Source organism: Lithobates pipiens, unplaced genomic scaffold, assembly GCF_037356315.1.
Source record: "Lithobates pipiens isolate NorthernLeopardFrog02 unplaced genomic scaffold, aLitPip1_a1.2 Scaffold_11, whole genome shotgun sequence".
Lineage (NCBI taxonomy): Eukaryota > Metazoa > Chordata > Amphibia > Anura > Ranidae > Lithobates > Lithobates pipiens.
Genome location: NW_027507696.1, coordinates 2,883,566 through 2,955,654, shown reverse-complemented (window position 1 = coordinate 2,955,654; position 72,089 = coordinate 2,883,566). Strand labels below are relative to the sequence as shown.

Here is a 72,089-nt window from a genome sequence, read left to right as displayed (position 1 = left end):
GTTCTCCACGAATAGATAAACAAGCGGAATGGCAAGAAGATTAGTGACACCGGAAGTGTATTTAGACACAATATTACATACGATTTGTGTCTACGATACTAAAATATATTAAATTTAAAATAAATCATCATTAAATCTATGTTAGTCAGAATCAAATTCCCAACAGTTCTCACAAATATACCCCATCCCCCTCCCCCCCAAGAGGGTGGTTTAGCTATCCATAATTTAACAAAGACTGAAGTACCAATTTAAGACAGTTTAAGCCCTTGAAAAGAGCGGGCGCCGACAACAATTTACTCAAGAGATAAACTAATCTACCTATTGACACCCCTCTCATTTTCAGAATCTGAGATAAATTTGTTACTAGGTTATGTTAACCACTTGCTTACTGGGAACTTAAACCCCCCTCAGTCCCAGACCAATTTTCAGCGCTGATGCACTTTGAATGACAATTGCGCGGGCATACAACACTGTACCCAAATGAAATTTTTATCATTTTTTCCCCACAAATAGAGCTTTCTTTTGGTGGTATTTAATTACAGCTGGGAGTTTTATTTTTTGCTAAACAAACAAAAAAAGATGCAAAAAAAAAAAATCATGTTTAATAGTTTGTTATAAAATTTTGCAAACAGGTCATTTTTCTCCTTCATTGAAGTGCGCTGATGAGGCGGCACTGATAGGCTGCACTGGTGGGCACTGATAGGCGGCACTGGTGGGCACTGATAGGCATAGTTAAGGCGGCACTAATAGGCACAGATAAGGCGGCACCGATGGGCACAGATAAGGCGGCACTGATGGGTGGGACTGATGGGCACTGATAGGTGGCTCTGATAGGTGCCACTGCTGGGCACTGATGGGCGGCACTGCTGGGCACTGATGGGCACTGGTAGATGACACTGATGGGCACGGATATGTGGCACTGGGGTGCAGCACCTTTGTTGAGGCAGATTGTGGGCACTGCTGGGTGGCACTGTGGGCACTGCTGGGTGGCACTGACGGGGGCACTTATTTTTTAATCATCTTTATTGATGAGGGGGCAGGCGGGCACTGGCAGGGGGCAGGTGGGCACTGGCAGGGCTGGCCGTGATCGGGACTGATGTCCCGATCACGGCCGCCGGTGATCGGCTCTTTTAATAGCCGATTACCGGCTCCGTTATATCACATGATCAGCTGTCATTGGCTGACAGCTGATCACGTGATAAGGGGTCGGGATCGACCCCTTGCTCTGATCGGTGATCAGGCGAGTCTCATAGACTCGCCGATCACAGAGCGCGCCCCTCAGGGGGCGTGCAGGCCGCTCGTGCACGGGACTACGTCAATAGACGTAGTCCCAGAAAAGGAGATCCGCGCTGTAGCCGTCATTCGGCTATAGCGCGGGTCTCAAGTGGTTAAAAGATCTAAACATCTAAACGGCTCCACCATAAGAAGCTAAACATGTTTTACTCAGAGCAGAGTTTTTAAAGAAGAACTCTAACTTTGTGTAAAACACCTCCCACTTTCTCATCCGTTTCCCTGAGGTTCGCCCCCAAACTTTTTTTTTTTTTTTTTCTAAAGGGTCTTCTGTATGGTCCAGTGATGTGGGTTGGCAGTCCTTAATACCGCACACAATAGGGCCCATGTAATGATGTGTGTGAGCCATTTAGAGCAGGACTCTGAGCCCAGGCAACCAGGGCAGGACTTACCATTGAGCTTGACTGGGCTCAAGCCCACGGGCCCCACCCAATAGGGGGCCCCAAGGGCCCCTGCCGAGATACATAGCCGAGTGTACTTGGCTCGGCTCTGCTCACAGTCACGCCAAGGCCCACCCTATGATGGACATAACACAGGGACTAGGTGTGACTGTGAGCCGAGTAAACTCGGCTACTCTCGACTCCGCTTGGGACTGCGAGAGGACCCGAGAGCCGCTGTAATGACATATTCAGCGACCCATCGCAGTTTGCTACGGAAGTGATGTTCCATCACCGCCATTTTGCTACACCCCACACTCGTCCACAGTAAGGATAAACTAAGAAGGGGTAAAGCGGACATGTTGTTACACCCACCGAAGTTTTGCATTTTATAAGTATTTATAAACATTAAAGTCAGTATATAGTGAAATACAGGACTTACAACTCCGTCTGACTACTTAGATGTTGAATTTTAAAAGCAGCGAACTTCTGTCAGATTAACAAACCTGTGAGATGAGCAGGGTTGAGGCTGCTTTTAAAATTCAAGATCTAAGTAGTCAGACGGAGTTCTAAGTCCTGTATTTCACTATATAAACTGACTTTACTGTTATAAATACGTGTAAAATGCAAAACTCCGGTGGGTGTAACAAGATGTCTGCTTTACCCCTTCTTAAGGCCCATACACACGATCAGACTTTTTGACAACAAACATGCAAATTAGCTGTTTTGGAGCAACATCCGACCGTGTGTACGTTCCATCGGACAAACTTTTTTGGTTTTCATCGGACTTTTGTTGGCTGTGCGAACAGACAAACTTTCTGGCAACAAAAGTCCGATGGAGCAAAGTCTGATCGTGTGTACAGAAAACCATCGGACTTTTGTACAAAGTACAAACAGGCCATGCTCAGAACCAATGCAAAAGATCAGACAACAATACAGAAGTTGACCAAAGGTGGCGGTAAAGAGCAGAAAAACCATGTGATTTGGTGAAAGTTGGCTGAAAAAGTCCTGCTGTGTGTATGCAATACAAGTTCAGGGCCGACGCCCTTTGTACAAAAATCCAAGGGAAAGTTTGTACAAAGTCCTATCGTGTGTATGAGGCTTTAGTGCAGGGATATGCAATTAGCGGACCTCCAGCTGTTGCAGAACTACAAGTTCCATGAGGCATAGCAAGACTCTGACAGCCACAAGTATGACTCCCAGAGCATAGGCATTATGGGACTTGTAGTTTTGCAACAGCTGGAGGTCCGCTAATTGCATATCCCAGCTTTAGTGTATCCTTACTGTGGACGAGTGTGGGGTGCAGCAAGATGGCGGCGACAAAACGTCACTTCCATAGCAAACTGCGATGGGTCGCTAAATATGTCGTTACACCGCCGAGAGGACCCAAGAGCCACCGAGATACACAGGATTCTGTATCTTGGCAGCACCATTTTTAAACTTCAAGACTGCAATGACTAGGCTGCAAATGACACTGGACAAGGCTGCAGATGGATGGGCAAGGCTGCAGATGGACACTGATAAGGCTGCACTGATGGGCATATAAATATACGTTTTATTCCTTAAACTTCCCTCCTAAACGTTTTTTTTCCCTAAAATTCCCTCCTAAACTTGGGGTGCGTGTTATACGGCAGCACGTGTTATACGTGGATAAATACGATAATGTATAGAAGGTAGGGCCCGAAAGTGACTCAAGCCCAGGGGCCCCCACCACCCTAACTCCTGCCCTGCAGGCAACCATGGTGATGCTCCTGCAGAGGTTGTCAATGACACCCAGAAAAGAAAGAAAAGGAGGATTAAGTAATGCTTAATCTTTCTTTCAACCCAGTAGACTGGCATCTAGTGATGCCTGGGGGGGGGGGGGGCATGGTTTTACACCATGCAGCTAGCAAACACAGGTGCTTTCACGGCCAGCAAAACACATGGCACCGCAGTCCCTTGCTATTTTGGTTGCGGCGCGATTTTAAAAGTCACGTCTGCAGTATTTTTTTCGTGTGTTCCTGCACGTTTGGCAACCCATTGAAATTAATGGGTTGTCCCAAATGTGTCACACAGAAACATGTGCACTCGGACACATAGGGTGCCCACGTGTCCCGGATTGCCCGAGATTGTCCCGCAATTCGCATTTGTGTCCCGGGCACCTTCATTCAGTGACAATACAGTGTCCCGGAATGAAATGAGGACACATAGTCACCCTAATAGAAAATTGCTAAACTGGTTGCTAGGGCCACCCCGCCTGGTGTCTAGCAACCAGTGAAGTCACATTCGCGTAGTCTCAGAGCAAGGCCGAGGGGAGCAAGGCCTTTACCCAGGGCTGCCCTTAAAAAGGTGAGCAAATGGAACTGGGGCTGGGGACAGTACAGTAATAAATGAGGCTGACAAAGTGGAGCCCTGCCCTGGGGGGGAAATAAAAAAAAATGAGGCTGACAAGTGTTGCAGGGGGGGGGGGCCAATAAAAAATGAAGCTGAGAGGTGGGGGCAATAAAAAAAATGAAGCTGAGAGGTGGGGACAATAAAATGAGGCTGACAAGTGGGAGCAATAAAAAAAATTAAGCTGACAAATGAGGGCAATAAAATGAGTCTGACAAGTGGGGGCAATACAAAATATATATGTAGACCATGTATACCATCTGTCTAAACTGGTGACCACTTCTTTTGTTTTTCCAAAAATTGTAAAAAAAAAGTCAAAGTCAAAAATCAGCTTTTATTCAGCTGGCACGAGGGTGTGCGCTAGGGTTGCCACCTTTTCTTCAAGCCAAACCCGAACACTTTAGCGGCACAGGGCACATTTTTTTCGTAGTATACACTATAGGATTATAAAAGACCTGGGACACCTTTGGGTGCCCCCCAAGGAAAGTGGTAATGCAGCGCAGCGGCAAACAGTGGGTGTGGCCAAACTGCTCTTACCAACATCATGCCCCCCCCAGTGATGCCAAACCTACCCTCAGAGAGCAGATCCCGAATGGCAACAGATTTTTGTGTTACTATCTAAGCTACTTGGGGAGCCACAGCCCAGTCTAAATAATGTGTCCGGGTTTCAGGCAGACTGAAACCCGGACACAGGATTCCAAACCCGAACTGTCCGGGTGAATCCTGGACAGGTGGCAACCCTAGTGTGCGCGATGGGGGGGGGTGGTGTCCCTGAATGGCAGTTTGGAAATGTGGTCACTCTACGGACACACTGTTTATGGTGTGAACCAGCCCTGAAGTTGATTTGTTTTTTGTTTTTTTTTTGTTTTACTTGGCTTTTTATTTTATTTTTATTTTTTTTTCATTGTTACCTGGAGATCTGCTTTAAATTCTGGTGATCTCCAGCTTTCTATCTCTCCAGCCAGACGCAGCACATGAAGATGGAGCCTAGCCACGTCTCGTTTCGTCTGCCCGTAGCCGCTGCTGGGAATTTTGGACCGGGGGTTTGGCGGCTTCAGTCGATGTCTATATCCCTACATAACATGTCTGTAAGAATGTACAATAGCAGGACAGCCTCACATGTTAGCAATGCAGAAAGCCGTCTTATAGCCCGCTACAGGCTCTAATCCTTTTCAGGTGTCTTTGCGCAAAAACACTCGGCGTTGGTCCGCAGACGGCTCTGGCTGACAGCAGATACGGTCTGTCCCAGTTCTGCAGTCATAGAGAGGGGAAAGCGTCTCGTAGAAAGAAAAGGTTTTTCTGTAGGAAGCAGCTGCGTGAAAAAGGGGGCTACACCTTCTGTCCTCTGTCATCCAGGCAAGCAGGACAGGGAACAGCTGAAAGATACACTAGGGGCCCCATGTCGTATCTGCCACAGCTGTCCAGACATCTCGCATGGCCAGAAAACATTGTGCGAACGACGTGCAGTTTATTGTATAGAGGGCAGAGAACAGATGGCAGCAATTCTGATGGTAGGCATGACCTGGGTACCTTGGCACTAGTATGGTAGGGACCCTGTTCGAAAAAAGTCCTCTTTTGACTCTCATCGGTAGGAAAGAAAAAAAAGTAAGCAATTTGTTAACTGAATTTATTTTGGGCAATAAAAGCTATTGCCTATATTTTAACTTTCTGCTGCTATCAATGATTGGCATGGTATAACAACAGGTGTTGCTATGATTCTGAAAGACCTGTGGCACCTTTGGGCACCCCGAAGGGTGTAGGGGTATAATTGAAAAGAACCTGAGCTTATTTACTGTATTTACAACTCACATACAGTATGTGTAGCACTACCCCCGTAGGAGTCGCTGATGTCCGGGTCCCCACTGCTGCACGGCCAGTCACATAGCATTTCCTTCATCCACTCCAACTCAGAAAAGAGTCCTTGGCTTTGTTGTTGTTTTTATTAGGGGATGATAACTTGGATGGGTTAGGGAGTTATGGGATACCCAATTTAAAAATGTCCAAAACATTGAACCAGGAACGATTTTCTGCCTATTTAGGCCCCTTTCACACATGCGGATGATATGTCCGTATTTCATCCATCCGTTTGCGGATGAAATACGGGCATACATTCATCCCTATGGGATAGCGGGTGTCTGCGGATGAGCATCCGCAGACACCCGATATCGTCCGCCTCCGCAACTGTCCGATTCTGGAGGAAAATCTTATTTTTCTATCCGTCTGCAGAGCGGATCAGATGAACACGGACAGGCGGTCCGTGCTCATCTGATCCCCATAGAGGAGAGCGGAGAGCTGACAGGGCGGTCCCTGCACAGTGTGCGGAGACCGCCCTGTCCGCTGCCGGCTCAGCGGGGACAACGGAGCGATCCCCGCTGAGCGAGCGGATCATCACGGGGCGGATCATTACTGATCCGCCCCGTGTGAAAGAGGCCTTACAAAAAAGTCCACTTCTTCCTTCCACCTGCACAAACTTGGTTTCCTGCGTACAGCACCTGCTGCTCACTCCTGTTGGAACTAGCAGTAATATTGCTAGCTCAGCAAAGACTCGTTACAGGCAGTAACTCTCAGCCTCCTGACAAAATAGCACAGATGAAGTGAATATCATAAAATCTCTCCTTCTGCGTTCCTGTGACCACTGATCCCAACTCCACTTGTCTGCAGAATGCTAGTCCATCTGGCTGCCACCAGCCATGCCTGGCTGGTCTTCCTCCCAGTCCTCCTGGCTGACTCTTTGCCCCAGTCCTGTCCGACAGGCACACACACACATGGAGACCTCCCAGGGTAAGGTTAGATAAAGACTTGGCACAATGCGGTCTTGTCAGGGCTGGCTTAGCCCTTTCTTCTCTGGGCTGGCCACTCAGCTGTCGGCTAATTGCCAGCTCTCTTCTCTCTCCACAGTTACCAGTTGTTCCTGATGATGCTCATCTGACCTGCCTACTTAAAGCCTTCCAGCTCACTTCACCTCTGCCTTCGCCTTGGTCACATCACTAGAAACCATCTCCTGCGGTTTGTTTAAAGACTGGCTTGCTGATATCCCTTCTGGCTCCTTATTCTGCTTACTGTTGCTCTACTTGGATCCCTGACTTCTGGCCTGGCTGACTACCCGATCTGGTTACTGGACTCTGGCTATGCTTGACTACGCTTTTTCTATTTACCTTTTTATTTTTATTAATAAACAAGTGTGATTTAATTGTACTTCTGTCTCAGCCGGATTCATGGTTTCTGACAGGTCTTCAAGAAAGCACTGTTAGAGCTCACAGTCTTTCCCCTTGTCTTGTTCCTGCACCATGCTGATCTACTCACTGTCTTTGCTGGCTCCTTCTTATTGCCTCTCTGGCATAAATCCTTCTACTGCCTCCTGTGTTAGGATCCTTCCAGCTTTCCTGAGCTCCCAGCCCAAGGCAAAACCCCTCCCCGGCAGGGGTTCCTCAAAGGCCACCAACAGCCTCTCCTCAGCCCTGCTTCTCCATCTTCCTCCCGACTTTCCTTGCTGCCATGGCCCATGTCTATTTATGGGTTATCGCAATCCCTGCCAGCCCACTTCTGGGGATTGGCTGAGAGTCCATAAATATTCAAGGCAGCCCCTCCTAACCTCCGCCCACTTGTTTTAGAAGGTTCTCTAACCTTCCAGATACCAGGGGCAGGCACTAGAGAGCTGCCAGGATGAGTCCTCCAGACCTGGCCTCTAGTAACCCTGACCCAATTCAGTGACTCAGGTTTATCTCTGGCCAGAAAATGCCAGAGAACACTCTAAGGCAGGGGGGTCTCAAACAGGCGGCCCTAAAGCTGTTGCTAAACTACAAGTCCCATGAGGCATTGCAAGGCTGGCAGTTACAAACATGACTCCCATAGGCAGAAGCATGATGGGAATTGTAGTTTCGCAACAGCTGGAGGGCCGCCAGTTTGAGACCCCTGCTCTAAGGGGTGCTATATATGCATAGTGTATCTAGCACACACTAAAGGGTGCTATATATGCATAGTGTATCTAGCACACACTAAAGGGCGTTATATATGCATAGTGTTGTAGTTATAACAATTTTGCCACAAGCAAGGGTTTCAGACACACGAATCATTATTTCAAAAAATAAAAAAACCTTATTATTACATATGCTTTTGTACACACAGAATATAGCGCTACTGCTTTGTCTGAGCCTACCTTAAAAAAAGAAGTATAGTTACATAGTTAGTCCGGGTTGAAAAAAGACACAAGACCATCCAGTTCAAACACACAAAAAAAAAAAAAAATATCATCATACAATCCCATATACCCAATTCTATCCCCACAGTTGATCCAGAGGAAGGCAAAAAACCCCAGCAGCGCATTATCCAATTTGCTAAAGCAGGGGAAAAAATTCCTTCCTGATCCCCCGAGAGGCAATCAGATTTTCCCCGGATCAACTTTACCTATAAATGTCAGTACCCAGTTATATTATGTATATTGTTAGGAGAAAAAAACACTTTATACTCACCTTTGTGGGTGCAGCATTGATCCAATGCTGCATCTGTCCCCTGCTGCCTCTGCACTGAGAACTGAATGATCAAACACTGCTGATTGCTTAGTTCTCCCCCTCCGCTCTGAGCAGAGAGCCGTGACTGTTAGTCACGGAAAATAGTGGTTATTAAATAGCATTAAAAAAGCTTTATCTGTTCAAAAAAAAAAAAATTAAAAAATTAAAATGTATTTGGGTACAGTGTTGCATAACTGAGTAATTGTTAATGAAACTATCACAGCACTACAAACTGAAAAAAGCCCCGCCACTAAAGTGATATTACAGGAAAGTACTGAAGCTGATAAAGCCCAATTGAACCTTCAGCATTTATTTGTGTAAAGCAGCCAGGCTTCATATACAATAATTATTCTGTTTTTCATTTACTGTTTTTTTCACAGTACCAAGGTTAGTTTCGCCCTTACATAGTTAAAGAGGAAGTACACCCTGATGAGTTTACTTCCTCTTTCATTCCCTGCAAAGGCAAAGCATAATGGATTACTATGCATCGCATCGCATCGCATAGTAGTCCATTATGTGTCACTTACCTGACACAGGGGCCAGCGATGTCACCGCTGTCCCCTGTAGTCCGGAGCCTCTATCTTCTCGGTGGGGTTTCGCCGCTCCGCCGCTGTCATTCGGCGAAGCCGCGATGATGTCACTCCCGCGCATGCGCATGGGAGCCGCCACTCGCGGCATATCGCCGTTGACCATGGAGCGCTCAGTGGCTCAGTGGTGCCTGTCTTTCGGCAAATATCTCCTAAACCGTGTAGGTTTAGGAGATATTTCTTGGACCTACAGGTAAGCCTTAATCTAGGCTTACCTGTAGGTCAAAGTTGGTTGTAAGGGTTTACAACCACTTTAACCGGTTCCCGACCAGCGCACGACGATGTACGTCGACAGAATGGCACGGGCAGGCATATTGGCGTACATGTACGTCCAATCTTCAATGCCGTCCTGCCATCGGGAGCGCGCCGGCGGCGGCGCGCTCCCGCGCTGGTCGGGACCCCCGTGAGTTCGGTCGCGGGACCCGCGGACTCGATCGCCTCACAGGACGGCTGAGTGGAGGAAATGCCGTGTAAACAGCATTTCTCCATTCTGCCTAGCAACTAGTGACGCTGATCTCTGCTCCATGTGATTGGAGCACAGATCAGTGTTCACAAAATGAAAGCCCAACCCCCCCACAGTTAGTAACACACCCCTAGGAACACTTAACCCCTACACTGCCACCCCCTGGTTAACCCCTTCACTGCCAGTGTCATTTACACAGGAATCACTGCATTTATATAGCAGTGATTACTGTATAAATGACAATTTATAAAAAAAAATGTATAAAAAAAAAATAATAAAAAATTATTAATAAAAATGCTATAAAAACTATCCCTATTTTGTAAATGCTATAACTTTTGCGCAAACCAATCAATAATCGCTTATTGCGATTTTTTTTTACCAAAAATATGTAGAAGAATACGTATCGGCCTAAACTGAGGGAAAAAAATGTTTTTTTTAATATTTTTGGGGGATATTTATTATAACAAAAAGTAAAAAAAAATGCGTTTTTTTTCAAAATTGTCGCTCTATTTTTGTTTATAGCGCAAAAAATAAAAACCGCAGGGGTGATCAAATACCACCAAAAGAAAGCTCTATTTGTGGGAAAAAAAAAGGATGTCAATTTTGTTTGGGAGCCACGTCGCACGACCGCGCAATTGTCAGTTAAAGCATTGCAGTGCCGAATCGCAAAAAGTGGTCTGGTCTTTGACCAGCAAAATGGTCCGGGGCTGTAAGTGGTTAAATAGACCCCGATTGATTTTCAGTGCTGAACCTTCCAATGCCAAGTTGATTTCTCGCAATCGGGGGAATTATGTGAAGTGATATCTAAAAACAGTTTTCAGAAAATGTACATACATGATAATATTTAATGATTTTAATGGCTTCATATGTGACTGAAGGGTGGGTCTTATATCTGCCTGCAGTTCCTTATGAAGCATCCCCCCCCCCCCCCCCCCCGGGGATTGGAAATCCACGTATCTCCACAGCAATGCAGAACATGTGAGGTTACCAGTGAATATCCCGGATAAAACACAAGTGACGAGCAATGCTTCACCTATGTCAGGATTGCAGGCGGAGAGGATTGTGGGGAAGCAGCTGTAATAATTTTAGTTGGATCTCATGCATGTGATATGCCGGAGTCCTTATCATCATCATCTTTATTACAGATCCAAGATAGGCCCAGGACAGCCAATGGATTTTCAGGAAGCTCTCTTGTGGACACCACAAATCAGCTTGTGGCTTGGCTTAAATCGTTTTAAATTGCACCTGTCTACAAAATATGTAGTGGAGATGGATATCTATGAGACCAAAATACAATCCATTCCCTGGGATAGAGGTGGTTCTGCCGTCCCAAAGTGGGCATTTTCCCCAATTCCATTGACTCCGGAACAATAAGCTATCAAGGAGTTCCGACTTGCTATATGTTTCCGATGAGAGACTAAAGCCTCATACACACGATCGGACTTTGTACAAACTTTCCCGTGGACTTTTGTACAAAGGGCGTAGTCCACAAGTTTGTATTGCATACACACGGTCGGACTTTTTGACAACAAACACGAACGTAGTGACGTCACAACGTACTGACGCCACTTCAAAAGAGGGACGTTCAATGACTCCAGCGCCACCTTTGGTCAACTTCTGTATTGTAGTCCGATTGTTTGCATTGGTTCTGAGCATGCGTGTTTGTACCTTGTACAAAGGTCCAATGCTTTTGCATACACACGGTCGGACTTTGCTCCATCGGACTTTTGTTGCCAGAAAGTTTGTCCGTTCGCACAGCCAACAAAAGTCCGATGAAAACAGAAAAAGTTTGTCCGATGGAGCGTACACACAGTCGGATGTTGCTCCAAAACAGCTAATTTGCATGTTTGTTGTCAAAAAGTCCAACCGTGTGTACGAGCCTTAAGGCTGGCCATACATAATACAATTTTCTTCTATAGATTTCCTTTAGATTTACCAAAACCATATAATATGAGGTCAAATCTGAACACTTTCAGCTTGTGTTCAATCAGGCAGACCCTTGTACTACACAGTTGAAGGTAAATCTAAAGGAAATTGAATAAGAAAATTGTATGGTGTATGGCCAGCTTAAAGTGGTTGTAAACCCTTTACAACACACTTTGACCTACAGGTAAGCCTAGATTAAGGCTTACCTGTAGGTCCAAGAAATATCTCCTAAACCTATATGGTTTAGGAGATATTTGCCCGAAGACAGGCACCGCTGTCTACGGCGCATGCGCCGTAGACAGCGGCGCGCAGGCGCACTGAGCGCGGCATCGGCAACGACGAAAGATGCCGGCTCCTGTGCGCATGCGCGGGAGTGACGTCATCGCGGCTTCGCCGAATAACAGCGGCGGAGCTGCGAGACCCCACCGAGAAGATGGAGGCTCCGGACTACAGGGGACAGCGGTGACATCGCTGGCTCCTGTGTCAGGTAAGTGACACATAATGGGCTACTATGCGATGCGATGCGATGCATAGTAGTCCATTATGCTTTACCTTTGCAGGGAATGAAAGAGGAAGTAAACTCATCAGGGTTTCATTTCTCTTCAAGATAGGACTGAAGCCAAGATCAACATTGCAGCCTTTCTTCTCTTATAAACCTTATGAATTAAAGGACCAACTATAGGGGCTGCTATTGGCCTCCTTCTGAAAATGCTACTTACCTGGCTGTAGCTGGTCTTAGTATGTCTAGGTAGCAGAATCACGCTGCTAACCTTTTCTCTGCTTCATCCTGGTGACTGATTTAATTCGCTGTAGCAAAAAACATTACCATAACCGACAGACAGATAGCATTTTCAAGGGAGAAGCAGCAGAGGCAGCATTTATATCCTTTTAAAGCTGAGCTTCACTTGGTTTTGTGTTTATTAAAAGTCAGCAGCTACAAAAAGTTTATCTGCTGACTTTCAATGAACACACACTCGCCTGTCCTACGGTCCAGTGATGCAGCCGCCCGAACCCTCAGTTCTCTCCGGCACTGGTATCAAAAGTGTGGGCACCTGGCTGAGACAGCTTGCGCCTTTACAGCCTAGTGCGCACTGCGCAATGAGGCATTCGCGAGCTGCACTGTGGCTTTTTAATGGTCGGGCAATCTTCTGGGATCTGTGACATGTCCCAGAAAATTGCAGGGAGGGAGGAGAATTTCCGCTTGAGTCGCCTAGGCAGCCCAAGTGTAAGTGGAAGCTGGGTACCTGTCAAAAGTAGGTACCCCCCAAAAAAATTACATGCCAAATGTGGCATTTAAAGAGGAAGTAAACTCTCCCACTCTGATGCTTTTCATTTAGTCCATTATAAAAAGTAATTATCAGACTATAGCCACTGTAATCAGCCCAAATCCCATATTACTTACTGTTTAAAGAAACTTTAGAAAACTTGTTTCCAGGGGTTAGGCAGCGCCATCTTAAGTATTGTTTTCTGAGTCCACAGTGGATTGTATATCTGCCCTTACATTGAGCACTTCCTGTACTGTTAACCAAGCCTCCTTCTCAATCCAACGTTTCTATGGCTACCCTGCTTCCCTGTTCATAGCTGACTTGTTTATTTCATAGTATTTACTTGTGCCGATGTCTAATGTTTGCCTTTGTCAGACTTATCAGCTTCAGCTGATAAGACTGCAGTAATGGCCAAGTTTGTATGTGAGGTGAGTGATTAGCAGAGTTCAGTGTTGTGCTGTAGGAAGTCCTGATAACAGATAGATAAGCACATAGAGAGTGTGCCTTAAATCAGGGGAGATCTGGGCATGCTCAGTGACTTCATTCTACAGAACAACAAGGATTACAACAATACTAAGCAAGTAAGGAGATATCTACAAGCAGTGTTTATTAGGGTTTTGTATGCTGATTTACATGGGACAAAGTTGTGGGGGAGGGTTTACAACCACTTTAAGCGGGCGAGGAGTCTCTAAAGAGGAAGTTCCACTTTTGGGTGAAATTCGAGCGCACGTGGAACGCGCCATAATGAACGGTGAGTCCATCAATGCGCTGCGAGATGGCGTAGGCCCCCCCCCCCAAAAAAAATCCATAGCATGCCCTTCAGGTTTTGTATGGATTTTAATGGGAACCCCGAGCCAAAAAAAAATTAAAAAATAAAAATCGCATAACCCCAACCCCCCAATCCATACCAGACCAGTTCCCCTTAATATCCATACCAGACCCGAAGGGCCTGGTAATGGACTGGGGGGGGGGGGGGGATCCGACAATATATCACAGCCGCGAGTAGTTTTAAATTACTTTTTTTCCCTTTATAAAAGCCTTTTTTCCCTTTTATTCAAAACACGGGAAAGATGCGTTACTTTACAGGCATACTAAGGACACCCCCCAGGCACGATATTTAAAGGAATGTTTCATTTTTATTGTTTCACTTTAAAGCGGGAGTCCACCGGGACTCCGCGTTTTTTTTTTTTTTTTTTTTAAAAGCCAGCAGCTACAAATACTGCAGCTGCTGACTTTTAAAATAGTGACACTTACCTGTCCAGCGCGCCCGCGATGTCGGCACCCGAAGCCGATCTCTAGGTCGCCTGTCGGGTCCTGCCTCCGCCATCTTGGGTATGGGAATCAGGAAATGGAGCCTTTCGGCTTCATTTCCCGGTTCCCTACTGCGCATGCGCGAATCGCGCTGCGCAATAAGGACGCTCCCCGCTGCCTCTGGGATCTGTGTGTTTCCCAGCAGGCAGCGGGGCACTTGCGGGAAGGGGCGGGCACTTGCGGAAAGGGGCGTAAGTTACGCCCCTTTCCGCAGAGAGCTATCCCGGAAGTGGGTGCAGTTACCTGGATTATCCAGGTAACTGCACCCCCCTCCCCCCTGAAAGGTGCCGATTGTGGCACCGGAGGGGGGGAGGGTTCCGATGAGCGGAAGGTCCACTTTAGGGTGGACCTCCACTTTAAGCATTATTAAAATCACTATTCCTGAGAAAACATCAGTTTTTAAAACTTTTTTTGCAATTATACATGTCCCCTGGGGCAGGACCCGGGTCCCCAAACACTTTTTATGAAATAGCTTGCATATAAGCCTTTAAAATGAGCACTTTTGATTTTTCACGTTCATGTCCCATAGGCTTTAAAGAGGAAGTAAACCCTGATGAGTTTACTTCCTCTTTGATTCCCTGCAAAGGTAAAGCATAATGGACTACTATGCATCACATCGCATCGTACAGTAGTCCATTATGTGTCACTTACCTGACACAGGAGCCAGCGAAGTCACCGCTGTCCCCTGTAGTCCGGAGCCTCCATCTTCTCGGTGGGTCTCGCTGCTCCAGCGCTGTGATTCACCGGAGCCGCAATGACATTACTCCCGTGCATGCGCTTGGGAGCCGACACTCGTGGCATATCGCAGCGATCTGCGGCCTGCCCAGTGCGCCTGCGCACCGCTGTCTACGGTGCATATCTCCTAAACCGTATAGGTTTAGGAGATATTTCTTGGACCTACAGGTAAGACTTAATCTAGGCTTACCTGTAGGTCAAAGTGGTTTGTATGGGTTTACAACCACTTTAACGGTGTTCACATAGATTTTTTGCCTGTTCGCAAGTTCTGGTGCAAAGAGAACCGGGGGGGGGGGGGTGTTAGGCACATCCTAATGCTCTAATGCTGATAGCAGCAAACAGAAATTGCACTTAGTGCTCTTATTTAAGAACACATCATAGAGGGATATGCTTTGTTCATATTTCTGTAGCACTCTGATGTTTAGGCAGGGTTGCTAGTACATTTACCTGCCAGGCATAGTTGCCTTTGCCAATTGTTAGGGGATCAATTGATTTCACCCTAATTCTGGAATTGCTGCACTTCTCTCCTCTGTTACTATATGGCTGGGTATCTGGTGACATTATATAAGACATGTTCATTGCAAGGACAGATTAGGAATAGATAGGGTACCTCAGCCAATGGGCAGGGATCTTCTTGGGTCCCTTGACCTGTTGGGAGAGCCTATTTATTTGGGTGAGGTCAGGTGATCTGGGTTTCTGTGCCACTTGGATGGCTGTCTGAGTGGACGTGTGTTGTGCTGCCCCGGCTGGCCTATCCCAGGGACATCTGGCTGCTAGGCTGTCTGAGGGCCTATCTAGAACAAGACAGCAACATAGGGTTGGGATTGCAGCTTGCAGTCCAGGCAAAAGTGACAGCTCTGCCGGCCGGAGAACCTGACGTGTTTGGAGGTAGAGGGGAAGCTGTTGCCACTAACAGACCATCCACCTTGTTACCAGGGACCACTGTGAGTAGTTGAAGCAAGTACCAGAGCAGTATTCTCACCAAACGGGGACGTTGTAGAATTGGGAAACTTCAGCAGGTGTCAAGCCAGGGACCCAGCCAGCAGAGGTCACGCTTGCAGAGCACCCTTGTGTGTCAGCCAGGGACTGAGCAGGCCAGTAGAGTGAGGCTTGAGGAGTATCTTGGAAGCCAAGCTAGGGACCCAGCAGGGAAGCGGGGGTGACGCTTGAGTAGTATCTTGGAAGCCAAGCTAGAGACCCAGCAGGGAAGCGGGGGTGACGCTTGAGGAGTATCTTGGATGCCAAGCTAGGGACCCAGCAGGGAAGCGGGGGTGACGCTTGAGGAGTATCTTGGATGCCAAGCTAGGGACCCAGCAGGGAAGCGGGGGTGACGCTTGAGGAGTATCTTGGAAGCCAAGCTAGGGACCCAGCAGGGAAGTGGGGGTGACGCTTGAGGAGTATCTTGGATGCCAAGCTAGAGACCCAGCAGGGAAGCGGGGGTGACGCTTGAGGAAGATACTGCGAGAGAGAAGATTGGAAGAGCTCAGGAGATCCAGTGGCAGTGAATCCGCAAATCTAGTGAGAGAGACTGGGAGCTCAGTTGAGTGAAGATCTACAATAGGAGATTGTGGAGGAAGTAAAAAGTTCATTGTAACCTTTGTTAGAAACTGTTCAAGATTGTTGCCATAGGAGACAGCGTGTCTACACATGCAGATATGGTGGCGGCTGGGTGCCTTTCCCTGCATGGTTGTCCACCTATAGTCTCTGAGTCTGCTAATTAACATTGCAACTTCTAAAGGGTGTCCTGGCCCTAAACCCTCGCTCCCACAGTTCCGTTTAAGAGACAATAAATCTCTTTGCAGAGAAGTGTCTGGCGCCCATGAATCTATCTTGCACTACACCCACCATGCCGTGTACCCCCCCAGCTATCATATAACGCTAAAGGTTCTCATCAGACCAAGGGGGCCCAGGACCTTGCTACATTTCATCTCTGAGGTTTACAACCACTTTACCTGATAACCTGTGTAAGACGTCATGCACACAGGGCATTTCAATTTCTCCTTTGAACGCCTTTTATTCCCGGTGTTCTGGCATATAGTGTCCTGCCATCAGATACTGTCCGCCCCGTACTGCGCATGCGCAGTGCTTGCGCAGTACGGAGCAGAAGAAGCTTCGGAAAAAGATGAACGGCGCCTCTGTGCCGCGAGTCGAGGTGGTAGCCCCACCATCAGGGCTGTTTTTAAGACAGGGCAAAAGGGGCAGCGGCCCTGGGCCCTGTCGTTGTTGTGGGGCCCAAAGCAGCTGCCTCATACTTGCCAACTATCCTGGATTAAATTCCCTTGTCTCTTGAGGTTTTAGTCATGTGCTGTGTCCCAATATCTCAGTATGAAGTGCTGCTACTAATGCTGCCCAGCTCTGCCCTATTTTTGTGTATGGATGACTCACCTGCAGACCGTGTGTTTACAAGTACATCACCGGCATTGATATGTAAATAGCAGCGGCCGGCGGCATTGATATATATATCATGCCCTGCTGAGATCATATCCACAGTAATCTCTTGCAACCAATCAACAAGCAGAAATCATGTGCTGTAACCTCTAGCAACTAATCAGTGAGCCGTAATGTGTGCTCTAACCTCTAGCAACCAGTCAGGGAGCAGTAATGATACACTGTAACCTCTGGCAAACAATCGCAACAGCCACCCGATCTGGTTCAGTAAACTGATTTTAAGTCTAGCTGCTATTTATTGTATGTCTCAGAGCAGGTGGAGAGCGAAACTGCATGGAGGGGGCCCCAAGAAAAGTTTTGCCCAGGGTCCAATCAATATTAAAGACGGCCCTGCCCACCATCCAAGCGGACATAGGGCTGGCAAAATTAGAGGGCCCCTCGCGGGCTCTCTTTGCTCGCCACGCTTTGGTCTCGGCCTCACTGCGCTCGACTCTTTTTATTCCAACTCTATGTCCACTTGAATGGTGGGGCTAGAACCTGGACTCACGGCCCAGGCGCCGTTCATCTTCGGGTATTTTCGGAATCTGTGTGTGCTGCGCAGTACACAGCGGACACTATCCGATGGGGGACTCTATATGATAGGACGCCGGCAGGAAAAAGAAGCTTAAAAACGCACCTAAAAGCTTAGGCACGCCAAGCATTTTAGCGTCCATAGATTCCTTCGCTAATTATATTAATTTGTTCCGGGCCACTGGAATAAATGATTGGGGGGGGGGGGGGGGAGGCTTGGTAAAAGTAATATAACCTTCAGAAGGTCAACAAAAAAGGAAAAAAAATTGCGCTTTCATGAGTTCTCTGTATTTCTCTCATCAAAGGGCCCATTTAACAAAGTGAAGACAGTTAGCTTGCTCTAATTTATTCCTCTTCCACTAGCAGCGGAGAATCAGGTAGAGAAGAAATCGCAATTCATATGTTTACTTTAAATGATTAAATAGGATGATATTGTAATGTTTACAGATTATAAACATGCGTGATAGTATGTGCTGAATCCTGTACCAGCTGGAGAGCAGCTTGCCATCAGCTGTTCCATTCCCCTACCCCTCCTCTTGTAAAGCACCTGTTGTTGGTCCCTTTAAATTTTAAATCCCCCCCCCCCCCCCCCGACCCTACACTCAGTCAGTCCCCACGTGCTGCTTCAGTCGCTGTCTCCGATTATACCATAATAGTTCATCGCTATGGGCTCTATATTGGCAAAGATTCTCTTACCGACCATCAGCAGCCTGGCACTGGTGCCCACCATCAGCATTGCAGCCAAAAGGCAGTTCCACATGGAGGCTATGGTATATTTTTTCACCATGTTTTTCATTGCGGTAAGGCTTCTTTTATTCTGTTTTTTTTTTTACTGTTGTTCCATTGCGTGTCGACTAGAAAGGCAATACATGTAACATGAATGTGCTAAAAACTGTAGAAGCAAGTCATATCATCTCACGCCAATAAAGTCAGTCAAGGTAATAATTTGGCCTCTGAGACTGTCTGCAAGATCTGCTGGTTGCTTATTGCAACAAATCACCTTTAAACCATCAATAAAAAATGCTGAGGTTGAAGTTTGGTTGGGTACAATGGGCAACACATATAGTTTGCCTTTCAACCACTTAAACAAGACCCTCTACAGCATGGCAGATATAGTGCAGAACAAGGTACTAGTAAAGCCTTGTACACACGATCGAATTGTCCGGCGTACTTAGTCCGGCAAACAATCCGGCGGATAGTCCGGCGGACTTTCTAGCGAACGGACTTGGCCACACACGGACGCTCCGAAAGTCCGGCGATTTCTAACGCGATGACGTACAGCACGTACGACGGGACTAGAAAAAGGAAGTTCAATAGCCAGTAGCCAATAGCTTCCTTCTCGTACTTGCTTCTGAGCATGCGTCATTCTTAGTCCGCCGGACTAGCATACTCACGAACGTATTGTCCGCTGAAACCCAAGTCCGACAGGAAGATTGGAGTTCAAAAATACTTTCTAAGTCCGCCAGACTTTACGATTGAAAAAGTCCGCTGAAGCCCACACACGATTGGATTGTCCGGTGAAACCCAAGTCCGATGCTTGGGCTGCAAAACTACTTTCTAAGTCCGCCGGACTTTACGCTGGAAAAAGTCATCTGAAGCCCACACACGATCGGATTGTCCGGTGAAATGCGCTATGGCGGACTAAGTACGCCGGACAATTTGATCGTGTGTACGCGGCATAACACAACAAGGATCTGGATGGCTGCACTCCTAAAAAAAGCTTTAGGCTCCATGCACACTGGAGCTCATAAACTGCAGTTTATTGGAGTTTGGGCGTTTTTTTTTTTAAAAGCCCATAAACTCCACTCTATGTTAGCCTATGTGTCAATGCACACATGGACGTTTTTTAGCTTTAATGAGCAGTGGAGTTTATGGGCTTTTTTCTGAACGCCGGAAATTTGCGTTCAAAGTGCCGTTTTTTACCGCCAAAAAATGATAAACGCTCATAAACGCATAAACACGTGTTAATTAGTGTTCGGCATTCTATTTTTTTTCAACGCATTGTGGGAGTTTGGAATGCACTGTGGGATTTTTTGGAGTGTCCTCTGTGTATTTTTATTGAAAACGCCCATAAACGCTAATAAACGCTCATAAACGCTAGTACAAAACGCTGTTAAAAGCATGTTTTTCAACCAGCGTTTTCTGCCAGCAATCTGGCGTCAAGAAAAAGCTTTTTTGAGCTTCAGTGTGCATGGAGCCTAAAGCTTTTTTTTTTTTTTTTTTTTAGGAGTGCAGCCATCCAGATCCTTGTCGTTTAAAGCCCCATACACACTATCAGATTATCTGCTGAGTTTTTCCTTCAGATTTACCAAAACCATGTAGTAGAAGGTCCTGCCTGATTGCATACACATTGAAACTCCTAAGGTTTGTCCTCATATTATATGGTTTTGGTAAATCTGAAGGGAAAACTCAGCAGATAATCTGATAGTGTGTATGGGGCTTAACTTGTATGAGCCTGGCGATCTAGGCTAGCACCCAAACACAAGCAGCTGTTCACAAGTAGAGAGGAGCACAGATATCTGCAGTGGCGCAAGCTTTTGTATAGTCAAGCAGAACAAGATACTATTTAACACTGAAGGAAAAGAATTCTAGGAAAGGATGGAAAATATGGAAAGGATTCTTTACTGTAAGAGCAAGAGAGGATTTGAGCTGACTCTATAGATTGCTTCAATAAGCAGCTGAATTCATTTCTAAATGCACAAAATGTAACAATCTAAGACATATTTATAAGACACAACATCTCAGAATGTTGATTAAGGCCCCTATACAACACTTGTGAGACTTGTCCTGCGACTTGGGACTGCAAAGCTGCATGACAAATCGTAGGCAATGAGTACCGTTCATATCTGTGCGACTTCAAAGTAGCCCCTGCACTACTTTGGTCCAACTTCGATGCAACTTGAGGTCCACAGACCTCAAGATTACACAGGCATTGCTTCAAGTCGCATCAAAGCCGCGCGACTTCCGGTCGTAAAAGTGTAGAAGGGGCCTTGGGAGTACAGTATGTGATTACCTTCAGAGATCGGAAAGGTTTTTTGCCATTCTCTGGATCAACTTTAGGATTAGAATTTTCTTTTGTCTATTGGGTGAACTTTTTTTTTATTTCAACCTTTTTAACTTTTGCAGCTTTCTTTACAAAGGCAAGCAATCAAACAGGGCACAAAGCATAACTATTTTTATATGTACATTCTTTATGTTCAAATATTTACAATATCAGTTATTAAAGTGGGGTTCTAACCTAAAGTGGAACTTCCGCTCATCGGAAACCCTCCCCCACCTCCAGTGTCACAGTTGGCACCTTTCAGGGGGGAGGGGGGGTGCAGATACCTGTCCTGTCCCGGCGCGCTGTCTGCTGGGAAACACACGGGTCCCAGAGACAGCGCGGACCATTCCTATTGCGCTGTGCAACGCGCGCATGCGCAGTAAGGAACCGGGAAGTGAAGCCGCAACGATTCACTTCCTGATTCCCTCACGTGGAATGGCTGCGGCAGCAGCCGAGAGACGAGCGATCGATCGGCCTCGGCTGCCGACATCGCTGGACCCCGGGACAGGTGAGTGTCCATTTATTAAAAGTCAGCAGCTGCAGTATTTGTAGCTGCTGGCTTTTAATATTTTTTTTTTTTACAGTGAAAGCCCTCTTTAATCACACACAGATAGCCCTTGTACACACGATCAGAGATTCCGACGGAATGTGTCCGATCGGAGCGTTTTGTCGGAAATTCCGACTGTGTGTGGTCTGCATCAGACTGTTTCCGTCGGAATATCCGTCGGACCAAATTTTCCAACTTGCTGGAAATAATTTCCGACAACATGATTCGATCGGACATACTCCGATCATGTGTAGAGAATTCCGATCGGACAAAGTGCCACGCATGCTCAGATCAAATTCCTACATCAAAGCTATTGGCTACTAGCCTGAACGTAGTCCCATCGTAACGAAATGACGTCATCACGTTCTGAACGATCGGATTTTCCAACAACTTCGTCCGACCGTGTGTATGCAACAGTTTCGGACAAAATCCGTCGGACAAAATCTGACGGATTTGGTTGTCGGAATCTCCGACCGTGTGTACAAGGGCTAAGAGATCAACAGGAGATAAGATTATATTTACTAAATTGTTCGCCTTCTATTGTTATCAGATTGAAAAACAATCTCACGTGTGTGTTGCCAAAAAAAAATAAAAAAATCACCATTGATTAATATTGATTGCCAGTTGCCTCTGTGATTGATCTGTTCTAAACCATTATGGCCTGCAATACAGATGTTTTCAAAATGTTTTTTTTTCTTTTTTTTATTGAAAAAACAAACATTGCTCTTCCCATTTACCTGAAACTGCTTTAAAAAAATTACATCCCTTTCCCCAGATTAGATACTCCCTGCAGTGTATCTAATCTATAGAGGGAATGATGTGCACGCTCCCACAACATGATAATGTGCACAGCGCTTAAAGTGGTTGTAAAGTCATTTTGGGGACTTTTACCTACAGGAAAGCCTATAATAAGGCTTACCTGTAGGTAAAAAAAAATTCCCCTCGCAATGCGCCGCTGACTGCAGTGGCACATGAGCACAGGGGATTCCCGGCTGGAAGCCCGGCAGACGCCGGACCCTGCCGGGAAGAAATCTCCCACGCGCATGCGTGGGAGTGACGATATAGCGGCCACTCACAGTGCCGGAGCTGCGATACCTGGAAGAAACGCTGAGGGAACATGTCAGCTCCCTCTGCGTGGATCAGACCAGATGTCGGGGCCTCGTTCTAAGGTAAGTATTTCATAATGAGCTAGTATGCGGTGCATACTACTTTTCCTTTGCAGTTGAGGAAAAAAATTAAAATAATTCAGCGGGTTTACAACCGCTTTATTCGAACAAGCTGATTGGCTATTGTGTACATCTGCACCTGATTTTGCATTATTCGTTTTCAGTAAATCAACCCCAATTGACACAATTCCCTGCTTTCTGTTCTTTGTATGCAATTGTCACAGCATTCTTTTTTTTAAATCACACCTTAAAAAACGTCGCCACACTCAGTTTTTGCCACATTGCATGCACTACCCCAGTGGTTTCCAAGCTGTGGCCCCGGGGGGGGGGGGGGGGGTCAGATGTGGCCCTTTGCTTGGCTTTATCTGGCCCTTGGGGCACTATTCCACCAACTGACACCAACGATAAGACACAATTCCGCCCACAGACACCATTAACCCCCCCTGGCGGTATTCCCGAGTCTGGCTCGGGGTGGAAGTTTTATACCAAAAGCGGTAACCCCGAGCCAGACTCCGGATCGCATCGCTGTATGCAGGAGGAGGTTTACTTACCTTCTCCCCTGGATCCAGCGATGTCCCCCCCCCCCCCCCCCGCTGTACGAGCGGCTTGTCCTCCGCTCAATTCATCACGGAGCCGATCTCCGTTCCCTGCGAGCGTTGCGACACACGGGGACGGAGATCGGCGCCAAATTCAAAAAGTGAAACACACACATTACATACAGTATAATGTAATCTTACAGATAACATTGCTGTATGTAATAATTTCACATCCCCTTTGTCCCTAGTGGTCTGCCCAGTGTCCTGCATGCAGTTTTACATAATAAAAACTGTTCTTTATGCCTGGAAACTGGAGATTGTCCATAGCAACCAAAACTGTCCCCTTTACATCAAAAATGATTTTAGACCAGCTAGAAAACAGCGATAATAAATTGGAATCACTCGCAGAATTGAGCGATAGCGATTTGTGGGGAGATCCGTCATCAAATACTGAAAAGTAATGACAGCGACAATTCTGCAACTCAGCAAATTTCAGTGTATTTGATTTGATTACATTATTGAATCATTTTTATTATTGTTATATTATTATTTGGTATAATTATTTATAGTTATTTATTGTATTATAATTTAGGATTTCATTTTTAAAACTTTATCATACCCGGGATGTCTGCTAGACTATGGTTTGGACAGATTTAAGTGAGTTATTCCTAAGCCCTTGTACACACGGTCGGAGATTCCGTCGGAATGTTTCCTATCGGAGCGTTTTGTCAGATATTCCGACTGTGTGTGGTCTCCATCGGACTGTTTCCATCGGAGTATCCGACAGACCAAGTTTTCCATCTTGCCGGTAGAATTTTCCGACAAAACGCTCCGATCGGACATACTCCGATCATGTGTAACCTACTCCGACGGACAAAGTGCCACGCATGCTCAGATCAAGTTCATAGACCAAAGCTATCGGCTACTAGCCTGAACGTAGTCCCGTCCTAACGAAAAAAAACATCATCACGTTATGTACAATCAGTATTTCCGACAACTTAGTCCGACCGTGTGTATGCAACATCACTTCCGGACCTCTTCCGGAATTAATCCGTCGGAATTACTCCGATGGATTTGGTTGTCGAAATCTCCGACCGTGTGTACAAGGGCTTAGAATTACAGAACTACAATATAAAAACGCCAAATTTTCATGCAAAATAATTGTACCGCTTTCAGCACCTAAAATCCGATATAATCATACCGCCAGGGAGGTTAATGGGGCACAGTCCTTCCCATGGATGCCAACAATGGGGCACAGTCCTTCCCATGGATGCCAACAATGGGGCACAGTCCTTCCCATTGATACCAACAATGGGGCACAGTCCTTCCCATTGATACCAACAATGGGGCACAGTCCTTCCCATTGATACCAACAATGGGGCACAGTCCTTCCCATTGATACCAACAATGGGGCACAGTCCTTCCCATTGATACCAACAATGGGGCACAGTCCTTCCCATTGATACCAACAATGGGGCACAGTCCTTCCCATTGATACCAACAATGGGGCACAGTCCTTTCCATTGATACCAACAATGGGGCACAGTCCTTTCCATTGATACCAACAATGGGGCACAGTCCTTCCCATTGATACCAACAATGGGGCACAGTCCTTCCCATTGATACCAACAATGGGGCACTATTCTTCCCATTGATACCAACAATGGAGCACTATTCCTTCCAATAAAACTAATGATAGGGCACTGATGCCAAGGCATTTTCTACACCTACCAGGCCTCTAGCAGTCGGGGACCTTGCTACACCAGCATGAGGAAGACCCACCTGTAGTCATCCTCAATTGCACACCCCTCAGGTGATGGGAGGCATGGTGGCTGTTTTTCCTATTTCAGGCTGTGACAAACAACGGGGCACTTCATTGAAGGCCATGACACGCTGTCATCGCAGCTCAGACGCTTCATGTACACAGCTGGCACATTTCATCCCCACGTTAGGATGTGCCTCTTGCATTTTACATCAATGAATGTGCCCCGGGGCTCCAACAGATGACAAGGAACAGTGGCATTCCTGAGTATTTTGGGACACTGTAGAGTTCTTCTGACAGTTGATAGCAAAATGTCTTTCAGGCCTTTTAACCATTTGCCCCTCAGCTGTGACCACCCCTTAGATCAACAACAACTGTCGCTCTACACCCTTTCACCGCTGTGCAGTTTTTTTTTTTTTTTTAGGATCTTCATCATCTACTAATCATCTGCCCTCTTGTCTCTGTAGATGTACCATGTATGCGAAGGGCCCGGATTCTCCATGATTTGTTTCATGAGATACGATCTGCTGGAATACTTCAGTATCTACGGCACAGCCTTGTCCATGTGGGTGTCACTGATAGGTAAGTCTGCCGGCCCCATAGATGATTTTATCTTCTAAGAAACACAAGTAAAGAGCTAAAGGGAGCCAAAAAGCGTAAAGAGAATCAGCTGCTTTTTAAAGGCCTATTAAGCCGTAACAAATTTATGGACTGCAGGCAGCTAAAAATATGACCCAGTTATGTATTTATTAACCGCTTTCAGCCCCGGACCATTTCGCTGGCTTAAGACCAGACCACTTTTTTTTTGCGATTTGGCACTGCGTCGCTTTAACTGACAATTGGCGCGGTCGTGCGACGTGGCTCCCAAACAAAATTGACGTCCCTTTTTTTCCCACAAATAGAGCTTTCTTTTGGTGGTATTTGATCACCTCTGCGGTTTTTATTTTTTTGCGCTATAAACAAAAATAGAGCGACAATTTTGAAAAAAAAAACACATTATATTTTACTTTTTGTTTTAATAAATATCCCCCAAAAATGTATAAAAAACATTTTTTCCTCAGTTTAAGCTGATACGTATTCTACATATTTTTGGTTAAAAAAAAAAAAAATCGCAATAAGCGATTATTTTTGTCTGGTTTGCGCAAAAGTTATAGCGTTTACAAAATAGGGGATAGTTTTATGGCATTTTTATTAATACATTTTTTTTTTACTAGTAATGGCGGTGATCAGTGATTTTTATTGTGACTGCGACATTGCAGCGGACACATCGGACATTTTTGACACATTTTTGGGACCATTGTCATTTATACAGCAATCAGTGCTATACAAATGCAGTGATTCCTGTGTAAATGACACTGGCAGTGAAGGGGGTTAACCAGGGGGTGGCAGTGTAGGGGTTAAGTGTTCCTAGGGGCGTGTTACTAACTGTGGGGGGCTGGGCTTTGTGTTAGTGAACACTGATCTCTGCTCCAATCACATGGAGCAGAGATCAGCGTCACTTGTTGCTAGGCAGAACGGGGAGATGCTGTTTACAACGGCATCTCCTCGTTCAGCCGCCCCGTGAGACGATCGTGGGTATCCCCGCGGCGATCGAGTCCACGGGACCTGCGACCGGACTCACGGGGGTCCCGACTGGCACACGAGCACGCCGCGGGAGTGACATCATCGTGGCTCTGGCCAATCACATAGCCAAAGTGCCCAAACCCATAAGTAAGATTGGGGGGAAGATGTCAGCCCTCTCAGCAGTGACAAGCAGGAGGGCTTCGTTCCAAGGTGAGCATTTCATAATGTGCTAGTATGTGATGCATACTAGCACATTATGCCATTGCCTTGCAGGGTTATTATTTTTTTACAACAGCTGGGGTTTACTACTGCTTTAATGTAAGTCAACTTATCTATACGTGTTTAAAGTGGTTGTAAACCCATTACATATATCCAGTAAAGTGACTGGCCTCAGGTAATACACAAAGATAAAACAAATCCTCCTACATAGGTTGTACCCGATTTATCTGCAACCTTCTCTTTAAATCTGTTCATAGTGCAGAATTTAAAGCTCGCCTGAGATGTCAGAAAAAAAAAAGTGGGTGAAGAGCTGACGTTATACTCTGCAGAGCTCAGTAGCGGAGAGTTCTGAGAGCTGATTGGAGGGAAGGGACACAACCTCCTTCACACAGCTCACAGGAACAGAACTGAAGCTGTCAATCAGCTGGAGATCCCTCCCCTGTCACCATTTTCTCTTGGTGTCAGGAAAACTTGTCATAAGTGACTGATGCTGACAGCCAAGAAAAGAAGCAGCAGACAGAAATGACACTTAGTGCTCTTAACTGAGACAAGCACACACTATAGAAGGATATTCTTTGTACATGTTTCATGTTTGAGATTTGCAACCACTTTAAATTGTGTGTTTCTGTAAGCCCTTGTACACACGGTCAGATATTCCGACAACAAAATCCATCGGATTTTGTCCGAATCTGGTGTTGCATACACACGGTCGGATAAAGTTGTCGGAAAATCCGATCGTTCGGAACGTGATGACGTAATTTCGTTACGACGGGAATACGTTCAGGCTAGTAGCCAATATCTTTGGTCTAGGAATTTGATCTGAGCATGCGTGGCACTTTGTCCGATCTGAATTCTCTACAAACGATTGGACAAAGTCCGATCGGATCATGTTGTCGGAAAATTTTACAGCCCAGCTCTAAAACTTTGTCGGTCGGATATTTTGACGGAAACAGTCGGATGCAGCCCACACACGGTCGGATTATCCGACAACACGGTCCGATCGGACATTTTCCGTCGGAATGTCTGACCATGTGTACAGGGGCTAAGAGTTTTTTTTTTTTATTATGGGTGCACATGGGGGGGGGGGGCAACCAGGCAAAAATAGGGCTTTCTGTTTAGGAGTACAGCACAAAGATTATATAAATGGTCTTTCAGTCCATCCACATTGACTTGAAACTAAAGCCCGTGCGGCTGATTGATCTTACCTCTTCAATTATTCAATGGAGATTCTAAACTGCCTTATATACAGATGACCACTAGAGGGAGATTCAAAATCAATGTAGGCAATACTATCTTAAAAATATGGATCAGCAAACATGTAAAAATATGATTGTCACATTGGAGGTGACTCTCCGACAAAATCTACATTTCAAATCTGGGCTCACTGTAAATATTCTACCAGTAAGCTTGATAGGAGAACGTCTGTGGAACAATCCCATCTCCCAGCATTAGTAAAAGGGCTGCCATTGCCAGTGCCTAACCGTTGATTTTCTGTCTTTAGTGTTTAAATGTATAATCTTGGAAAGGTACATAGACATGTATGCCCACATCTTGAGGCGGTATATCTTGGTTTATAACTCCAGTTTAGCAACACCTCAAAGAAGAAATGTTCTATTTTTTAAAGATACATTTTTTACTTTAACCACTTGGGATCCGCGCTATTGCAAAATGACGGCAATAGCGCGGACCCACATTTTCGGGACTACGTCTATTGACGTAGTCCCGGTTACGAGCGGCCTGCGCGCCCCCTGAGGGGCGCGCGCGGCGCGCTCTGTGATCGGCGAGTCCGTGAGACTCGCCTGATCACCGATCCGTGTAAGGGGTCGATCCCGACCCCTTATCACGTGATCAGCTGTCAGCCAATGACAGCTGATCATGTGATAAAACGGAGCCGGTAATCGGCTAGTATTCCTCCTCGCGCTGACAGCGCGAGGAGAAAAAAAAAAAGCCGATCGCCGGCGGCCGTGTTCGGGACATCAGTCCCGATCACGGCCAGCAATTTAAACGGACACCTGCCCCCTGCCAGTGCCCACCTGCCACCCGCAGTGCCATCCTGAAATAAAGTAAGTGCCCCCCTGTCAGTGCCACCCAGCAGTGCCCATAGTGCCCACAGTGCCACCCAGCAGTGCCCACAGTGCCACCCAGCAGTGCCCACAGTGCCACCCACAGTGCCACCCAGCAGTGCCACCCACAGTGCCACCCAAAATCTGCCTCAAAGGTGCTGCACCCCAGTGCCGCCCATCAGTGCCCAGCAGTGCCGCCCATCAGTGCCCAGCAGTGCCGCCCATCAGTGCCCAGCAGTGCCACCTATCAGAGCCACCTATCAGTGCCACCTATCAGTGCCCATCAGTCCCATCTATCTGTGGTACCTATCAGTGCCCATCCGTGCCACCCATCCGTGCCACTTATCCGTGCCACCCATCCGTGCCATCTTATCTGTGCCCATCTTTGCCCATCAGTGCCGCCTTATCTGTGCCCATCGGTGCCGCCTTATCTGTGCCTATTAGTGCCGCCTTAACTATGCCTATCAGTGCCCACCAGTGCAGCCTATCAGTGCCCACCAATGCAGCCCATCAGTGCCCACCAATGCAGCCCATCAGTGCCCACCAATGCAGCCTATCAGTGCCGCCTAATCAGCGCACTTCAATGAAGGAGAAAAATGACCTGTTTGCAAAATTTTATAACAAACTATTAAAACATGATTTTTTTTTTTTTGCATCTTTTTTTGTTTGTTTAGCAAAAAATAAAACTCTGAGCTGTAACTAAATACCACCAAAAGAAAGCTCTATTTGTGGGAAAAAAATGATAAAAATTTCATTTGGGTACAGTGTTGTATGACCGCGTAATTGTCACTCAAAGTGCATCAGCGCTGAAAGCTGAAAATTGGTCTGGGACTGAGGGGGGTTTAAGTGCCCAGTAAGCAAGTGGTTAAAAACAATGGACTTTTTTTCAAAATAATTTAGAATGCTTTCATTACACTTTGTTTGAAATGTACAGAATACTTTCTAATTTAAAGGCTTTCTAATAAGAAAGATCATCATGGTCTCCCATGATGATCCTTTACTTTTGGTCTCCTTTACTTTTGACTGATCCCGTCAAACTGAAAATCCAAACATCGTGTAGGCAATGAAGAGGGGCATGGGGGGGGAGGAGGAGGGGGGGGGGGGTAACCCCCATTGACTCATTCGGCTGTTTAGTGAAAGGCAGGAGATAAAATGACATCAGGTTATTCACAGCATAGCAGTGAAATGAATCACAGAATAGTAATAAATAAAATATTGATATGCAGTATTTGTTTTTATGTACATACCTAGGACAGTATATGAGGATAAAAGTCAGTTTGTATATATGGCAGCTTTATGATTATAGATGAATCCACAGTCCGTACTGCCGCCTGCATTAGGGATGTGCATGGCGTGTATTCCTGCACATGTAGAAATATTGAAGTATGCATTAATAAACCTCTTTTTAAAGAGGAAGTAAACTCTCCCACTCTGATGCTTCTCTTCATTTAGTCCATTATAATAAGTCATTATCAGACTATAGCCACTGTAATCAGCCCAAATCACATATTACTGTTTAACCACTTGCTTACTGGGCACTTAAACCCCCCTCAGTCCCAGACCAATTTTCAGCTTTCAGCGCTGATGCACTTTGAATGACAATTACGCAGTCATACAACACTGTACCCAAATTAAATTGTTATCATTTTTTTCCCACAAATAGAGCTTTCTTTTGGTGGTATTTAGTTACAGCTCGGAGTTTTATTTTTTGCTAAACAAACAAAAAAAGATGCAAAAAAAAAAAAATCATGTTTAATAGCTTGTTATAAAATTTTGCAAACTGGTCATTTTTCTCCTTCATTGAAGTGCGCTGATTAGGCGGCACTGATAGGCTGCATTGGTGGGCACTGATGGGCTGCATTGGTGGGCACTGATGGGCTGCATTGGTGGGCACTGGTGGGCACTGATGGGCATAGTTAAGGCGGCACAGATGGGTGGCACGGATGGGTGGCACGGATGGGCACTGATAGGTACCACTGATAGATGGGACTGATGGGCACTGATGGGTGGCACTGCTGGGCACTGATGGGCGGCACTGCTGGGCACTGGTAGATGACAATGATGGGCACGGATAAGTGGCACTGGGGTGCAGCACCTTTGAGGCAGATTGTGGGCACTGCTGGGTGGCACTGTGGGCACTGCTGGGTGGCACTGACGGGGAGCACTTACTTTTAAAACATTTGGCACTGCAGGGGGCAGGTGGGCACTGGCAGGGGGCAGGTGGGCACTAGCAGGGCTGGCCGTGATCGGGACTGATGTCCCGATCACGGCCGCCAGTGATCGGCTTTTTTTTTTTCCTCGCGCTCTCAGCGCGAGGAGGAATAATAGCCGATTACCGGCTCCGTTATATCACATGATCAGCTGTCATTGGCTGACAGCTGATCACGTGATAAGGGGTCGGGATCGACCCCTTGCACGGATCGGTGATCAGGCGAGTCTCATGGACTCGCCGATCACAGAGCGCGCCGCGCGCACCCCTCAGGGGGCGCGCAGGCCGCTCGTGCACGGGACGACGTCAATAGACGTAGTCCCGGCAAAGGAGATCCGCGCTGTAGCCGTCATTTGGCTATAGCGCGGATCTCAAGTGGTTAAAGAAACTTTAAAAAAACTTGTTTCCAGGGGTTAGGCAGCGCCATCTTAAGTATTGTTTTCTGAGTCCACAGTGGAGTGTATTTCCGCCCCTTACATTGAGCACTTCCTGTACTGTTAACCAAGCCTCCTTCTCAATCTAACGTTTCTATGGCAACCCTGCTTCCCTGTTCATAGCTTACTTGTTTATTTCATAGTATTTACTTGTGCCGATGTCTAATGTTTCCCTTTGTCAGATGTATCAGCTTCAGGGGATAAGACTGCAGTAATGGCCAAGTTTAGACTGTATGTGAGGTCACATGGTGTGTAGGAGGAAGCTCTGAGTGATAAGCAGAGTTCAGTGTTGTGCCGCAGGAAGTCCTGATAACAGATAGATAAGACAGAGAGTGTGCCCTAAATCAGGGGAGATCTGGGCATGCTCAGTGACTTCATTCTACAGAACAACAAGGAATACAACAATACTAAGCAAGTAAGGAGATATCTACAAGCCGTGTTCATTTGGGTTTTTTATGCTGATTTACATGGGACAAAGTTGTGGGGGAGGGTTTACAACCACTTTAACACTGTTGCTTGTTTAGCCTTGGCAGAGTTCGATGAGCCCAAGAGGTCCACGCTGGTCATGTTTGGTGTTCTTACCATCGCAGTGACAATATATCAAGATCGCTTCGGATATGGTGTCTACTCAGGGCCTATTGGCACAGCAGTGCTGGTAATTACTGTCAAATGGGTGAGTAATGCTACCAGGCAGCACGTTAGTCACATTCCAATTCTAGATTCAAGATACTGTATATCTGCCAAAAAACATATTTCTCAGATATAGGTGGATTATGGCCTAGTTCTGATCTTTAGAGCTTTAATTTTCCATTAGCCCCTGTACACCCGGTCGGACATTCCGACAACAAAATCCATCAGATTTTGTCCGACGGATTTTGTCCGAAACCGGTGTTTAATACATATAGTCGGACAAAGTTGTCGGAAAATCCGATCGTTCAGAACGCGGTGACGTTATTTCGTTACGACGGGACTACGTTCAGGCTAGTAGCCAATAGCTTTGGTCTAGGAATTTGATCTGAGCATGCATGGCACTTTGTCCGATCGGAATTCTCTAGAAACGATCGGACAAAGTCCGATCGGATCATGTTGTGGGAAAATTTTATAGCCCAGCTCTAAAACTTTGTTGGTCGGATATTCCGACGGAAACAGTCCAATGTAGCCCACACACAGTCGGATTATCCAACAACGCGGTCCGATCGGACATCTTCTGTCGGAATGTCCGACCGTGCGTACAAGGGGTAAGAGAAAATAAAATTCAAGCATTGAGAGTGTGAGTCCCTCATAATGTCCACAGCTGGCGTACAACCTAAGAATCCACCAATAGAGTTCAAAAGAGATAGTATAAATTGTCAGGTGGTTTAAGAAGGAACTGAACTCTGGATGCTGTTCCCAGAAAGGGCAGGCAAAAGGAAAAGGACTGGCCAACAGAACAGTGGTGACCCTAATGACCGGTGGGGCAATATTTAAGCAGCAGTAGGATAGGTGCAGAAAGCAAACATCCACTAAACGAATGAAGCAGAAGCAGGGAAGTCCTTGCACTGCAGGTCCTCAGGTACATCTTCCTCTCCCGCAATGGAAACAGTGAGCAGTACAACAGTGACATCATAAAATTTTACTCCGAATCTGGTGTGACTAACATTCAGAGTCTCCTATTTTTCTGAAAGGAACTCAAGACAAGAGGTACATTTTTCAGGATGCTGCTTAGGTACATTGACATTTTTAGATGTTCCTTGAGGTGACTGTATTAGTGGACTTGTAAGAAAAATGAGTACTGTTCTACCAAGTTTTTGGCAGACTGACCCCATACACCACCATTAATATGGAGATATGAAGGACAATCATACTGCAACTTTGCCCTGACCCCACAAACCCCCCTCCCCCATCCTAATCACCCACACCCCAAGATTACATACCTCATGGTCATGCATGGGCGTCAGCAGAACTTTATTCAGGGGGGGGGGGGCATCATTTTAGGGTCACCCATGCACTGCCCCTTTTCGACAATGTCTTTATCACATTATCATGGTCAGAGACTGCAGACGTAGCACAGTCCCTAGGATAAGTAATGGATAATGGCCAACAGCCCATCTTACTAGACCCAGCGAAACTACAGCAATGATCACTCACTATGGGTTCCCCGGGGCGACTCTGGTCAGTAGTGTAGCATGTCTCTACCCTGGTAGTGGCTTAGTCTCTCTCTCTCGGGTGGTGCTGAGCAGCGTGGCTCTCTCTCTGGTGGTGCCGGGCAGCGTGGCTCTCTCTCTGGTGGTGCCGGGCAGCACACTCCTCATTCTTTGTCCTGTAGCGCTCTCTCCCTCAGCTGTTTTCCAGGCTGCAGTCTCTCAATCTCTCTCTTGATCGAGCTGTAGCCTCCTCCCTGCAAAAAATGGGGCCGCCAATCTTTAGGACTACATGTCCCATAATGCTCTCCTCTCCTAGTCTCCTTTAATTGGCTCTCAGTTGTGCCCAATAGGAAGGAAGCTGGGGGAACCTGATGAGAGCCGCCATCTCTTCTCCATGACAGGAGAAGGGGGGGAAGCAGGGGAAAACTCTGACAGCTGGCAGCTCACCTTTCTCCTGGCACAGTGCCGAGTTCTCTGCTGGACAGAGCAGGGAAAAGAGCCGAAGTCACACTACACTGATGGGGGGGGGGGGGCTTGACAGCACCTTGATGGTGTCACCCCACCCGCACCCCAATAGCAACGCAACTGTGCTGAATTTAAGATCCGAGCCTTAATTCCCCGGGGGGGGGGGGGGGGACTTGACCCCACTTGCCCCTACCTGCAGACGCTCATGGTATAAATAACAATATAGTATTTACAATGCTCTGATGGGATTCCAAATGTGTTGATTTTAGTTGGGATCAAGTGAAGTTATAATTACATTAGGGTACTTGTCTCTTCCTAATTATTCACAGGAGAAGAAATTAGGGATCCCACCCTTCCCCACTCTATGCAAAACTAAGAAAATTCTTTGGGCTGGTGGCCAACTGTAAGGCCCCTTTCACACGGACGGATAGAGCGGTGCTTTTAGCTGCGGATTTTCTAGTTTTCTACCGCAGCTAAAAGCACACAATGCTTTCCTATGGCCCCATTCACACACAGCGTTTAGCCGCGATTTTGTTACATGCGGTTTGGTGCGAATAGAAAAAATTGAATTGAATGTGTCCAAGTGCGATGTAGCGCAGCAATATGCACATAACCGCAGGTAATCGCAGTCTTTTGTGTCAACTGCGGATAGCAGCGTGAGAAGGGATTCAAGGGACCAAAAAAAGAAGAAAAAAAAAGGGTTGCTATGGGAACGACTATATTAGATAACTACAGCTGAACGCAACTGCACAGAAACGCACGTAAACGCAGGTAATTGCACTGTACAAATGCAGAAGAAAAAAATAAACATGCTAAACTGCGGCAGAACAGCCGTCCGTGTGAAAGGGGCCTTAAAAGCTATGTTCTAACTAATAAACATAAGGATAAAACATTTTTTTTTATTATTGCAACAAGACAAATAGACAAATACTGATAAGTCCAATCAGAGCTGCTGCAACTGCTTGTTTTATGACATTCCTGCTTTGTAACATCAAATGTTTTGTTACATTTTTTTCACAGCTGAGCAAAATGAAGGAAACAAAAAGCCTCTACCCAGACAAGAGCGTGTACACGCAGCAGATAGGTCCTGGATTCTGCTTTGGTGCTCTTGCATTAATGCTGCGTTTTTTCTTTGAGGTAACAAAATGAGTTTTCTTCTTTCCCGTTGCTTTTATCCACTATTTGATTTTATATATTATACATTAACCACTTTCAGCCCCCGGACCATTTTGCTGGTCAAAGACCAGACCACTTTTTGCGATTCGGCACCGCGTCGCTTTAACTGACAATTGCGCGGTCATGCGACGTGGCTCCCAAACAAATTTGACATCCTTTTTTTCCCACAAATAAAGCTTTCTTTTGGTGGTATTTGATCACCTCTGCGGTTTTTATTTTTTGCGCTATAAACAAAAATAGAGCGACATTTTTGAAGAAAAAAAAAACGCATTATTTTTTACTTTTGTCATAATAAATATTCCCTAAAAATATATAAAAAAACATTTTTTTCCCTCAGTTTAGGCCGATACGTATTGTTCTACATATTTCTGGTAAAAAAAAAAAATCGCAATAAGCAATTATTGATTGGTTTGCGTGAAAGTTATAGCATTTACAAAATAGGGGATAGTTTTATGGCATTTTTATTAATAATTTTTTTTTTACTAGTAATGGCGGCGATCAGCAATTTTTATAGTGACTGTGACATTATGGCGGACACATTGGACATTTTTGACAGATTTTTGGGACCATTGTCATTTATACAGCAATCAGTGCTATATAAATGCAGTGATTCCTGTGTAAATGACACTGGCAGTGAAGGGGTTAACCAGTGGGTGGCAGTGTAGGGGTTAAGTGTTCCTAGGGGCGTGTTACTAACTGTGTGGGGGCTGGGCTTTCATTTAGTGAACACTGATCTCTGCTCCAATCACATGGAGCAGAGATCAGCGTCACTAGTTGCTAGGCAGAATGGGGAAATGCTATTTACGCGGCATTTCCTCCATTCAGCAGCCCCGTGAGACGATCGCGGGTATGCCCGCGGCGATCGAGTCCACGGGACCCGCGACCAGACTCACGGGGGTCCTAACCGGCAGGGCGGCTTTGATGATTGGACGTACCTGTACGCCAATATGCCTGCCTGTGCCTTTCTGCCGACGTACATCGGCGTGCGCCGGTCGGGAACCGGTTAAATTCATGGGGATGAGTCAAGACATTTTGACAAATATATGACATTGATATTTGACAAAAAATAAATTCGTGATTTTGCCAAAATACTCTTAAAAATGTCCACCAATACTGGCATTTTTTTTCTCGCTTGTGTGACATAGCTTTGTTGATTACCAAAAGCTATGCGATGTCCGTGTCACCGTGGACATGGTGATCAATTGCTTTTGATAAACAAAGTCATGTAAGCATGCACCAAGTCTTAAAAACATCAAATTATTATAATAAGACACAAAAAAAAATGTTAAAAGAATACCCTCTAATCCCGCGTGTACACACGTTCTGGCCAGAAAAAGACCGATGAGAGCTTTTCATCGGAAAATGCGACCGTGTGTACGCCCCATCGGAATTTAGATGTCCGAATTTCCGTCAGCCAAAAATTGATAGCATGTTCTCAATTTTCCCGACGGAAAAACTTTCTAATCGGTAATTCCGATCGTGTGCATGCAATTCCGACACGCCAAAACTCACGCATGCTCAGATTCAACTACGAGACAGAAGCTATTGGCTACTGAACTTCCTTTTTCTAGTCCCGTCGTACGTGTTGTACGTCACCGCGTTATAAACGATCGGAATTTGATGTGACCGTGTGTAGGCAAGACAGCTTGAGCCGAATTCCGTCGGAATTCCGTCTGGAAAACCATCAGAGCTTTTTCTGACGAGAATTCCGATCGCGTGTACGCGGCCTTAGTCCTTTCTCCTGTGATTTTCATTTATTTATTTATTTTTGTTGCGTATCGTGTTGTTTCGTTGCTGGAAACTTTTTAAATGAACCACTTTTTGTATCTTCAGGAATGGGATTACACCTACGTGCACAGTTTCTACCACTGCTCTCTGGCCATGTCCTTTGTGCTGCTTCTTCCCAAGATCAACAAGAAAGCAGGAAATGGAGGCACTCCCGCCAAGATGGACTGCTCCACGCTGTGTTGTTGCGTCTGCTAGAACGTACAATGCTTTGACCAAAAATTTCGACAATTTTAGCTGCTGCGACTCAGGGGAAGGCACAAAGAATTTCGGCACACAGCCAGGGGGTTATATATACTTAGCTGTCTTTTTTTATGACTCAGATTTTGGTAGACAAAAGTGGACAGTTGGATACATCCCAAAGATTTTGCTGCCAGCCAAAGACCCTGTATTTTCTCGTGTTTTGGTAGGGCTGGGACTGGGACTTCTAGGCTGGGTACACAAGAACAATGAAGCTGTATAGAAGGACTAACGCATTTAGTGCTATCAGTGCTAGATGGCCAGTTGAAGAACTAGCTAGGTGCTTGGTTTCAGTGTCTGCAAGTACATGACCTCAGAGCTGTTCTTTAAAGGTCGGAGGAGCCAATTTTATTAGTAGAGCGAAGCTCCACTTATTGGGGCATTATTGGAATAGTTCTTTAGTATTCATTGCTGGTAAAGTCAATGGTGGGAAGATTTTAGATTTTCTGCTTTTGGCCTATTGTAGGTTTTCGCTTTCCACTTAAAGTGATTCTAAAGGCTCAAGATTACTTACCTCAATGCAGTTTATGAATTAGGGCAAGGGGTATGCAACCTTGAAGTGGTGGATATCTACCCAAACAACATGGGAGAAGTCAAAGATCACCGGACACAGTGTCACCTCCTCACACCTGATGACTATGTTGCAATCGTGTGCATTGCACGGCAATCATGGGTTTAAGGCTGGGTTCACACCGCTGCGATGCGGGAACGCCGCAAATCCGCGGCGTTTTACCGCATCGCACACCTCCCGCCGGCAGTTCACACTGCCCTATGCGGACGGCTGGGAGTGTCAATGATATGTTAATGACACCCCCAGATCCGTCCGCATATCGCAGTGCGATCTGCTGACTCGCACAGGAATCGGATCGCATGGTGTGAACACCCATGCGATCCGATTCTGTTGCGGACCAAAAAAAGGGTCCCGTGCGAGTTTGCTGCGGGAGCGATGCGAATTCAGCCATACTATCTGTATGGCTGTACTCGCATCGCTACGGAGATCGGATGTGATTTGCGGTGCGAATCACATCCGGATCTCCCCCCGCAGCAGTGTGAACCCAGCCTAAATCAGGTAGTTAGGAGGCAACATATCGCCCCAGCAGGAATTAAAACACACCTGTTGCTTTGTTGGGTGCTACCGCCTGCCAAACACAACCCATTTAACCACTTTCAGCCCCGGACCATTTTGCTGGTCAAAGACCAGACCACTTTTTGCGATTCGGCACTGCGTCGCTTTAACTGAAAATTGCGCAGTCGTGCGACGTGGCTCCCAAACAAAATTGACGTCCTTTTTTTCCCCACAAATAGAGCTTTCTTTTGGTGGTATTTGACCACCCCTGCGGTTTTTATTTTTTGTGCTATAAACAAAAATAGAGCAACAATTCTGAAAAAAATGCATTATTTTTTACTTTTTGTTATAATAAATATCCCCCAAAAATATATAAAAAAACATTTTTTTCCCTCAGTTTAGGCCGATACGTATTCTTCTACATATTTTTGGTAAAAAAAAAAAATCGCAATAAGCGATTATTGTTTGGTTTGCACAAAAGTTATAGCGTTTACAAAATAGGGGATAGTTTTATGGCTTTTTATTAATAATTTTTTTTTTACTAGTAATGGCGGCGATCAGCAATTTTTTTTTTTTTATTATTGTGACTGCGACATTATGGTGGACACATCGGACATTTTTGACACGTTTTTGGGACCATTGTCATTTATACAGCAATCAGTGCTATATAAATGCAGTGATTCCTGTGTAAATGACACTGGCAGTGAAGGGGTTAACCAGTGGGTGGCAGTGTAGGGGTTAAGTGTTCCTAGGGGTGTGTTACTAACTGTGGGGGGCTGGGCTTTAATTTAGTGAACACTGATCTCTGCTCCAATCACATGGAGCAGAGATCAGCGTCACTAGTTGCTAGGCAGAATGGGGAGATGCTGTTTATAACGGCATTTCCTCGTTCAGCCGGCCCGTGAGACGATCGCGGGTATGCCCGCGGCGATGGAGTCCGTGGGACCCGTGAACGGACTCACGGGGGTCCCGACCAGCACTGGCGGCAAATTTAAAGGGACCTACAGGTGCGCCCATTTGCCTGTCCGTGCCATTCTGCCGACGTACATCGGCGTGCGCTGGTCGGAAACCGGTTAAGTAAATGGGGCCACTCTGCAACAACTGCTTACTTCTGCAGGGTCCAAGGGGTTAAAGCAGGTGGTGAGAGAGGAACATAACATTGCCAGCTTTAACCTCTTGTTTGCTGTACTGCAGAAGGTTGCAGGGCATTTGCAGAGTGGCCTCATTCACTTGAATGGATCATGCTTTGCAGTTGCTACACCCACAAACCATGACAGAACATATAACTTTTTTTTTTTTATAACTTTGTTTTAACTCCCCCCAAACTGCAAAATGTAAATTAAACCTTATGCCGCGTACACACGATCGGATTTCTCGTTGGAAAAAGATATGACGGCTTTTCCAACGGGATTCTACTCAAGTTTGCCTTGCATACACCCAGTCACGCAAAACTTCGTTGAAATTACGACTGTTAAGAACGCGGTGACATACAACACTACGACGAGCCGAGAAAATGAAGTTCATTGCTTCCGAGCGTGCGTTGAATTGTTTCCGAGCATGCGTAGGAATTTTGCACGTCCGAATTGCAACAAACGATCGCATTTTGGGATAGGAACTTTTCCCAACTGAAAAATTGAGAGCATGCTCTCAATCTTTTGCTGGCTGGAATTCCGCCAACAAAAGACCGATGGAACGTACACGCAATCGCATTTTCCGACGAAAAACTCCCATCAGTCTTTTGCGGGCCGAAATTCCGATCGTGTGTACGCGTCATTACTGTTCTGAGCCCCCTATAAGGTTGCTTTCACACTGATGTGCTGCGGTTTACCTGCACTGAGGGTACAGTGCATCTAATACCTTCCTGGGTGCCATAGACTTATTATAGCCTGCAGATGTGATGCACTTTGTGAAAGCTCACCAAAACTCCTGCATTCAGAAAGTGTGCTAAACCTGCAGGATATAATTGAAGTCTATGGCTAAGCACAGTAGACCCGCAGGAAAGCTGGAGGTACATTTCCCTGCACCTGCAGTGTGCTGCTGGCACCACTCTGGAGACCATTAGCCGGGATAAGAGGTGGAGTGCAGTTGGCATCACTCCACATGGTACAGGTGTCAGCACTACTGAGAAAGCATCGGCTTATGTGGCTCTTGCTCCCTACTACAGCTTCAACTTTACAAGTAGTCCTTCTGCATTGCACGCTGTTTGATGCGCTGGGATGGCAGGACAGCAAGCCCAGACCGCGATCTACCAATCACCTGACCATGATCTACTGGTAGATTGCAATCTACTGGTTGCTGACCCCTGCATTAGGGTAAAAAAAAAACCTTCTGTATGCAGCTTCCCTTCCAGCCCCCCCCCCCCCCCCCTTGAGCAAGGGTTGACACCCATCTGTGCTCTGTGTATGAATGGAAGCACAGAGTGCAGCTCAGGAGCGAGCCTGCTCAAGTGCCCCCATAGCAACAGGCTTGCTATTGGGAGCGTTTAGCAGAGGGGAGGAGCCAGGACCACAGGCGAGGGGACCAAAAAAAGAAGAGGATCACAGCTGCTCTGTGTAAAACCATTGCACAGAGAAGGTAAGTAGAACATGTTTCCTTTACAATCACTTTAAAGTAGAAATAAAGACAACACTTTTTTTTCCCATTTTTTTATAGAGAAAGGGAGGGTGGTAGCCCCTGTCATTTTTTTTTTTTTTTGCTATTCGTTCCCTTTTGAGGAAGACTTCCCTTCACTTCTTGTCTCATAATGAAAACAGGTAGCGAGAGAAAATCCTTACAAAAAGGGAAGGAACTCCTGTTTGTCACCAGAGTTAGTGTCCCCATTGAAAGCTTTCCCCCTTATTCTTGTTATGGTGACAACTAAAAATTTGGTTTGGTTGGATTGTATTTAACTTTTAAATGGGCACAGATAGCAATTAAAACCATGACAGGTGTTCAAATCCTTCTCCGCTCTATCCAAATCTATCCAAATCTTAAATTATACAATAACCCAAAGCAATAAAGTAAAAGGATAAAAGGCCTGGGCTTAAATTCTGCTTTACATTTACTGAATGCAGCTTCGCATCTGATTGTAGAATCTGACCTGAGAGACACAAAAGCAAAGATTTGTAGATGGTAGCCTATTTTGTATAAATAATTTATTGTAGATAGTCTTGTAACTCATGATGTTTGTACACTTTAGTTTTCTATTTTTTTTTTTTCTTACATTGTAATGTGTGAATTTTTGTGCACTACTTAAATATTTTTTTTAACAATGATTTAATAAAAAGCACTCTTTTTTGCACTGTTATTTCTTTACAGTATTTATAAATTAATAAATAGAACTATATTATATAATATATATTAATATATATATATATATAAATATACATATATAATAACAACATGGAAATAGTTTCTAGGCAATAAAACCAATGCAAACGTCTCTTTCCACAGGTAAAAGGAGTCTCACAGAAGGAAAGCTACCCTAAATAATTTAAAGGGAAAGTGCAATGCGTTTTGAGCAAAGATAAGCAAATCTGGTTCAATTAGTCAGCGTTGTGAAATGTCATAAAAATTCACAAAATCCAAATTTTTCTCCAAACCCCATTAACCACTTTCAGCCCCGGACCATTTTGCTGGCCAAAGACCAGACCACTTTTTGCGATTCGGCACTGCGTCGATTTAATTGACAATTGCGCGGTCGTGCGACGTGGCTCCCAAACTAAGTTGACATCCTTTTTTTCCCACAAATAGAGCTTTTTTTTGGTGGTATTTGATCACCCCTGCGGTTTTTATTTTTTGCGCTACAAACAAAAATAGAGCGACAATTTTGAAAAAAAAAACACATTATTTTTTACTTTTTGTTAAATATCCCCGAAAAAATATATAAAAAAACGTTTTTCCCTCAGTTTAGGCCGATACATATTCTTCTACATATTTTTGGTAAAAAAATCAATAAAAAAAAAAAAATTCGCAATAAGCGATTATTGATTGGTTTGCGCAAAAGTTATAGCGTTTACAAAATGGGGGATAGTTTTATGGCATTTTACACATCGCTTTACAATTTTGAGGGGGGACAGCACAATTGCAGTACAATACAGAAGGGACAGGAGGGTCCTGCTTGTAGAGCGTACATTCTAAAGGGAGGGGGTGGTGGTACAAAAGGTAATAAATGCAGGGAATGATTTGATGGGTGTGGCTCAGGACAGTTGTTAGGTGAGCGCGGGATAGGCTTCCCTGAATAAGTGAGTTTTCAGGGATCTCCTAAAGGTGGACAGGTTAGGGGCTGATCGGATATATATCGGGGCAGGGAGTTCCAGAAGATGGGAGAGGGTCTGGAGAAGTCCTGAAGGCGAGCATGAGAGGAGGTAATAAGGGAGCTAGAGGGCATGGGAGGAGCAGAGGGGACGCAGCACCCTGACATGTGTGCAGGGACCAATGGTTGTGCTGTTGATCTTAATGGTAAAGTGGTAAAGTCATGGGAGCGGGGGGGACCTCGGCCGAAAGCCGCCGACTGTGGCCGAAAATAGCCGAAAATACCCGGAAGCAGCCGAGAACTACCGAGCGCTGCCGAAATACACAGGACATCCGCTCTGTATCTCGGCGGCGCCATTTTTAAATGGCAAACACACAGACAAGGCTGCAAACAACTGACAAGGCTAAATGCAAGGCTGCAAATGACACGAACAAGGCTGCATTGATGGGCATTTAAATGTAAGTTTTTTTCCTTAAACTTCCCTCCTAAATAAAATTTAATTTTAAATTCCCTCCTAAACTTGGGGTGCGTGTTATACTCCGGCGCGTGTTATATGTCGATAAATACGGTATGTCAGATTTTTGCGTCTCAAAGCGCTACAATTGTTTTGCATAGAAAATTGGAGTTTTATATTGTAAGCCTGTAATTGTTAGCAATAACACACTTAAAGAGGAAGTAAACCCTGATGAGTTTACTTTCTCTTTCATTACCTGCAAAGGTAAAGCATAATGGACTACTATGCATCGCATCGCATCACATAGTAGTCCATTATATGTCACTTACCTGACACAGGAGCCAGCGATGTCACCGCTGTCCCCTGTAGTCTGGCGCATCCATCTTCTCGGTGGGTCTCGCTGCTCCACCGCTGTCATTCGGTGAAGCCGCGATGACGTCACTCCCGCGCATGCGCGCGGGAGCCGTCGCGCGCGGCATCTTCGTTGTTGACGATGCCGCGCCGCTGTCTACGGCGCATGCGCCATAGACAGCGGTGCCTGTCTTTCTGCAAATATCTCCTAAACCGTGTAGGTTTAGGAGATATTTCTTGGATCTACAGGTAAGCCTTAATCTAGGCTTACCTGTAGGTCAAAGTGTGTTGTAAGGGTTTACAACCACTTTAAATCTGTCCAAACAAGAGTCTATTAGATATCCTGGGTATGATAGTTGGTAAGTTTGAAACACAAAATCATAAATTTATAATAAATAACTATACAAAATAATAGTATAATAATAAAATTAATTTCCCCAGGCTTCACTATCGCTCAATTATGCAAGTGTTCTTTTACTATCGCTTTTTTCTAGCTGGTCTAAAACCGCTTTTGATGTAAAGGGACACTTTTTGGTTGCTATGGACAAGTTTCCAGGCAGAAAGAACAGTATATATAATATAAAACTGCATGCAGGGCACTGGACAAAGCACTGGGGACAAAAGGATGTGAAATGATTTCATACAGTAATGTAATCTGTAAGATTACAGTGTTCTATATGTGTTATGAATTTTCGATTTTTTTTTAATTTGCCGCTGGGCTCCACCCCCATGCGTCGCGATGCTCACAGGGAACTGAGCCCGGCACACAGGGGCATCGGGTGGAGGACGCAGCCCACAGACACGGCTGGGGGACATCACAGGATCCTGGGGGGCAAGGTAAGTAACCTTCACCAGGATCCTGCAATGCAGTCCCAAGTGTGGCTCGGGGGTTACCGCTAATGGTACTGAAATTTAACCCCCGAGCCACACTCGGGATAACTGCCAGGGAGGTTAATAAAAGGCTGAACCAGCCATTTAACTTCACTCATTGTTGGAGATGGGTGCCAATTAAAAAAATACTGGTAAACTGGTGGGATCCGAACTACCCTATTCAAGTACTGTGTACACCCCCATTCATCCGCCTTTGCAGTTTAAGAGGGGTTGCTTGAGGGGTGGTAGAAACACAGCCAAACCGACTATTTCTACTGCCCCCCCCAACTGCAAGTGTAAATCAAGCCTCATGCAGAGAGACATGCTGCCCTACACAGAATGGTGCCTTAAATTGTTAATGACACACCATCCATCTACAAAAGCACATTTTCCTCAGGGAATCGGGGATTACTTTTCCCTGTTTCTCGCATGCAGGGTAGCCCAATTAAATGAATGGGCCGCCCTACACATGACAGTTGGGAATGCACAAAAAACATGTGGAAACATGCCTGGGCTTGGTCGATCCTGTAGGTGTGAACCAAGCCTTTCGTGTGGGTTAGCCATGCTTTCCTATATACTTTTATGAGGTCCTGCAGTTTCAGAAAGCACAACAAAACTCCTGCATGCTGCATCTTTGGTGCACTTTTTGAAACGGCACCAAAGCCACAGGACATCACAGAAGTCTACAGGAAAGAGCAGGAAACCCGCAGCTTAGCTACGCTTTACCAAAGTGCAGCAGGACCACAGCAGGGGAGTGTAAAGCCGGCTTTAGGCTCCATGGACACTGAAGCTCAAAAAAGCTTTTTCTGGACGCCAGATTGCTGGCAAAAAACGCTGGTTGAAAAACGTGCTTTTAACAGCGTTTTGTACAAGCGTTTATGAGCGTTTATTAGCGTTAGCGTTTATGGGCGTTTTCAATAAAAATACACAGAGGACACTCCAAAAATCCCACAGTGCATTCCAAACTCCCACAATGCACTGAAAAAATAGAACGCCGAACACTAATTAACGCGTGTTTATGAGCGTTTATCAGCGTTTGTCGTTTTTTTGCGGTGAAAAACTGCACTTTGAACGCAAATTTCTGGCATTCAGAAAAAAGCCCATAAACTCCACTGCTCATTAAAGCTAAAAAACGTCCATGTGTGCATGGACACATAGGCTGACATAGAGTGGAGTTTATGGGCTTTTAAAAAAAAACGCCCAAACTCCAATAAACTGCAGTTTATGAGCTCCAGTCTGCATGGAGCCTAAGACCCCTTTCACACCACGCCGCTACTTTCATTTCGGCCGCTAGCGGGGCGCTTTTACCCCCCCGCTAGTGGCCGAGAAAGAGTTAAAACCGCCGGCAATACGCCCGCGGTTTTACAGCGCTGCCCCATTGATTTCAATGGGGAGCAGCGGTGGAGGAGCGGTAAACACACCGCTCCTTCACCGCTCCAAAGAAGCTGCTGACAGGACTTTTCCCTGACGTCCTGCCAGCGCACCGCCCCTCGGGGCTTTCACGCTACAGACAATGGTGCAGCTTTTTTTAGGGCGGATTGCAGGCGCTATTTCTAACGCTATAGCGCCTGCAAAAACGCCCTGGTTTGAAAGGGGTCTTAGGGCCGGTTCACACAGTGGGCGATGCGAGGCGACACGACTCGCCTCGCTCCCGCAAGTCGCCCCCGTTCTGTACAATGGAACCGTTCTGAGAGGAGCGACTCGAGTCGCTCCGACTCAGAAAAAAGGTTCCTGTACTACTTTTGGGCGACCTCGGGGCGACTTGCATTGACTTCTATACAGAAGTCATCTGCAAGTCGCCGCTGAGGTCGCCGCAGGTCGCGGCGAGGCAAGTCGGAGACGCCTCGCCTCGCCTGCAGTGTGAACCGGCCCTTATAGCCTCAGTTATATTGCGCAGGACATGTTGTGTTTCTGTGTTGTTTGGGTTTGTTCTTGGAAGCTGTTTATGTCTTCGGTGTTGTTATATAAACATAAACACTGACTCATTTGTCCAGTCATCTGTTTCTCTACATGTCTGTTTATATCCTCATCATAATCCATTAATTCTGTCCAAGGATTTGACCTCCAATGTATAATAACCGCTGCAAATCTAAAAATGTATCGCTCACTGGGTCAGATATATAAAAGAAGCACATGCTCAGAGAATATAGGGGCTGCCATCGGTGACCTTTGCTTTGGAAAATACTCATTGTCTGGCTGTGTTTGAACCACTGGTTTCAATGCTTTCGGATTCACTGATCTGGAACAAGTATGCAAATTAAGAATTCTGGTTACATTCTAAGTTTCCTGATTTGCATGCTTGTTGGGGACTTAGAAAGGATTAAAAGCAGCTGGGAATTTCAGAAGAAGACCAGAAATGTCAGCCTTCACATTCCTCTTGGTATAAGTTTCTTTTAAAGGGGAGCATCGATCTTCTCCTTCTTGCCTTTTTAAAATTCTAAGCCCTTGTACACACGGTCGGAGATTCCGATGGAATGTGTCCTATCGGACCGTTTTGTCAGATATTCCGACTGTGTGTGGTATGCATCGGACTGTTTCTGTCGGAATATCCGTCGGACCCAATTTTCCAACTTGCCGGAAATATTTTCCGACAAACTGGTCCAATCGAACATACTCTGATCATGTGTAGAGAATTTTGATCGGACAAAGTGCCACGCATGCTCAGATCAAATTCCTACACCAAAGCTATTGGCTACTAGCCTGAACGTAGTCCCATCGTAACGAAATAACGACATCACGGTCTGAGCGATCGGATTTTCAGACAACTTGGTCCGACCGTGTGTATGCAACAGTTTCGGACAAAATCCGTCAGACAAAATCCAACGGATTTGGTTGGCAGAATGTCCGACCGTGTGTACAAGGGCTAAGAATAGGTGTGCGTATAGGGTGTGCCTGGGCACGCCCCAATCACCCCCCTGTGGTGTTGGTTCCCATTAGGTAGGTTGTTCCAAACATCGTGGAAAACTAACCACAGATCTTCCGTGGAGATGTAGGCTTCCTCAAATCCTGTGTCTACATGTAATCCAGGACAGACTTGATGATGCACTCTGAATAAGCCCTTCATCTGGCTCTGGTTGCTCGCTGCTACTAGGCCTGAGGCCTGCAGAACCTCTCTGCAGAGGCCTAGTAATTTAAAAGCATTACTTTAGGTCGTGGACTACTGTTCCCAGCCAGCCCGGCTTGCAATTACATGCCCCTGTTAAACAAGGCCAGAAAAATTACACATAGTTACATAGTAGGTGAGGTAGAAAAAAGACACAAGTCCAACCTATGTGTGTGATTATATTTCAGTATTACATTGTATATCCCTGTATGCTGTGGTCGCTCGGGTGCTTATCTAATAGTTTCTTGAAACTATTGATGCCCCCCGCTGAGACCACCACCTGTGGAAGGGAATTCCATTTCCTTGTCGCTCTTACAGTAAAGAACCCTCTACGTAGTTTAAGGTTAAAGCTCTTTTATTCTAATTTTAATGTGCGGCCGCGAGTCTTGTTAAACTCCCTTCCGCTAAAAAGTTTTATCCCTATTGTGGGGTCACCAGTAGAGTATTTGCAAATTTAAATCATATCCCCTCTCAAGCGTCTCTTCTGCAGAGAGAATAAGGTCAGTGCTCGCAACCTTTCCTCATAACTAATATCCTCCCGACCATTTATTAGCTTTGTTGCCCTTCTTTGTACTCGTTCCATTTCCAGTGCATCCTTCCTGAGGACTGGTGCCCAGAACTGGACAGCATACTCTAGGTGCGGCCAGACCAGAGTCTTGTAGAGCAGGAAAATTATCATTTTATCTCTGGAATTAATCCCCTTTTTAATGCATGCCAATATTCTGTTTGCTTCGTTAGCAGCAGCTTGGCATTGCATGCCATTGCTGAGCCTATCCTCTACTAGGACTCCAGGTCCTATTCCATCCTAGATTGGGCCTGGGGTGGTGGTGGTGATTGTGCCACAACACTGTAATCCCTCACAGATACTTTTGTTGGGCACAGAAACGGGCCCTGCTGTGAAATATTAGATTACAAATTGTAATTACATGCCCCTGTTAAACAGGGGCAGCAAAATTGGGCCTTCGTGGTGATAGTGGTGGTGCCCTAAACCAAAAATATTGTTGGAAGCTAGCATCATCAAGATTGAGGAGGAATACTATAGTCAGCATAGACAGTCTTCAAGGGATTCCAGATCCATAGGAAATTCAAATCAGTTACATCAGCATCAGGTGCTGGACAACTGCTGATCCAAGACTGATTCATTTTTATGAATGTGAGCATATCAATGGAGTCTGTGGACAGGAGCACTCTTTAATCCGTTACAAACCCTCTAGCAGCAGTGAATGTGCGTTCAGAAAGCACGCTGGATGCAGGACAGGCAAGGAGCTTAATTGCATATTGAGCAAGTTCTGGCCAGTGGTCTATCCTCAAGACCCAGTAACCCAGTGGATGCTCTGTTGGAAAGGTCTCCAAGTCTGCTCTTGCCCCTAGATATTCCTGCACCATATAATGCTGACGCTGAGGATGGTTTCTTGAACCGACCAGACCTTGGTGCTGAGGACTGAAAAATTGTTTAAAGGCATCGGTCAGCCGGTCACCTTCTCCACTGCTCCTCCTCTGACTGAACTAAAAAAAAACAGCAACACGTTGTCCAGCACCAGGAAATGGTAACCTCCTAGGGTCTGGAAATGCGTTACACAAAACCTTTCTTCAAGGCCTCCTGAGGATGTTTCTTCCTCTGCTCCCTCTGCGAAGGCAGGATGAGTTCTGCAACTTTACCCTTGTAACGTGGATCAAGAAGGGTTGCCAGCCAGTAATGATCCCACTCCTTGATACCACATCCTAGGGTCCTTTCGCAGGCTTTGCAGAATCAGGGAGGCCATGCAGTGTAAGTTTGCAGAGGCATTAGATTCTGAGTCCTCTGGGTCACTAAGGATCACATTATAGTAGAAATGCCCACACCTTAAAGGACATTATGAAATGCTCAGCCTTCAGATTTAACTTTAAAATGTTCACAATCCAAAGAGCAGTATGAAATTGAGCCTTCATACATCACTGTGAGCCCTTGTGCACACGGTCGGAGATTCCGACGGAATGTGTCCTATCAGACCGTTTTGTCGGATATTCCGACTGTGTGTGGTCTCTATCGGACTATTTCCGTCGGAGTATCCGACGGACCAAGTTTTCCAACTTGCCCGTAAAATTTTCCGACAAAATGCTCGGATCGGACATACTCCGATCATGTGTAGAGAATTCCGATCGGACAAAGTGCCACGCATGCTCAGATCAAATTCCTAGACCAAAGCTATTGGCTACTAGCCTGAACGTAGTCCTGCCATAACGAACGAACATCATCACGTTCTGAACGATCGGATTTTCCGTCAACTTTGTCCGACCGTGTGTATGCAACAGTTTCGGACAAAATCCGACGGAGAAAATCCGACGGATTTGGTTGTCGGAATGTCCGACCGTGTGTACAAGGGCTAAGACATCCAGCTTTCAGAGACCTATTTAAAACACCCATTCTGGGCCCAGTAGAAAATACCCAGCCTTTATCTATCAGTGAAAAATGTTTAGCCTCCAGGCACTATTATGAAATGCCCAGCCTCTAGAGACTGCTATAAAATGTCCAGTCTTTACTGATGCTTGTAAAATGGTCAGCCTCAAGAAGCCACTTTAAAATGCCTAGCCTCGGAAGGCCACTATAAAATTCCCAGCCTTCAGAGGCAACTTTAAAATGCCCATATTCCAGAAATCCTGATAAAATACCAGCCTCTGGAGACCACTATGAAATACCCAGCTTTCAGAGACTACCTTAAAATCTCCAGCATCCAGATACCAATATAAATGTCCAGACTACAGAGACCACTTTAAAATACCTAGCCTACAGAGGCCAGTAAAAGAAACAAGCATCCAGAAACCATGATTAGATACTCAGCCTCCATAGACAACTTTAAAAAACTGAGCCTCAAGCGACCACTATAAAATACCCAACCAGGAGAAACCATTTAAAAACGCCCAACCTCCTGGGATTTGTAGAGAACATCCATCCTTTATAGACCAGTGAAAAAGGATCAGCCTCCAGAAACCACTATAAACTGTTCATCATCCAGATTCCACTATAAAATGCCCAGACTCCAGAGACAAATTAAAAGTGCTCAGCCTCCAGAGACCACTATACTACCCAGCCTCCAGAGACCATTTTAAAATGCCCATAATCCCAACAACAATATAAAATGCCTAGCTTTCAGATACCATTATAAAATACCAAGCTTCTAGAGACCACTTTAAAATGCTCGTCATCCAGATAACAAATATAAAATGATTAGCCTCCAGAGATCAGTATAAAATACCCAGCCTCCAGATACCACTATAAAATGCCTAGCCTCTAAAGAATGCTATAGTATACCCAGCCTCCAGAGACCAGTATAGAATGCCAAGCCTCCATAGACCACTTTAAAATGCTCATTATTCAGATGTCATTAAAAAAATACCCAGCCTCCATAGACTACTATAAAATACCCAGCCTCCATAGACTACTATAAAATACCCAGCCTCCATAGACTACTATAAAATACCCAGCCTCCATAGACTACTATAAAATACCCAGCCTCCAGAGACCACTATAAAATGTCCAGCCTCCAGAAGCTGCTTTAAAATGCCCATCATTCAAATAGAACTATGAAATGCCCAAAAATGGTCAGCCTCAAGAAGACACTTTAAAGATGACTTGCTTCGGAACGCCCCACCACAGTGTATTTTATAGTGGTCTCTGGAGGCTGGACATTTTATAGTAGTCTATGGAGGATGGGTATTTTATAGTGCTCTCTGAAGGCTGGGTATTTTTTTTAAATGCCCATTATCCAAATATAACTATGAAATGCCCAGCCTCCATAGACATATAATGTATGATAGCCTAGATTTTAGAGACCACTAGACAATGGCCAGCCTCGCAAAGGCCAGTTTAAAATTCCCAGCCTCCAGAGCAGCCTTTCTCAACACAGAGGAACCCTTGAAATAGTTCTCTGGTCTCAAGGAACCCCCTGCTAAAAAATTAGACGTCTACAACTCATGATACATTAGTGTGATGGTCAGTGGGAAGAATGGTCCTTACACTTGTGGTCAGTGGGAAGAATGGTCCTTACACTTGTGGTCATTGGGAAGAATTACCTCCTTACAGATAGCTAAAAAGATCAATGGTGTGAGTGGGAACTTATCTAAGAGGCAGAAATTGCCCAATGGTGAAGGAACCCCTAGCAACCTCTGGAGGAAACCAGGGATTCCACGGAACCCTGGTTGAGAATCCCTGCTCCAGAGACGTATATTCAATGCCTAGACTTTAGAGATCACTAGGCAATGCCCAGCCTCCATAGACCACTAAAAAAATGCCCAGTCTCCAGCAACCACTTTAAAATGCCCATCATCCAGATATCATTATAAAATGCCCAGCCTCCAGAGACCACTATAAAATACCCAGCCTCCAGAGACCACTATAAAATGCCCAGCCTCCATAGACCACTATAAAATGCCCAGCCTCCATAGACCACTAAAAAATGCCCAGCCTCCATAGACCACTAAAAAATGCCCAGTCTCCAGCAACCACTTTAAAATGCCCATCATCCAGAGACCACTATAAAATGCCCAGCCTCCAGAGCCCACTATAAAATGCCCAGCCTCCAGAGCCCACTATAAAATGCCCAGCCTCCATAGACCACTATAAAATGCCCAGCCTCCAGAGACCACTATAAAATGCCCAGCCTCCACAGACCACTAAAAAATGCCCAGTCTCCAGCAACCACTTTAAAATGCCCATCATCCCGAGACCACTATAAAATGCCCAGCCTCCAGAGACCACTATAAAATGCCCAGCCTCCAGAGACCACTATAAAATGCCCAGCCTCCAGAGACCACTATAAAATGCCCAGCCTCCAGAGACCACTATAAAATGCCCAGCCTCCAGAGACCACTATAAAATGCCCAGCCTCCAGAGCCCACTATAAAATGCCCAGCCTCCAGAGCCCACTATAAAATGCCCAGCCTCCAGAGCCCACTATAAAATGCCCAGCCTCCAGAGACCACTATAAAATGCCCAGCCTCCAGAGACCACTGTAAAATGCCCAGCCTCCAGAGACCACTGTAAAATGCCTAGCCTCCAGAGACACCTCTGCAATACTCAGCCTCCAGTGGAAGAATATAGAGACATAAAATAAAAGGGAAAGTGAGAGGCAGATATTCTATGAAAAACATAAAAAATGTAAAGCCAAATGCATTATTGGCCTAAAAAAAAAAAAGTCACAAAGGTCACAAAGAAATAAAAAATGATTTAGGTGTTGGTTGGCGAGGGTTGTAGCACACTTCAATGAGTGTGGCCCCCACACCTGCCACATGTAGACATTTAAATCTGAGGGTTCAGGTCATGCTCAAGTGTAAGAAGTCCATGATTTGTCTGGGAAACTATGTCACTGCACTTTGCTCCCTAAGAAGGAATGATGTGGTTGAGACGCTCTGTACCTCACACCTCAACCACATCATTACTTCTTAGGGTGCAGAGGTTCAGCCTACAAAATGACAGGTACGCTTTAAAGGCAAAAGCAGGATTTCCACCTGGCATAAACAGGTTGTTCCCTCTGAGCAGTATGCAGCCAGAATAACAATTGTTAAAGTGGAGGGTGTGGGGGGAAATAGGTGAAGGAATCCACTCAGGAAAAAAAAAAAAACAGCTAATGGTTTAAAAAGCGGCTCGCCGGAGACCGCCAGGAAGCAGGAGGGAGGGACCTGAACAGGCCGGCCGTGCACCTGCCATCTCTCCCTGGTGTTACTGAAGAAATTTATAGGTCTATTGAATACTAATAAAAAAGAAATTACTGGCAGCTTCATCCGAGGCCACGTATACTGCTAATCGCGGGCTACGAACTCCGAGTCCTGCCTGGCGTCCAGACGAGGATTCTCTGAAATGGTTTCCCGTAGCGCCAGGTAGAAGGGGAATGCAGGAGTGACTAGACGGCCTTGCAAAACATCTGTGAAAAACTGGAAAGAGCCAAACACGGGCGAATGAAAGCCTATGGATGCCAGGGAATGGTCACGTCTTGGCAGGCTATGCTGGGCTTTGTAGTACTGCAAAAGTCAAATGAACGCAGGTCAACCGACCCTGGGCAGATTAAAAAAGAAAAAGCAACTGAGAAATAAGCACAGGGCATTGAGGACGAACAATTTTAGGACAAGGTCCTAGGGACAAGTTAAGGTGTGCAGTGTCTTCTTATGCCACGTACACACGACCGAATTGTCCAGCGGAATTGGTCCGGCAAACAATCCGGCAAACAATCCGCCGGACTTTCTAACGAACGGACTTGGCCACACACGGACACTCTAAAAGTCTGGCGTTTGCTAGCACGATGACGTACAGCACGTACGACGGGACTAGAAAAAGGAAGTTCAATAGCCAGTAGCCAATAGCTTCCTTCTCGTACTTGCTTCTGAGCATGCGTCATTCTTAGTCCGCCGGACTAGCACACTGACGAACGGATTGTCCGCTGAAAGCCAAGTCCGGCGGACAAATTTTGAGTCAAAACTACTTTCTAAGTCCGCCGGACTTTACGATGAAAAAGTCAGCTGGAGCCCACACACGATCGAATTTTCCGGCGTAATGCGGTCCGCCGGACAATTCGGTTGTGTGTACGCGGCATTAGGGGCATTTCACTGTGCGGTGACTACACCATGATTGCAAGTAGATCCTTATCCTTTACATGGGCAATGGATATGTACCCTTATGCCGCGTACACACGATCGAATTGTCTGGCGTACTTAGTCCGACATACAATCCAGCAGATAGTCTGGCGGACTTTCTACCGAACGGACTTGGCCACACAGAAAGTGCGACGTTCGCTTGCGCGATGACGTACAGCACGTACGACGGGACTAGAAAAAGGAAGTTCAATAGCCAGTAGCCAATAGCTTCCTTTTTCGTACTTGCTTCTGAGCATGCGTCATTCTTAAGCCGCGTACACACGAGAGGACTGTATGGCCAACTTAGTCCGTCAGACAATCCGACAGACAGTCCGTCCTACTTTCGAATGAACGGACTTGACCACACACAGATGAACAACAGTCCGTCGAAAGCTTGCGCGATGACGTGTACAGCACGTACGACGGGACTAGAAATCGAAAGTCCAATACACAGCAATGCAACCTTTCGCCATGTAAATCCTTTCTGAGCATGCGCCATACTTAGTCCGTCGAACTAGCCTACTCACGAGCGGATTGTCCGCTGAAACCAAAGTTGGACGGACAATATTTCGAAAATTCCGAAATACTTAGTCCACCAGACTGCACGCTGAAAAAGTCCGCTGAAGCCCACACACGAGCGGACTGTCCGCTGAAATGTGTTTCGGCGGACTAAGTTGGACAGACAGTCCTCTCGTGTGTACGCGGCTTTAGTCCGCCGTACTAGCATACTGACGAACGTATTGTCCGCTGAAACCCAAGTCCGACGGGAAGATTGGAGTTCAAAAATACTTTCTTAGTCCGCCGGACTTCATGCTGGAAAAGTCAGCTGAAGCCCACACACGATCGGATTGTCCGCTGAAATGCGTTTCGGAGGACTAAGTACGCCGGACAATCTGATCGTGTGTACGCGGCATTACTTATATGTCCACAATACAAAATCAGACACACCTACAAAACAAATTTTATTTTTTACACACAGGCTATTTTTGGCTGTGCATAGTCATGGGTCCGTTACGTGGCCCTGGTTGAAGGAAAGCATTTGTAAATGCAGGTATTAGTCTGCGGTGATTGCCTCACACTGTAATTGCATCACTGCAAGTGTGAGTGTCAGAGAGCCTCTCCGTTTCTTTATTTTTTGTGACACAATTTTTTTACATTTTTTTTTTTTTTAGATGAAAGAGTTTCAACGAAAACTGATCCTTCCGTTTTAGGATATTTGCAAGGAAGATTAATCACATATACGGTATATCTTATAATGGCTCTGGTGGTCTCTTCCCAGCAAAATCCCCTGTTCTGACCAAAATGCCTCAGACACTGCAAAGTCAAGTGACAGTTTCACCTCTCCTCCATTGGTATCTGAATATAAAATTAACCAAATAACTGGAAAATTTTGATGAAAGAGAGCAACACCTTCATTATGTTTAGTCAAGTGGACCTGAAGTAAAAGCAAAATTAAAAAAAAATAAAGCGAAGGGCATGCAGGACTGGGTGAAGTGGGGAGACAGGGAGGTAAATGGTTAAGGAATGGTGGATATGGTTTATGTACAACCTAACTGGTGGAAGTGATGGGCTTTGGGCAAGCACAGGAAAATGCAGAGAAACAGATACTTCAGTCGCATCGGTGGTCATCAGACAGAGACAGAACTGCCCACCTACTCTCCCTGTGTTTTGGTTTGAAGTCACAGCAGCCTGGTGGTTATGGTCTTTGGAGGAGGTAAAAAAAAAATCAGTGACAGTCTTATGATTGGGCAATGGGGACCCATCTGTGGTATGGCATCCTCGGGTAATGGTTGGGGACCCATCTGTGGTATGGCATCCTCGGGTAATGGTTGGGAACCCATCTGTGGTATGGCATCCTCGGGTAATTGTTGGGAACCCATCTGTGGTATGGCATCCTCGGGTAATGGTTGGGGACCCATCTGTGGTATGGCATCCTCGGGTAACGGTTGGGAACCCATCTGTGGTATGGCATCCTCGGGTAACGGTTGGGGACCCATCTGTGGTACGGCATCCTCGGGTAATGGTTGGGGACCCATCTGTGGTACGGCATCCTCGGGTAATGGTTGGGGACCCATCTGTGGTACGGCATCCTCGGGTAATGGTTGGGGACCCATCTGTGGTACGGCATCCTCAGGTAATGGTTGGGAACCCATCTGTGGTATGGCATCCTCGGGTAATGGTTGGGGACCCATCTGTGTTATGGCATCCTCAGGTAATGGTTGGCAACCCATCTGTGGTACGGCATCCTCGGGTAATGGTTGGGGACCCATCTGTGGTATGGCATCCTCAGGTAATGGTTGGGAACCCATCTGTGGTACGGCATCCTCGGGTAACGGTTGGGGACCCATCTGTGGTACGGCATCCTCGGGTAATGGTTGGGGACCCATCTGTGGTATGGCATCCTCGGATAATGGTTGGGGACCCATCTGTGGTATGGCATCCTCGGGTAATGGTTGGGAACCCATCTGTGGTATGGCATCCTCGGGTAATGGTTGGGAACCCATCTGTGGTATGGCATCCTCGGGTAATGGTTGGGGACCCATCTGTGGTATGGCATCCTCGGTTAATGGTTGGGGACCCATCTGTGGTACGGCATCCTCGGTTAATGGTTGGGGACCCATCTGTGGTACGGCATCCTCGAGTAATGGTTGGGGACCCATCTGTGGTACGGCATCCTCGGGTAATGGTTGGGGACCCATCTGTGGTATGGCATTCCAGTTAACGATGGGTTGACTGGGGACATAGCGGGCTCTGTGGATTACTTTGGTAATTGTCTCTGAGCTGGTGTGTTACGGCTGGGGGGCTATTGTTCCGCAGATAAAAATGAACAAGTTTTGGGTGTAGTGCCTCCAAAGATAAGCTACCTTAATAAATATATTTCTGTTTTAAAGGAATTGGTTTTTGTTACTATTGTTACATGTTAATAAAAGGCTGGCCAATTTGTATTCAAACTCTGGTGTGGTTTGGTTATTGGTGGTTTATAGGTACAGAATTGGTTTGGTATGGCATAGCAGGTAATCTTATTAGGAATGGGGACATCTGTTCGACCTCAGTCAAGGTTTTCTAGTGGTTACAAACTTTTTTCCCTATAGGGTTGCCAACCGTCAGTAAATTTATGAACAGTTTATAAAAATCAGTGCTTTTTTCAACTGTCTGTAAATATCAGGGGCTTATAATTTGTTATGCTGTGTTGACTTTTTAAGTGTAAACTAGACAAATTACTTGTTATGGGTATTGTCAGTGTTTCCATTGTGTTTATACTGTTTAAATATCAATTGTCTTCGTTTTAGGAGTTCTGTAATTTTTCAGGTTGGCAGTAAAAAAATATGCTCTGTCAGTAACTTTCCCATGTTTTGTCAGTAAAAAATGCTGCAGTCGGTTGGCAACACTGCTTACCTGTGATGCAAGGAGGGTTAAATGAACTGCTTGCAATGCCCATTTTGGGAAGAACATGAACAATGCTTGCATATGCAGTGTCTTCAACCCCGGGGGTGGCCATTTTGGGTAAGCCAAATGCTGGACAGGTTGTAATTGGCTGAAGGAGGACACAGAGGAAGGGAAGGGAGTGCATCTTGAGAGTGACAAGACCCTGCTGGGAGGAACTGAGACATATGGGAGATGTAGTCCCCACAGAGATTGAGCCTGTTTTACAGTTTGGCTCTGGAACTACATATTCCAGCATTACCAGAGATCTGTGGAGAGGGAAATAAAGGTCAGCTGGTGATGACATTATGGGAGGTAGACTGAGCTGTAGGCTGTTAGCAGAACATTTTCACACCCCCTGTGACGTTCTCAACCGGGGCATGCTGGGCCAACCAGGGGACATTTATTTTTTTAATTTTTAAAAAAAGGACTTCTCAAAAACTTGTGTTGTGTCTTTACTTACTTTTTACACTTTTTTTTTGTGAATGGATGAAAGTACTATGTACCCCATAATCATTCACATTATTAAAAGGGGCTTGTTGGGTGCATGGCTTGTTCATGGAGGAGTGAGGCAGCAGGACAATGGAGCTCCACACACACCGCAGCTTAAAAAGCTTTATCGGGAGACTGTAGCCTTATCAGATGTCCAGCTCATGTCTTACCACAAGAGAGCTTCATCCCAAACTTGCGGGACCACAATTCCATACCGGGGTGGCATAGATTATTTTTTTCCTCGAGGCCCGGCGTACACAGGGAGGGACCTCCAAGATGGTGCCGGAACAGAAGGATAAGGCATCCATGGTGGCAGCCCAGCATCTCCAACAAATAGCTGCATCTCTAATCCTCTTCCCCAGGATGGTGAGTGACTCGGCACCCCCTGTGCCCCCCCCCCCGCTCCAGTGCATCCCAAGACCTGGGATTGGACATATCTGAAATAGTAGGGGATAGAGACCTGAAGCAGCACATGTGCTCTCTCCCTACTAAAGATGTAACACTTTGCCACCAGGGTGGGAAAGGCATTTAAGTAGGACAGCTCAAGGCTGATACCTCCCAGCTGGGTAATAGGCTGAAGTCACTTGAGCAGCAATTTAGGAAGCGCTTCTTGCCCTCATGCAACTTCAAGACAAATGTGTAATGCAAGATCAGCAGATTGAAACATTCCTATGTCAACTAGATTACTATGAGAACCGTAGTCGCCGTAGTCTAACATTGAAATCAGAGGGTTACCTGAGGCTACAGCAGCCAAGGATATTGTCCCAACCCTACAGGCCATTTTCTGAGAAATTTTGGGACTCTCCCCTACAGATTCAGTGGAAATTGATAGAGCACATCGGGCACTCTGCCCTCCATCGTAGGATCAGAATAACCCCAGAGATGTAATATGCAAGATACACAAATATACCCTTAAAGAGCATATAATGCAACAAATAAGGAAAAGGCCATTCTTCGACTTCGATGGTGCACACCTCTATTTCTATCAAGATTTATCCAGGCACACATTAATGCAGTGCAGGGCACTTTGCCCATTACTGGAGATATTAACCAAGGTGGGCCTACCTACATTTAGGGGTTCGCCTTTAGCCTCCAGGCCAAGAAGGATGGAAAGTTTATCACTTTACACAATAAGTATGACTTGCCACATTTCCTCTCTTAACTGGGCCTCGATACGGTGTATTTTGCAGACTGGCGCCTTTCCACAAACATCCAATTCTCCTGGGCCCTCCTACCATGGTTTCCAGCTCGCTCTAAGAGCCGCTTCAGGGGCCACGAGAGGCGGTCTTCTACCACTACATCACTGCCCCCTTCAGTGGACAACCATTTCCTTTCTTCCCATGGCTACGGTTAAGGTAGTTTCATACAACTTTCTTGGTCTTTGCCTTCCTAATAAGCATAATAAATTATGGTTGGAGCTGAAGCGGCTAGGGGGGCAGGTTCTATTTTTGCAGGAAACCCATTTCACACCCACCTCTGTCCCTAAACTACCCATCCATCTTTATTCCCAATGGTTCCTTAGTAACTCCCCCACCGTGAAATCCAGGGGCACCGCTATTGCCCTACATAAAAAACTGCCCTTTTCCTTTAAATACAAAAATACACTCGAACAACGCTTTATGCTCCAAACTCTCACCAACTCATTTTACTCTACTTTTCAACTCTGGAACGCCTAGCGGACTTTGGGGAAGGTAAACTAATTTTAGGTGGCGACTTTAGATGGCTGGGAGCCCTATCATCCCTGGCGACACTTCACTCCAAACCAGGTCCTGCAGGGTCTCCATCAGCTCAGATAATATTTCATTTTGTGAGAATATATATGAAATATTTCCTGAACCCCTGAGGAAGCTACAACTGCGAAACATGTTGGGTCAACTATCACTCTCCCTTTTTGATCTATATACTATATGTGTTTTATTGATATCTTTGAAACATGACTGATGGGGGTGGTATATCAGGAAAACTGATTTGTTACTATTCTATTTGTCGAAAGGGAATTCTTTTCCCCCAAATAATTTTAATGATAAACTTTAATAAAATCCTTGATTTTAAAGCTTTGACTTTTTGAAATTCACTCTGGAGTGGGTTTCAGCACCAACAGTACCACTCACATTTCTTTTTGTTGTTTTCTAAGTAGGGTATAACCACTTTACAGAGCACTCTTTATGAAGGGCAGCAATGGACAACAGATAAAGTTCTTGTGAAGCAGCCATCTGACCAAGCAGTCTTTAGCCCTAGTTCTTCAGCCGGCTAGCATTGGGGCCAGACCTTACAGTGGTGCACAAGAGTACAGTACCAGTAATGTCTGCATGCAGTAAAAAATGTTGTTAGTAAGATGGCAAGTCCCTATGTGCTCAGTATGTGCTACCAGCAACAGGTTAATGGCAACAGTGTCCTCTCACAAGTCCCAATGATACATCAACAGGGGTCCCTCTGTTCAGATGTCAGCTTACTTCTAGATCTGCCTGGAATGACTCCAGTTCTCAGCACATGGGAGGCTTGTAGCAAGTTGATGTGCACAAGGGAGCAGCGATGTGCACACCTCGGTCTCCTTGCAGCACAAAAGAAATCCATTGAGATTCAGCCCAAAAAAAAATACAGCTCTCTATCTCTTTTTACACGGCTTGCATTTGAAATTGTATTTCTATAGTCCATTAACTGCCATAGCATGATTTTTCCCCTGCAATACATCTCCCATGATTCAAAGCTACCCACCATCAAGTCTCTTGAGCTCCTTTGGCTTGTGAGCTCCCCCTGATGAATAGAAGCAAGGTAGCGTTAACCCATTCATCTGAAGTCTATCGGAACCACAACAGCACAGTGTTCTAAACTAGGGACTTATACCCCTTACTGTGGCACTGCAAATTTACTTGAGACCTCCAACATAGAACTCTTGTAGGCAGGTGAAGTTCAGCTTCGCTATGTAGGTGATGCTGTTCCAGTAACCGCTGAGCAGGGGGAATAGAGGTTGAGAGGAGCTTTTGTTCCTCTGAGGCCTTTGCAGATGTCATCGGGTAGTACAGCTGTCCGACTGATGCTGCTGCACAAAATGACCTCCATGGTCATCTTTAGTGAGGACACTTCTAATAAAAATCACTGGCCCAATGCAGTTGGAGCACATTTGTGAAGTAGATAGTGTAGGGATAGGATCCCTGCTGGCTAGGGACAGTGCACTTAGCGCTATGGATAGGTTCTGCTCAAGAAGGGATAGCACAGGGACACTACACCTGACTCTGCCATCTTGTTGGGAGGAGGACCTTCCTACCTGGTTACTAAGAGCACCTGCATCGGGTTGTTAAGAGCTGTTATACCTAGGTTGCTTGTAATATTGAAGCTCTGTTGCTATGTGTTTTAACTGTTACTTACTACTTTTTCAAATAATAACTGTGCCTCCTTCTATGGTCTCTGTGTACCTTTACTCCATCTTGGGTACCAGTCAACTGGCCCCACCTACACTCTGAGCACCAACGTTTAGTACCACACTGGTCAGTGGAAGGGGTCTCTGTGTACCTTTACTCCATCTTGGGTACCAGTCAACTGGCCCCACCTACACTCTGAGCACCAACGTTTAGTACCACACTGGTCAGTGGAAGGGGTCTCTGTGCCACCTTCTATGGTCTCTGTGTACCTTTACTCCATCTTGGGTACCGGTCAAATGGCCCCACCTACAGTGGCGTAACTAGAACCTTCAGGGCCCCGATGCAAGAAACCATGAAGGGCCCTCCTGAACCCCAGCCAGGGCCCTTCCCTCCGAGTCCGGCGGTCAGGCATGCTGTCTTTGGAATTAAGATGGAGCTGTCCTGCAGGAGGGGGACAGTGAGAGGGAGGAGGAGTCACTGCTGTGACATTCACTTGTGTGAGTAAATTTCATCTTTAGCTACTGAGCACCTTAAACTATATATCTAAAGCTCCACCTACTGGCTCAAAAGAACATTGCTATTAATATGTTATATTTATTTCATAACAAAATACATTTTTTTTTAAATATTATTTTAAGTCCTAAAAATAATAAAAACTGACACCTCATTTTGAGGGCAATGAATTTGGTCAATTGGTTGGTTTTTGCTCAAGTGCTTACTTGAAAAAAAAAAAACGTGCCAATTTTTTTCAAGAGGACTTGATTTTTCAAGTCATGGCATCTAGCTTCCTTCACAAAGGGAACACATCATCCCACTCAGTGGCATAACTAGAACCTTCAGGGCCCCGATGCAAGAAACCATGAAGGGCCCTCCTGAACCCCAGCCAGGGCCCTTCCCTCCGAGTCCGGCGGTGGAACTCCAGGGCGTTGTCACAGTTATGACCTTTGCGAGCCCTGTAGTTCCACCACTGGTATCAGCAGTTTTTATTTATTTATTTTTTTTACATTTTTAGGTGCCCCATTGGGGGACTGTCCCTAGGCAGGATGGGGTCCCTGTCCCCAGAAGAGATGAGGTCCTTTTCTCCAGGGCAGATGAAGTTACTGCCCCCAGGTGAGAAGGGGTCCCTGTCCCCAGGGGGATATGGAGGGGGTATGTAATAGTGTGTGCTAGATGCCTATGCTGCTGCCGGCCATATGTACAGGGGGCTGCATGGGCCCCCTGCATCACAGGGCCCGGTTGCGGTCGCGACTGCTGCACCCCCTATAGTTACGCCCCTGCCCACCTACACTCTGAGCCCCAACGTTTAGTAGCACATTGGTCAGAGGAAGGGGTTTTAGAGAGATTTTATAACCTTTCAGCTTCTAGGTGAGTATTCAGTTACCTGGAGGGGTCCAAAAATGCTCAGTCCTTGAACTGTCTTTGTTGTATCAAATACATTTATTTTAGTTTGTTACTGTTTTTTGCTGTTGCTGTTTTTTTTGTTGTTTTTATTGCCTCTTCCTCCAGACTTGGTGTGTCAAAGGGTTTGGCATTGCCGGAAGGGACGTTGTCATTCGCAATCATGGGAACATACATCAGTGGCTTCTTTGGAGGTAAGCACTAGATAAGCATGGTAAAAAAAAATTAAATCTGCCAAAATAAAATACAACCAGCTGCTACCTTTGCTGTGGAACAACTGCTATTATGCAAACCCAGCACCCCGCACCCAAAAGAATGTTGTGTCTGTACCACTTCCTTCTAGTACATCATGCAGAATGGAGTAAATATAGCATCACAGTATATAGGCATGTTTTGTTATTCTTTGTTTAGACCTACTCAGTTACATTCCATGGAGGGATCATGCACAGGATCTTCTGCATGTGCACTTTGCAGTTAGAGGGATGAAGTCACCCAGTTTCACAGAAATAGTTGCAGCATTTTAAATCATTGTTGAAGCTCTGAAATGTGACCTTATGGAGCAAAATACCTGAGTGAGAAGTCTTTGTTGGTTCCCCTCTCCACAGTCTTTGGTTTTACAAATATGTTCTAGCCTAGCAATATCACACGCAGTAACGCTACACAGTAAATGCAGTTGGAGAACATTTGTGAAGTAGATAGTGTAGGGACAGGGTCCCTGCTGGCTAGGGATAGTGCACTTAGCGCTATGGAGAGGTTCCGCTCGAGAAGGGATAGCACAGGGACACTACGCCTGACTCTGCCATCTTGTTGGGAGGAGGACCTTCCTACCTGGTTACTAAGAGCACCTGCATTGCGTTGTTAAGAGCTGTTATACCTAGGTTGCTTGTAATATTGAAGCTCTGTTGCTATAGTGTTTGGAACTGTAAGTGAGCTTCTTGTTGCTGTCTTCCATGTGTTTTAACTGTTACTTCTACTTTTCCAAATAATAACTGTGCCACCTTCTGTGGTCTCTGTGTACCTTTACTCCATCTTGGGTACCAGTCAACTGGCCCCACCTACACTCTGAGCACCAACGTTTAGTACCACACTGGTCAGTGGAAGGGGTTTTGGAGAAATTTTATAACCTTTCAGATTCTAGGTGAGTATCCAGTTACCCGGAGGGTTCCAAAAATACTCAGTCCTTGAACTGTTTTTTGTTGTATCAAATACATTTATTTTAGTTTGTTACCGTTTTTTGCTGTTGCTGATTTTTTGTTGTTTTTTATTGCCTCTTCCTCCAGACTTGGTGTGTCAGAGGGTGTCCCAGAGTGAATTCTGTGATTATACCCCTGGATGTAGGTATTTGTAGGTGTTCCTGAAAGGGGTACTCTGAGAAGGTTGTTTAATATCTGGCACCTAATTTGCAGTCTTAAGCCAGCTAACGTTGGGGCGCAATCTGTATGGTGGTGCACTTGTTACTGTCTCTTTAAAGCTGCATGCAGTGAATTACTGTAGAACTGCTAAGTAATGGGCATTCTCTACTGGCATTAAACTGCTGACAGTGATGGGATAAGCACAGTTGATTCCACTCACAATTCCCAGCACACAGCAGATCTTGTCTAGAACGGTCAGTCCTCATGATCAGGTCCCCCACAAGGCTTGGTTCTCTCCTCTGATCCTCGTAAGGCTCTGTCCTCTCTGGTGTAAGCACACACCACTCACAAGTCTGCACAACTCTGGTTCTAGTACAAAGAGACTATCCGTGGCTCAGCCTCTCAGCTGGGGGTGGGTACGCAGAACACAGCGCCTGGTCTGCTCTCTCCCTGGTCTCTACCACACAAGGCTGTTTCCTCTTAGTAGCACAAGGCTGTACTCTCCCACACACAGGAGAGTGTTTTCCTCCTCAGAGCTTGGGAAAACTCACTTCTCTCCTCCTAACACAATATGCCACCTGTTTCCCATAATCCACAGTTCCATTCCCACACATGGCACAGCATTCCTGAGGAACTACATGTCCCATGATATCATATGGCCAATGCATTATCCAGTCTCTACCGCCACTACTACCAAAAGGGGGAAGAGTGAGCTGAGAAACAACACAGCTGCTCTGCCGTGGTAGTGCAGTGGTAGGGGTGGGGTTAAGAGGACGCTTGCAGCTGCACAAACACACCGGAGTCCCGGCCTGCATTAGGCTATGAAAACTAAGCCTAATGTCATTCTGTAAATATCATGGAAACCTTACAAAGAGTTTATCATTTATGCCTAGAGAGACACTTTAAACCCTTGTACACCCGGTCGGAGATTCCGACAACCAAATCCATTGGAGTCATTCCGACTGATTAATTCCGGAAGAGGTCCGGAAGTGATGTTGCATACATACGGTTGGACTAAGTTGTCGGAAAATCTGATTGTACATAACGTGATGACGTTATTTCATTACGACGGGACTACGTTCAGGCTAGTATCCAATAGCTTTGGTCTTGGAATTTGATCTGAGCATGCGTGGCACTTTGTCCGTTGGAGTACGCTACACATGATCGGAGTATGTCCGATCGGAGCATTTTGTTGGAAAATTTTACCGGCGAGTTGGAAAACTTGGTCCGTCGGATATTCCGACGGAAACAGTCCGATGGAGACCCCACACAGTCGGAATATCCGACAAAACGGTCCGATAGGAAACATTCCGTCGGAATCTCCGACCGTGTGTACAAGGACTAAGACACGTGAAATATACTGCTACGTTTCAGGGGGAATTCAGGGGAAAAAATGTTTTTTTTGTTTAGGGTACTACTTAAGCACAATTATAGTAGGACTAAAAGTATTTTTTTTTTTGGATTGGGTAATAATATTTTATAATCCCTATTCTTTTATTTTTTGCCATGTGTGTCCCATTCAGGAGATTTACCTTCACTTCCTGTCCTATAGCAAAACAGGAAGTGAGAGGAAATCCCTCCAAATTTAGGTAATCCTTGGTTGTCAACAGGGTCACTGAAACTAGTGCCAAATTGGAAGATCCCCCCCCCCCCTTTCTGTTCTGGTGACAACCCAATTTTCTTTCTCTTTGATATTCAGTGATAACAGTAGACAGGACAAATGGAGAAGGGGAATCTCCCTAATTGGGGTATGTACAGCAATAATCCCTAATCCCTTTCCACTATATCCAAAACGAAAAAAATAAGTTTTGCCTTTAGTTACACTTTAACATTTTTAGTTGTTCCTTATAACATTATTACATTTTGAGTTAAAGCGGAGGTCCACCCTAAAATAAAAAATGACATTAACATTCTCAAAAAAATATATAAAAAAAAAATTTGAAAAAAAAAAAATGTTTTTACGTGTGTGTGTCCCAGAAAACAACAGGGCCATTCACAAAGCGCTGCGCGACTCGCTTCGTTAAGATGGCGGCGCCGGCACCCGATCCGATGGACGGATCAGGCTCTGGGGGCCGACATCACGGGCTCCCTGGACAGGTACGTGTCTTTATTAAAAGTCAGCAGCTACAGTGTTTGCAGCTGCTGAATTTATGGAAAAAAAATAAAAAATTGTACCTGGAACACCACTTTAAAGTGGAGGGCCAACCTGAAAAACAAAAGTACATAAAAAATTTGCAAAGGTTCAGAAAAAAAAAATGAAATTTTTTTTTTTTTTTTACTTACCAGAAATGCCTGTTGCTAGGCATATCATCCTAATCTGCCTCTTCCTCCTCCGCGGTGATGTTCTGTCTTCTCTCCTCCATGCGGCGTCTTCTGGGTAATGGGTCGCGCTGTGTTCTGGGAACTGTGTGTCCCAGAACACAGCGCGCCCCATTCACAAAGCGCTGCACGACTCGCGCATGCGCAGTAGGAAACGGGCAGTGAAGCCGCAAAGCTCCACTGCCTGTTTCCCTTAGTTGAAATGGCGGCGCCGGAACCCGAGAGCCTGAGGGATGGGTCAGCCTCGGGCAGCCAACATCGCGGGCGCCCTGGACAGGTAAGTTTGCTTATTAAAAGTCAGCAGCTACAGTGTTTGCAGCTGCTGACTTTAAAAAAAATTTTTTTTAAAGCTGGCTCTCCTCTTTAAGGTTCACTTTGAGCTACACAGGTATTGACATTGTGATAGATCATGTTTTGTAATACTTTGGTATACTGTATATATTTTGTTTTGTAGCTTTCTCTTCAACATTTTCCTTTCTCCCCTCGGCTCTGCTATAAGAGCAGATGATCCCCTGAAAAGTACACAGCGGACGGACAAATTACCATTTTCAGGAGAGCAGAGGAGACAATATAGTCTGTTGTAAGTTCCATACCCCCCCTTTAATGCTGACGAACGCCATGCCTGCGGGGACATCGGAAAACCGTGCCAGAAATCTTGATGTTTTCAATAAAGTAGGTGTTTTCGTCTAAGTTATAGTCTGGAGCTCTGACCTTTGTCAAGTCTGCTACTGAAATTTCCTGCCTGTGTTATTTTCCTCTTCTGTAAGATGATCTGACATCCTATACCTTTATTGCTCCTGTTAAACGGTCTGTGTCGCTCTCCGCCTGCCTCGTACTGCGTCTTATTCGCTCCCTGTTATATCGCTTAGCGGATTCACGGCTTAACCGTTCCCCGTCCGAGCCGTCTACGGCGAGCAGTCTTTCCTGAGCGCGGCAGGTTGATGGCTTTCCGCCTGAGCCTTGACGATTGATTTTGCACATGTTGCGTTAGCACTCCGACTGTGGTTTTTGCGGTCTTTTTTTTTTTCATATAGGTAGCGAGATGCAGTAAAAATTGGAATATCGTATGTTCGGCATGCTTGGCAGTAATATTATAGTATTGCTTCAAAGCTATTGTTGATTTTAATATATATATATATATATATATATATATATATATATATATATATATATATATATATATATATATATATATATATATATATATATATATTGTAACATTGGGGGATGTTTAACTCAGTGGTAGATGCCTTTTCAGTAAGTTCACAGCGAACAGGAACTTTTGTTTAAAGCGGAGGTCCACCCTAAAGTGGACCTTCCGCTCATCGGAACCCTCCCCCCCTCCGGCGCCACAATTGGCACCTTTCAGGGGGGAGGGGGGTGCAGGTACCTGTACAGTACAGGTATCTGCACCCACTTCCGGGATAGCTCTCTGCGGAAAGGGCCGTAGATTACGCCCCTTTCCGAAAGTCCCCCCGCTGCCTTCTGGGAAACACAAAGATCCCAGAGACAGCGGGGACCATCCTTATTGCGCAGCGCGACTCGCGCATGCGCAGTAGGGAACCGGGAAATGAAGCTGCAAGGCTCCACTTCCTGATTCCCATACCCAAGATGGCGGTGGCAGCACCCGAGAGACGATCGAGAGATCGGCTTCGGGTGCCGACATCGCGGGCGCGCTGGACAGGTAAGTGTCACTATTTTAAAAGTCAGCAGCTGCAGTATTTGTAGCTGCTGGCTTTTAAAAAAAAAAAAAAAAAAAAAAAAAAAAAAAAAAAAAAAAAAAAACGCGGCATCCCGGCGGACTCTCGCTTTAAGGGCATGGTAGCCCACTTTTATAGAAAAAGGAACAACATAAAGTTCATACATGCACTTGGTTGCCCACACAAGGGTTCTTCTGCTAGAAAACAATACATGAAAAATGCCAAGCCACCTGGCTCTCTTCAGCAGCACTGCCACCTAGGCTTTACACTTCAGCCCTTTTGGCCATATAACAGGGTTCCCGCACAACTACTGTACCTCTTTTCAGCTTCCTTGCTGCTCAGGCCTTCCACTTCAGGCTCTCATTTGTCTCAGATGCGCACAGCTTTAACACACACAGCGTCTATCTAGAAAGCAGCCCCTCACTGCTCTGATCCTCAGACTTGGGTCTCTGGCTTTCTCTAGTGCACACCTGCACTCTCTGGACTCCTGGAGACCTCCTGTCTCTCTGGGTGGAGCCCAGAACCCGAATCCTAACTTTGCTATTAGCCCAGGACCCACCTGCTCAATCAGCCAGCCAGACTCCTGGCTGTTCCAAAAACCCGGTCCCAGGATTGGAGATTCCATCCCACCCATAACGCTATGGAATCTCCGGGCTCCAGGTCCCCAAGTGGATTTTACAAACTTTGGAGGAAACTGATAAAACATATTCCTCCACATTAAATACCCCTGGAGCCCCTCAACCTGCCTATTTGAGAACCCTGGGCGACAATTACTAGGACAGGGAACTGTACTGTCACAATATATATATATATATATATATATATATATATATATATATATATATATATATATATATATATATATATATATATATATATATATATAGAACCGATTGTTCAAGCATATATAAAGAATTTCATGATGTGCAAGTCCATGATTACTGTTTCGGGCTCACAAGCTTACACCCTTCATCAGATCAAAAACACATCTAAAGTTCCAAATACGCTCATGTCTATTTAAACAACTTCACACAACAAATTTGGAATCAATTATGTGATCAATTAATTCAAATGACATCCTTCTCTGATACGTCTTTATATCACAGGTGCAGAAATGGCTAGCAAAATATACGACCTCCCCCTTATTTCAGCAATAGCCTCAGCAATAGCCTCCAAACGTTGGTCTGTTAAAAGAAATGTATACATAATATATCACTACCCAGGAGTCACATAGAAAACCATCTATCGGAACATTTTTTTCTTTTTCTTTACAATTATCCTATAGGATTAAGCATGTTCAAATAAATATAGCTCTTATTCTGTGTTTAACTCCTTAGGGCCGGTTCACACAGGGGGCGACACGACTTGCCGTGCCGCGACCTGACAAGTCGCCCCCGTTCTGTACAATGGAACCGTTCTTTAAGATTTTAAGTGCAGCAATCCTGTGGACTTCTTACACACACACACACACACACACACACACACACACACATATATATATATATATGTCACAAAAGTGAGTACACCCCTCACATTTTTGTAAATATTTTATTCTATCTTTTCATGTGACAACACTGAAGAAATGACACTCCAATGTAAAGTAGTGAGTGTACAGCTTGTATAACAGTGTACATTTTCTGCCTCCACAAAAAAACTCAACACACAACCATTAATGTCTAAACTGCTGGTAACAAAATTGAGTACACCCCCAAGTGAAAATGTCCAAATTGGGCCCAAAGTGGCAATATTTTGTGTGGCCACCATTGTTTTCCAGCATTGCCCTCTTGGGCATGGAGGTCACCAGAGCTTCACAGGTTGCCACTTGTGTCCTCTTCAACTCCTCCATGATGACATCACGGAGCTGGTGGATGTTGGAGACCTTGCGCTCCTCCCCTTCCTTTTGAGGATGCCCCACAGATGCTTAATAGGGTTTGGGTCTGGAGACATGCTTGGCCAGTCCATCAACTTTGCTCTCAGCTTCTTTAGACAGCGGTACCTGTGTTTTGGCAAATATCTCCTAAACCGTGTAGGTTTAGGAGATATTTCTTGGACCTACAGGTAAGCCTTAATCTAGACTTACATGTAGGTCAAAGTGGTTTGTAAGGTTTTACAACCACTTTAAGAGAAAGTACACAGCTTCTCCTCCGAGGGCTCAGTGCTCGCAAGGCAAATGTTGGTCATGTGGAGGTGACCCTATGCCAGGAAAGCTACTTTGCAGCAAATGCTTCCGGCAGCTTGCCAGCAGTATAATTAATTGTACTAGGCACATCATTATATCACGAATTATTTAAGCTATTTAAATGAACAGCGCCACAACTACCTCTATTTTCTTTCTCCCACTCAGGTTCTAGTTTCCAATATTCTGGAACTTCAAGCAGCATTCATGGCGTTGGCCACCTTGCTGCTTCACATACAGGGTCACCCAGTCCTGCTCCATCTGGACAACATGGCAGCAGTGTCCTATATACAGCGACAAGGCGGGACGCACAGTCAATCCCTATTGAAAGAGGTGGAACCAATCATGACACTGGCACAACAATATCTCCCAGATTTGAGGGCCATATATCTTCCACGCTGTCAGAATTTGAAAGCGGATCACCTATCCAGACAATTCAAGGATCCCAGCAAATGGTCCCTTCACCCCGAAGTGTTCAAACAGATCATCCACGAGTGGGGGAGTCTGGATCTTTTTGCCTCATCAACTAAATGCAAGGTGAGCCGATTCCTCTAACGCTACCCTCATCCATTAGCGGAGGGGACTGACGCCTTGACACATCCTTGGGTTGCGCAACTGGCCTATGCCTTCCCTCCAATTTCTTTAATCCTGAAATTCCTGAGGAGATTGTTGGCAGAGAATTTGGCAGTCATAGCAGTATTACCTTCCTGGCCTCACAGACCATGGTTCTCTCTGGCAATGGATCTCAGTGTGTGCCCACCGATCATCTGCCAGTGACTCCTCATCTCCTGTCACAAAGGAAATATCCTACATCCACAACCATCACGACTGGCCTTACTGGCCTGGAGATTGCAAGGCATGGGTTACAAGACTTAGGATGTTCTTCAGAGGTTATTAGAACTTTACAGAGTTCCAGAAAGGGATCAACCAATGCCATCTACTCCAGAATATGGAATAGGTTCACAAGCTTTGCAGCTGGACCTCAGTTTGACCCTAGTGACCCAAATGTATCTCAAATCCTGTCTTTCCTGCAATCCAGATTGGATTTGGGGCTCAGCCTAAGTTTGCTTAAGATGCAAATTTCAGCCATCTCACCTTTTACCCAAAATAAATGGGCAGCAAACCTGCTGGTGGAGAACTTCATGAGAGTGGTACTTAGACTACGCCCCCTCCCAAGAGAAACATGTTCCCTCAATGGGACCTGGCAGTAATCCTCAATTTTCTAGCAAACCCTCCTTGTGCTCCAACAGAAGACTGTTCATTATGGGACTTCACCTTAAAAACGGCTTTCCTTAAAAACGGCTTTCCTAATAGCCATAACTTCAGGGGAAGGGTGTCGAAACTCCAAGAATTGGGGGCAGCCGAACCTTATTCCATGTTCTTCCCAGACAAGGTTGTGCTGAGGCCATTGGATCATTTTGTCCCAAAAGTGGCATTGATATTTCCTCTCTCCAGTGAATGGGTGTTTCCAGCCTTCCCAGCAGAATCAGATGTTGATCTGCACGAGTTGGACATTCCAAAAGTCCTCAAAGCCTATCTCCAGGCTACTTCTACATTTAGACATTCTGACAGACTTCTCATCATCCCTACCAGAAAATTTAAATGGAAAGAGGCCTCGGCCAGAGTGGCTGGGAAGGATCCTTTGGAGGTGTTTAGAGCTCACTCAATCAGGGAGATGTCTTCTTCTTGGGCGGCATGGACAGGAGTGTCTCTGGAGACATTCTTTAAAGCGGCTAGCTGGTCATACGTTCCTAAAACACTACGAGGAGCATCTAGCAGCTCCTACTGAACCAGCAGTGCTCCGTAAGTGTTCAAGGGGCTACGCAAGCAGTCAGGCAAAAAGATGCCATGCAGTGTTTGAGTTGGTCTGCTTAGGGGACAGGAGCCACACTGGGGCAGAGATTCTGTCAGCTCTGCAGGGGCAGGCTCAGAGGTGGTTGACTTCACGCCAGCTTCAGCCCGGAATGATTGTATGCGACAATGGCACCAACCTTCTCTCTGCTCTCTAACAGGGATGCTTGACCCATGTTCCACGTTTGGCACACGTCCTGGATTTGGTGGTGCAGCA

At 45.7% G+C, this 72,089-nt stretch overlaps 1 protein-coding gene across 1 annotated transcript; it reads left to right on the top strand.

The window, feature by feature from the left end:
* The first annotated feature begins 18,391 nt into the window (after positions 1-18,391).
* MYMK (myomaker, myoblast fusion factor) lies at positions 18,392-37,794 on the top strand. The gene is made up of 5 exons (XM_077470251.1): positions 18,392-18,590; positions 25,312-25,426; positions 31,857-32,005; positions 34,941-35,057; positions 36,930-37,794. Exons 1-5 carry the CDS (start codon positions 18,456-18,458, stop codon positions 37,077-37,079), a joined length of 666 nt encoding a protein of 221 aa, XP_077326377.1. The 5' UTR covers positions 18,392-18,455; the 3' UTR covers positions 37,080-37,794.
* The last annotated feature ends 34,295 nt before the right edge of the window (positions 37,795-72,089 follow it).

What these genes read in the sequence shown, in the direction of transcription:
- MYMK (XM_077470251.1), top strand. Translation starts at nt 18,456, where the DNA reads ATGGGCTCTATATTGGCAAAGATTCTCTTACCGACCATCAGCAGCCTG. An exon ending in TCACCATGTTTTTCATTGCG is followed by an intron (nt 18,591 to 25,311) that starts GTAAGGCTTCTT and finishes TTGTCTCTGTAG; the next exon opens with ATGTACCATGTATGCGAAGG. An exon ending in CATGTGGGTGTCACTGATAG is followed by an intron (nt 25,427 to 31,856) that starts GTAAGTCTGCCG and finishes TTGCTTGTTTAG; the next exon opens with CCTTGGCAGAGTTCGATGAG.